The 60948-nt window shown below is 44.0% G+C and overlaps 1 protein-coding gene across 1 annotated transcript; it reads right to left on the bottom strand.

Moving 5' to 3' along the window:
• Positions 1–303: 303 nt before the first annotated feature.
• On the bottom strand, positions 304–35121 carry Tmed10 (transmembrane p24 trafficking protein 10). Its single transcript, XM_038337594.1, has 5 exons — positions 34848–35121; positions 17920–18034; positions 12424–12497; positions 3901–4027; positions 304–3120 (listed from the first exon to the last, which is right to left on the bottom strand). Exons 1-5 carry the CDS (start codon positions 35070–35072, stop codon positions 2999–3001), a joined length of 663 nt encoding a protein of 220 aa, XP_038193522.1. The 5' UTR covers positions 35073–35121; the 3' UTR covers positions 304–2998.
• Positions 35122–60948: the final 25827 nt, after the last annotated feature.

Raw genomic sequence — 60948 nt, 5'->3', positions numbered from 1 at the left:
ACTGCAGTCTAAACTGAGAGGGGTACTTCCGGAACAGAAGCAAGGGGAAACTGGAGAAACAAATTCCAGTTTACAGGCCTGCCTGTACCCTCAGACAACACACAAGGAATTAGTGACCTAAGAAATGCATGTATGTAAGGCTTACTAGTTCACCTATAGACTTCACCCACCTGGAGTAAATTAAGGACTACTTCTTTAATCCATCAAGTTTCAATGACTGTACTGTACAAAGCAGGGACAGAGAGGGATCGTTGCTAACCAGACAAGAAGGCACTAAAGAGGAACAGTAAAGTACACCTCACGTGGTTTCTGCTAGCCTTTATTTGTGAAAGTTACACACAAATCTCCAACAGGTGAGTCTGTATAAATCCCACATGCCTCTTTCCATTACCAAACAGAAGAATGGCTCTGATGGGGGTTCATGACAATGGTATATAACAAAGTTTCTTGAAACTATTATTCTCAGATTATTTTGAATATGCTGAAGATGGAGGGAAGCAGATAATATACCTGTTTATAAAGTTGATATGGTTTTGTGCTAGTCTGTTGTCAAAGGCAACTGCTCTTCAATTAACTTAGTAACTGAAAACACAATGTCCAAGTTGGTTGTTTTTGGCATGAATCAAAACAAAGAAAAGGACTTGAAAGAATTTCAGTTCTACAAAGCTTAAGGTTAGAGCCGTACTTGGAAACAAAAAATATGGACAAAACACTTATTCTACTTTCTCCTACTTTCTTTGACATTTTTAGAACAGAAAAACCATAACTAACAGAGTAGCTTTCATTGCTCCTTAAAAGGGGGAAAGGCACAAGTCAGAAATAGGAGTCTCTTGTTAGGCTAATGGCACAGGCTACGGTTTTGCATTTAAGTCTACAGATGGATTCTGACCCAAAACTTTGTTTATTCTTTTCCTACTTGAATTGTTCCTCTATCATTTGATATATGAATGTTACAGATTCCTGAACATCTGTTGTTATATAAGGTGAGGACTCAACTTCTAAATTCTTAGGAGCAAGACTTGTCATTTTACAACAGCAGATGGCAGTATTGTACCAGAGACCGCTTCATGCCACACAAGACATGCCACAAAGGCTTTGGAGTTTACAGTAACTGGAACCTTAACAGAACAGCCAGGAACTTTAACAACATAAATCATTCCCTTTCACCCTCGTACTGCATCTGGGTCAACCTAACAGTGTTCTCTGATAATTTCCATAGTCCACTTTTTTACTGCAAGCAACATGAACCCAAGTCCTGTAATTCTCAGCAGGGCAATTAAGACAAGCAGGGTAGAAAGACTACAGAAAGAACTCCTCCCTACTGTCCTGGGAGAAGTGGGAAAGGTCTCAGATGACAAAGGAATGTTTTTCCTGTTCACAAACATTTGGAGCTACTTTCCCTTAGTGCTGGGATCAGGCCCAGAGCCTTCCGTGTGTCAGGCAAGCACTTGACCATTGAGGAACACTCCCAGCCTCACATCTCTTTTGTACATTAGACTTGGCCTTGAGGTGCTTAATACTCCCAACAAGTGAACCTTGGCTTTGCTTTTTAAGGACAGGAATTAGGAGTCAGTGACTGGCCATGCATGAAGGGCTGGTAAAATGTAGTTATTTTTCCCTGGTAGAAGTTATGTGAAAAATTCAAGCAACCGCACGTCTGATAGAAGACTTACACAAAACTCCACAGCGACGTGAACAAGTGATCCAGGTAGAAAATGGACAAAAGTCATGAACAGACATTCCACCGACAAAGACAAACAGATGGCAAATGACTAGCACATGAAAGGAAAATGCAAATTAAAACCATAATGAGATATTACAGGTACCTATTCAAGGGGCTAAGTTAAAACACCAATGATAAGAAATACTAATGAGAATGAGGAGCGTAACATGCTATAGCCACTCTAGACCAGAGCAGGGAAGTTTCTTTTAAGAACTACTTCCCACACAGCAGAGCAAATGCCGGCTTAGGCATTCATCCCAGAGTGATGAAAACTTGCATTCACATAAGAGCCTTACTAGTTAAGGGCCAAATCCCCAAACCCACCCATAATGACCTTTAAGCACAATGCCTACCATCCATAACCTGGAGGAGGATCAGCAACTAAAAGGAATCAACTAGCAATACATGCGACAACCTGGAGGGGCATTTCACAGGGATTATACTGAGTGGGAAGTCAACCTCCAAAGGTTACACTCTTGATGATCCATCTGCATAACAAAGTAACAAAGTTACAGAAGTGGCAAGCAGACTAGAGAAGCTGAGCTGAGAAGGGAAGGACAGTACCTTGAAATGATCACTGGGATCTACACGTGACAAATTGAGACAGAACTAAACACACACACATGGAGTTCAAGCAGTTGAACATGAACATTTTAATTGTCTAAAATTGAGATTTTCTTTGAGGAGATTACCTACAGTTCATAGCTCACATTTTTTATGTGACCCATCCAAGACCCTTTTAGGAGACATAGAATTATGAAGATCTCACCAGAAGCTATGTAAACATTTCACCTAAGGGCCAAAAGAAAGTTCATGGTGTTTTCACAAGGATACCGAAGAGGACAACTGGCATGAGACAAGCTGACCACGGTCATAGAAATACTGGGGGAAGAACTAGAGCGGAAGATCAAGGTGACGAGCAAGTGGGAAATAAAAAGCAAACAGCTCAAACGGATCACGTGAGGGAACCCAGGACGAATGCTGGCTTTGGCATTATCTAGGTAACCCCTATTTTTGTTTTGTTTTTCCATAGGTGACTTTAATAATCTTGTTGAAAAACCAGTCCAAATCCTACCACATTAAAAAGAAGTCCTCATTGACTTGCTGGGTGTAGGTGGTGCCCCATATTCTCCCACACCAAAAGAAATCAGTTCTGGCAAGAAAGCTCCACTGTGCCTGGGTACTTTTAGTAGGATGGCCTCGAGCTAGGTAGGCCAGGCACGTCCCAGCGATGTCTGCTGGCTGAGATACCAGGGGACAGAAGACTGAGCCTCATTACTCTATCAACTTCTTGGCCTTGAAGAAGCGACGCAGGTAGAAGACCTGCCAGGTGGCCAGTCCAATGAGGCAGAACATGGAAAAGATGCTGAAGTACAGGACTCGGGTGTTCGTGGACTCTAAAAGAGAGAGAAAGAGAGAAAGAACATCGTAAATGGAATGAAGTAAGTTGCTTCAGTTGCCTAAACAATGGTTGGGGTGGGGGAGAATTAATAATCGCATTCTGTCCCTAAGTCTCAGAGTTCAAACAATTAAAAAAGACAGGTGTAGTAATACACCCAGCCGTGATCTCAGCACTTGTGATGTTAAGCCTGGATCTTGAGCTCCAGGTCGGCCTGGACCACATAACAAGACCTTATGGAAAAGCACCGGCTGGGTGGTGGGGGTGCACACGGCTTTCTTAGCATGTACAAGGCTCTACATTCTAGCTCCAGTGCCGTTTTGCTTCTAATCACATTTAGATAGTTAAAATTTGCAAATGGGGGCTGGAGAGATGGCCCAGTGGTTAAGTGCACTGACTTTTCTTCTAGAGTTCCTGACTTCAATTCCCAGCAACCACATGGTAGCTCACAGCCATCTATAATGAGATCTGGTGCCCTCTTCTGGCATGTAGGTATACATGAAAGGAATGCTGTATACATAATAAGTAAATAAATCTTTAAAAACATTTAAAAATTGGTATCTGAGAATATGGTCATTATATATCACAGAAGAAAATTTTATTCTTCTGAAAACCTAGCCAGCTGATTCATTTTTTAGTAGCAATAGCCCCAAAGAAGCAATTTTCTTTAGGTTATATTCCACTTTTCCCAGAGTGAGAAAAGTATCTTCTAGCATAGTTAAAGGATCTGTCTCCTTTACAGTTCTCCCATTGAGAAATGAACGCTATCCTCCCTCACCATTGGTGTCCCGCATCTCCTCTTCCCGCTTCTTCATGTAGGCAAAATCATTCACGATTGATTCTGAAAGGTCCTCTAGGCGTCGGAGCTCCACCTCCAGGGGTTTCAGTTTCTCGACCTTTGCGATCTGGAAAAGATGGGAATTAGGACATTAGGACTGCATTCTCTGAAAAGCTGCTCAAGCAAACAACAACAAGCACAAAAACAAAACAAGACATCAAAGTGGGAGGGTTTGTAGTGCAGGACAAGGGTTGGCCAGTGTTGGAAGGAGGCCAAGCGAAGGGAGGGAGTGTGGTTAGAACACATTATACACAGGTATGAACTGTCAGTCTTTTTAGGAGTTTACCACATCATCCTAATATATTTTAAAATTTGGCTTTTTATCTTTCTCTACAAACATCTAAGGTGGAAAAAAATGGTTTGTAGAGAAAGTAGAAAGCCAAATTTTAAAATATATTAGGATGATTGACAGAAGAAAATTTGAACGTGGTAAACTGGATGACTATCTCTTCACACTGGAAAATACTGGCCGCTTCAGAGTGTCTAGCAGCTGTGTAAGATTTAGCCAGTAGTTAAATGTTCTCTGCTAAAAAATTTAATTACTAAAAACAGAGAATAAAAATCCAAAGTCCACCCTGAAGCTCTTCAGCTCCCGTGAGGCCCCACATCCCCTTCCAGAGGCAGCTGTAGCTATAAGCTTAGCGCTCAGGTTTCCAGACCACGACAGAAGAGATGCGGTGTTTACCCTTTCCTAGTGAGGGCCCAGCGTTGTCATTAACTTATAGCATTTATCTGCTGTTTTACTTCACACAAAATTACACAGCACAAAATTCCCCAAGGAAAGTCCGGTACAGTGCACCCATCTTTAATCTCAGCTCCAGGCGGATCTCTGAATTCAAGACCAGCCTGGTTTAAATAGTGAGTTCCAGGACAGCCAGGGCTACAAGGTGAAACCCTGTCTCAAAACAACTACAACAAAACAACCCAAAACTAAACAAACAAAAATCCCTGGGAGAAAGGTACCAATGAGATGTATAATAAACCAAACTTAGTCCGTTTAACATCTTTCCTGCTCTATGCTTCCTCATCTGGAGCTTCCTGAATGCGACAGAAAGGCAAAAGCAAGAAACTTCTTAGACATCAATTATTTAAGGGTCCCCAAATAGAAACTTGCAAAAAGGAACTGGAAGTGAAACTGTGGCTGTGCTTCTGCCAGCTAGAATTTATATATAGATATGGTAGATATTGATATGATAGAGAGACACTGATATGACAGATGACAATAGCCAAAGGCCTGAATATCAAGGATGGCCTATGAAAACTACATCTATTCCCCACCTTTGCAGTATTTCCTTCTCACCTGTATAAGCAATACATAAATGCTCTTGGCTAAAAATTTAATTACTAAAAACAGAGAATAAAAATCCAGAGTCCACCCTGACAGTTCTTCAGCTCCCCTGAGACCTCACATCCCCTTCCAGAGGCAGCTGTAGCTATAAGCTTAGCGCTTGGGTTTTCAGACCACGTTAAAAGAGATGCAGTGTTTACACTTTTATGTATATGCAAGTGTATCCCAAAACACAAAATAAAATATATTTGTTAATGGTCCACACTATGCAGGGTTCTACAGCTTGCTGTTTCCACTTAAAAGGTCTTTTCAAAAGCATCAGAGCTTTGGATTCATTTCATTCTTCTTCTTCTCCCCCGAGACAGGGTTTCTCTGTGTAACCAATCAGGCTGACCTGAAACTCACTCTGTAGACCAGGCAGGTCTTGAACTCAGAGTCTGCCTGCCTCTGCCTCTGGAGTGCTGTGATTAAAGGTGCACCACCACTGCCCAGCCATTTCATTCTTAATGACTCATGGTATTCCACAGAGCTTATTCGGTCATTCAATCTGCAGTCCCTTCTCTATTACTGGGCTACTTAGAACTCTTTACAACTATCTAGAACTAAGCAGTTCAATCATGATTTTCCAATCTGATTTTATTTCCTCAGTGAAATTCATACTGAACCACCATCCCTTCTTTCAGAAAATTATTTTCAGGCTATTATTAGTGGGATAAAGATTTCATTAAAATTAGAAAAAAAAAAAAAAGAGGGCTGGAGAGATGGCTCAGTGGTTAAGAGCATTGTCTGCTCTTCCAAAGGTCCTGAGTTCAATTTCTGGCAACCACATGGTGGCTCACAACCATCTGTAATGAGGTCTGGTGCCCTCTTCTGGCCTGCAGACATACACATAGACAGAATATTATACACACAATAAATAAATAAATATTTTTTTTAAAAAAGAAAGTCTCATTTTTGCTGAATAACAACTTTGCTTTTAATATTAATTTAAAATTGAGAAAACACGCTGATCAGTAGTGGTGTATGTCTTTAATCCCAACACGTGGGAGGCAGAGACAGGTGGATCTCTGTGAGTTCAAGGCCAGCCTGGTTTACAGAGTGAGTTCCAGGACAGACTCCAAAGCTACACAGAGAAACCCTGTCTCAAACCGCCCCCCCCCAAAAAGAGAGACAGAGAGAAAACACATGTAAGTATATATGTGCATGAACGAGTATATGACAAAACTTGCTGATTCAGTTAAAGAACAAACAAATAAATAAAATTAAAATAAAACTCAGAAAACTTAAACCCCCGTGAGAAATCATCTATTGGGACGGGCCGTTCAGGAATGACAGGAAGAGATAGGGAGAGAATATGAGCAAAGTACAATAGTATATACATATACAACTGCCATAAATTCATTACCTTGTATACAACTTAAAAACAAATGATGGCAAGGTGTGGGTTATGTACAGGAGACACACTCTACACAAAGGTAATCCGCTACACTAGAAGCTGAACTACAAGGTGTATTTTACACACACCGACACACGCATGCTTGGAGGTGGGGATAAGAAAGCAGCAAATAAAAGGCTCACAAGTAAGGCCGAGAGCCAGGCCTGGCTGGAGCTACTTGAGAAACTGACACAGGAGACTGCTGGACTACTGAGTGAGCACAAAGCCAGCTTGGACAGTTTAGTGAGTTCCTATTTCAGAACACCAAGGTGACATGAGAGCTGAGGATATTACAGCTCAGCAGTAGGACACTTGTCTACCATGCACCAGGCCCAGGTTCAGTCCTCAGTACCAGAAAAAGGAAGGGAAGGACAGGAGGAAGAAATGGTAAGAGGGAGGGGGAGGAGGGAGGGGAGGAAGGAAAGAGGGAGAAAGGCCTAAGCTAAGCTGGGGGTGAAAAAAGCAACATGACTAATTAGCCCTATTAACACATGTTCAGAATGGAGTATTTTATATTTTACTATATCTTTTAATCATGGAAAGTATTAGCATCCTTATGTTTTTAGCAAAGAAACTAAGACTCAGAGACACTGAATAACTTCTCAAGGTCTCGCAGCTTGGTGGAACTGAGACGAGACCCAGTCTATCGGAGTATATTATTCATTCTGTAAGTTCTAGAAATCTGATGAAGAAAATCAGCTGACTACAGTAGGATGCTCCTGAATCAAAAGTGAAGGAAGAACAGGTGTGTAACCTGTAATCCTAGTACCCAGGATGCAGAGGCTGGAGAACTGCTGGGAATTTGAGGCCAGGCCGAGTTACAGAATGAGACGTTGTCCCCAAACATGCATGCAGGCACACTCATCTAGGTGTGGGGATACACACTAGTGACCCCAGTACTTGGGAGGTAAAGCAGGAGGCTCAGAGGCTCTTTGCCTACTACACAATAAGTTTGAGGTGAGCCTAGGCTGCACAAGACCCTACCTAAGACAGACAGACAGACAGACAGACAGACAGACAGACAGACAGACACACACACACACACTTAAGAGTGCCCTCCCACAAAATGTGAACAATTACACTAGGTCAGAGGGTCTGGTTAAGTTTTCTAGACTAACAAGGTTTGAGAACCTTTCCAGTTTTCCCATTGCTCCTATTCTCAAGTTTGTAGATAAAAGAGTAAATTCTGAGGACATGTTCCAGGAGGCTCCTTCACTTGCCTGGGATTAAGTACATCAAGACTTTATACATGAGTTAGTTCAAATCTAAAGAAAGACATCTCAAGGCTGGGCTATAGCTTGGCTGGTAGAGTGCTTGACTAGCATTCATGAAGCCTTGGGTTCGATCCCTAGCCCTGCAAACAAGGAAAATGAATGCTTGTTTAAAAGAAAATAAAAATCTACCACCACCCTCAACTGTTGTTCTGCTTGTCTAAATGTCTGACTTAATGCTCCAGGTTTCTTGAAGAATATCAGGTTATATGTTCCATGAAGACAGACTAATATTCTAACTACTTTTTCTTCTAAGGCTGGAAATAAGGCATTTTACCCAGAGCTTGATAAAGGCAGGCCATGGCAATGTATAACACAAATATTCCACTAGGGGGTGCCACTCTCCTGAGATGTTGCATGAAGCCATTAAATAATCAGTATTAGAGGAACACGGTACACATTTTATGTGGAGAAAACTTAACATTCCATAGTCAGCCCTTATGGTGGCAGATTAAGATCAGCAGCACCATGGTCTCTTGAATCTCTAACTAGGCTTGGGCATTTATCTAGCTTCAAAACTGCCATAAAACCCGAGAATATTCTGTAGTTCAAAGCATACAATCTCATTCTACCCATCCTACTCATCTGCACTGGGTAATCATGAGGACTCCTTCAGTCACTGCTGTCCATGAAAGCTTCTTTTCCCTAAGCCTAAAGCTACGGCTGGCACAATGAACACGCATATACTGACATACTGACACATTATTGTCTTGACTTGAATCTCAAGCTTGAATACAAGGAAATCACCCAACATACAGCACTGGCCTCAAAGGAGCCAGTTTTCTCAAGCATTACGGTCCTCTTAAACAAGCGCTCTGTGTGCCACGATCACTCTGCATCTTTTTTCATAAAGCCCACTTGCCCAGAATAAATCCTCCATCCCATAATATCTACCACTTTAACATGCCTAGTCCACATTGCTTAGAAAAAACTAAAAGCCACGTGGCTTTTCCCTGTTTATGTACCTTCAGAGCATTAATAAACTCTTCCTAAATTGCATCCAGATCTGCAACTCTGATCATGACATGACTCCAAAGAGTTTACAGATTTATCTATAATGGCACTGAGAAAAAAACTTAACACTCAAAAAATAAGCAGAACAAATAAATGCAACTTCAAGACCCATAAGCCAAATTCAGTCAAGTTAATTTGCTACCTCTATGTTCCACCTCAAAACACAAACCAGCTCCTAAAACTCCAAAGGCAAAGCAATGAATCTAGGCTAACAAAAGGTAAAGATAAAGAACAAGATCCAAGGACCAATCTCCTGCACCAGGGGAGGCATATGGATCATAAGCCATGGTCACAGTGGTTCACAAGGCCGGAGGCTGTCAACGTCAATTTCAGATAATAAGTTCAATCGTGGGCAGGAAATCTGAAAGCTCTTATTTATTTCTGTTGTGATCATTTGGTAGTCTCCAGGATGGATAGGGGAAAGAAACTAAAACTCACACGCTGATCAACCACGTTTCAGGGGCCTTACTCACGTCCTGTCCTTTAACTTAGGAGAGTCTGTGGAAGTGGTATACAGAAGCAGAATTCCTCTTTCCTGCCAGCATTCAGAGTACCAGAACACTTGGGAAGTCTCTGGCTGTGGCCCCGACTGTGTTCTGGAGTATCTACTGATAGAATGACAGACTCATAGAACCTAGCTAACACAGAACTTCCTCATGTTGAAAATGCAGCCATCCACAGAAAGAAAGGTCATGCATAGCTCAGGAGTTAGGGGGGGTTCTCATGCACAGCTTCTTCTTTGTGAAGAACTGCCTTTGGCGCCAGATGAATGCAAAAAAGAAATAGAAAAGAAGGCAAGGACGTGATTGCTCCTAGGTTTATTATGGATATGTGGAAGTGCATAGCCAGAGTCAGACGCAATGGGGAGAGTCCAGAGTGGACATGACCAGGCAGAGCTGGGCCACGTGAGGAAGGGGGAAGAGATGGGGGAGAGATGCAGTAGCCAGGAGGCACAAAGAGTAGACAAGGTAACCAAAATGTCTGGATTCTATAGGGAAGAGCAGCTGGGGAAGGGCAGCCCAGCCCCTAGGCTGGAGTCAAGAGGACCCTCTAATAGGCAGGGACTGAGAGATTAGGGAGAAGGTGGAGGCCAGGCCTGCTTTGATATGTTAAATAGGCACCTCAGCCATTTGTCCCGTTTGAAACCTGACAGTGTCCCCCATACACAACCAGGGAGTCTATCCCTGCCAACAGCTGCTCCAGTTCACAGAGCACAAGCTGCTTAAAAAATTAGAAAACAAAAAGGTAGATTCACATACTGAATCTAAGAGATGTCGTCATGTCAGGGACAGAGGCAAGGCAGTAGATGAAGTCCTTAAAACACAAGGGATCAAAGCACTCTCTTATGAACTCAAAATGCAAGACTTGAGGCTTCTTTACATTACAGCAAGTATGCCTTTCAAATACCACATTTGTAGTAAGACTATATAGCAACTTCATTAAGTCCCTCATATCATTTCAAATAGGACTATTTGACACTGATTAAACTGGCTTTGGTGATACAGTCTGGCCATCCAAGTATCAAAGATGAGACTAAAGGGATTGACAGTTTGAGCTCAGCCTGTGGCTACATAATGAGTACCAGGCCAACCTAGGCTACACGGTGAAGCTGTCTGAATTTTACAGGACAATACAGGGTCTCAGGACTCATTCAGAGTCCATATTGAGATGCTGGATGTGAAGAAAAAGAAATATGATGCCTTCCTGATGCCAAATGATTCAACTTTTAGGGATTAAAGGGTCTCAGGACTTAAAATTAAATGTCTCAAAAATTCTGGGCTGGAGAGATGGCTCAGGGGTTAAGAGCACTGGCTGCTCTTCCAGAGGTCCTGAGTTCAATTCCCAGCAACCACATTGTGGCTCACAGCCATCTATAATGAGATTTGATGCCGTTTTCTGGCCTGCAGGCACACATGCAGACAGAACACTGTATACATAATAATAAGTAAATAAATCTAAAAAACTTTAAATAAGTTCAGTGCTCTCCATCAACTAGCTAGGTAACAAAATGCTTCTGTTATCTCTCTTTCACCACAGCATTTTAGCCCAGGATAAGTCATGGCTATTGCTACGCAAGGTCCAAGAAGTCTAGTAGCCTAGCCATAGACTCAAAAAAGGACTGACTCTGGCCTGTCATAGCTACTCTGCTTTTGCCTCAATTTGTTCTGCTGTTGAGAGCTGGGAGAGGGGAAGTCATTAAAGACAGCGATAGGGAAGAGTTTGTGGTTAGGAAGCAGAAGCTTAGAGCTGTGTGGTAATCATGTGCGTAAAAAGCTTAGGACATGCCAGACATCCAAAGCAGGAAGCAGGCAAGGGAAGCGATGTAGTTCCTTTCTGCTAGGGATTCCCCTTTTATATTAAGCAGGGGGGCAAAAAAGATAAAACTCCTTTTCCAGTGTAACAAATAAAGAGACCGGAAATGTCAGGAATTACAGGACTAACTCCTGCAGTATGTGGTATGGTAGTAGTATCCATACCATTCTTTTTATAAAGGAGGGAGTTTTAAAATTTAAAAATTTTAAAATGCCAGGAGTTTGGGGGAGAATATGATATGTCTTAATAGGGCTTCTACACTGCTATTCAATACATATGTGCCTTAATGATAGGACAAAGTTACAACAGTTATACAGTAGGAAGCAACGGATGCTTCAGAGAACGATCTATGGGTAGAAACAGCAGCAGTAAGGTGCACTGAAAACACTGCACCCGCTCTTGTAATTCAGAGCCGTCCTGTCAACCCCTCCAAGGCTCCGGAAACATTGTGGAAGAGGGGCAGAAAGAATGCGAGCTCTAGAACACAGGGAGGAGTGCTGTGAAATGCTGTTTTCTACATATGACATGGTCTTGTTCACGCAAAGAACTCACAGCAGCTGTTCAAGAAGCTGAACAAGACCAAGCCAAGGGCTCAGGAGTCCCCAACCTAGCTGAGGAGCTAAAGACTGATACTGGATGGTAGGAGAGAGGGAGAGTCAATATTCTTTGGGAATGGGGCCACCGTTGGGTCGCTCATGCCCCACACCCATGTGCATATGGACAGCACTAACTAGGCTCAGCGGGCTAGAAAGAAGACATAAGCCAGATGTGGTGACACAAACCTTTAATCCCAGTACCTGGGAGGCAGAGACAGGCAGATCTCTGAGATGGAGGCAAGACTAGTCTACAGAGGGAGTTCTAGGACAGCCAAAGCTAATGCTAATGGCATGACTGAACTCTTTACCACAACAGCACAGCAGCTGTGCAGACAGACGCTTCAGTCCACTGCTATAATCACAGCGAGAATTACTGTTCAAGTCTGTTACTACAACCTTTTGTATCACTAGGCCCGTAGCTGGTTGTCACATGACTGCTGAGAAAACCACAACTTCTGGGCAAAGTGCAGCAGCCCATGGTCTGATTAGGTACAGAACCTCACAGCCCCAGCTGCTCCCTCTTCTGTCTGCTGGAGCAGTACATACCTCTTCATAATTTTTCGCCTCTACTCCATGCTTCATGTCTAGAATCACGAGTTGGTCAGGTATCCGCCCTGTTCCTAAGAAAGAAATCAAAAGACTCATTGTGCAGAATACTTAAAATTCCGGGAAATCACCCATCCACCCTCCCTCTCCCTAACCCCATCTTCTCAATAGAAGGAAACAGTCACAACTCTCTGCCACCCACAGCAGCAAAGGCCTGGCCTGGACTAAAAATCACCAACAATGCAGACAAGCTTCCATCTGTGCAGGGCGCTGGGGACCAAGCAGGACATGCTGCTGGCAAACATCCCCGAGCAGGACACAAGCGACTGTAACTGCTACAGAGGGCAGACTAGTCAAAGGAAACACAAGTCACAGCAGCATGAAACCGAGTGGGTGCCGCAGGAGTCAGCAAGGATGGGCACCATTTATACGCTCTGCCAAATTCTGAGAGATACTTCTAGGATTACAGGGTATACTAAATTTAGATTACTTAAAACAAACTTCAGCACTGAAAATATAGGCCTCATCTAATATTCCTCTTTGATTCAAGCATTTTGACAGAAGTAGGGCCTAGGCCTACTTTAACAGGCTAATAGAAAGTTTTAGGGACATCCCCATTAAGCCTCTGAGAGCTAGAAAAGCTCAAAAAAGAAAAAAAAAAGCCAAATTTAGGGGGCTGGAAAGATAGCTCAGCGGTTAAGAGCATTGCCTGCTCTTCCAAAGGACCCGAGTTTGATTCCCAGCAACCACATGGTAGCTCATCTGTAATGAGGTCTGGTGTCCTCTTCTATCAGGCACATATGCAAACAGAATATTGTATCCATAATAAATAAATAAATAAATAAATATTTTTTTAAAAGCCAAATTTTTTTTTTTTTGGTTTTTGTTTTGAGACAGGTTTCCCTGTAGTTTCTAGAGCCTGTCCTGGAACTAGCTCTTGTAGACCAGGCTGGCCTCGAACTCACAGAGATCCCGCCTGCCTCTGCCTCCCGAGTGCTGGGATTAAAGATGTGCGGCCACCACCCGCCCGGCAAAAAAGCCAAATTTATCATCTGAGTATAACCCTCAGGATGTTTCTTGGAAGGGAATGTCCATCTGGGATAACAGACCCAAGCAATGTAGCAATCACAGTAGAAAATTTGATTTAGCTGATATTAAGACACTAAGCAGGAGGTGCTGGAGAGATGGCTCAGAGGTTAAGAAGCATTGCCTGCTCTTCCAAAGGTCCTGAGTTCAATTCCCAGCAACCACATGGTGGCTTACAACCATCTGTAATAGGATCTGGTGCCCTCTTCTGGCCAGCGGGCATACACACAGACAGACTATTGTATACATAATAAATAAATATTTTTAAAAAGACACTAAGCAGGAGAAGGAAAAATACTCAAAACCCCAGAAAACTGTTCACAATTTCCTGGATTTCACCTAGTTATAGAATTAAAAAACTGCCACATGAAGCCAGGTAGTGGTGGCACACACTTTTAATCCCTGTACTTGGGAGGCAGAAGCAAGTGGCCAGCTTAGTGTACAGAGCAAGTTCCAGGACAGCTTACACAAAGAAAACCTGTCCGGGGGACGACGACAACAACAACAGAAGAAACACTCTTTGCATGAAACTAGAAACCTTAGACAATCTAGTGCCATTTAGAGCAATGGGTCTCTTGATGTCATTAGCCATAGAGAATGTTACTATATCCTTTGCTGCCTGGGAGACAGACATTTTCTGAAACTGGCTACAGTCAACTCAAACAGTACTGATGGAGTGCTCACTGGAGGCTAGAACTACACCAGTGAGACTATACTGCTGTGGGACAATGGTCTGTACCCTGTCACTTGTATTTTAAATAAACACTGATTGGCCAGTAGCCAGGCAGGAAGTAGAGGTGGGGCAACAGGAATTCTGGGAAGAGGGAAGTTTCAGTCTGCAGTCATCTCCCAGACACAGAGGAAGCCAGACACAGAGCAAGGAAGATGTAACTGCCTCGCCAAAAGGTACCAAGTCATGTGGCTAACACGACAAGAATTATGAATTAATCTAAGTTATAAGAGTTAATAAGAAGCCTGAGATACTAGGCCAATCAGTTTATAATTAATGCAGATCTCTGTGTGTTTATTTGGGACTAAATGGCTGTGGGACCTGATAGGACAGAAACCTCAGTCAATATTATACAAAGACTATACAAAGGTATAATCTCTTCCTTCAAATTATCTGATAACATAGGACAGACAGACACATGCACAAATTAAAAATTTTTTTTAAAGATTTATTTATTATGTATACAGTATTCTGCTTACATATCCTATAGGCCAACAGAGGGCACCAGATCTCATTACAGATGTTTATGAGCCACCATGCAGTTGCTGGGAATTGAACTCAGGACCTCTGGAAGAACAGTCAGTGCTCTTAACCTCTGAGCCACCTCTCCAGCCCTAAATTTTTTTTTTAAAAAATAAAGATATCTATATCTATATATCTATATAGATATATATATCTGTACCCAAGTTTTGCTCCAGCCCCACCCTCGGATGATTGCTAGCTGCTTAACAATGTCGGCCTAGAGCGCACTCTCCTCTCCTATTACCTTTGTTCCTCAGCTAGGATTATTGAGCTAAAGATCTGGATTTAAACTTTTTTTTTAAAAAAAATATTTATTTATTTATTATGTATACAATATTCTGTCTGTGTGTATGTCTGCAGGCCAGAAGAGGGCACCAGACCCCATTACAGATGGTTGTGAGCCACCATGTGGTTGCTGGGAATTGAACTCAGGACCTTTGGAAGAGAAGGCAGTTCTCTTAACCTCTGAGCCACTTCTCCAGCCCCTGGATTTAAACTTTTAAAATGTTTTGCATTTTAAGCACAGGTGGGGTCTGTGTGTGATGTGCAGATGTATGTGTATAGGCCAGAAGAGGGTGTCAGATCCTCTGGAGCTGGAGTTACAAGTGGTCCTCAACCACCCAACCCCACCCAACCTGGGTGCTAGGGACTGAACTCAGTTCCTCTGGAGAGTGACAAACATTTTCAACCAATAAGCATTTCCCTAGCACCCTCCCCACTTTAACACAGGGTCTCATGTAGCCCAGGCTAGTCTAGAACTCAGAACATTGTTACTAAGTCTGCCTGTGACCTTCTGATTCTCCTGTGTTCACTTCCCAAGTGCTGGGATTATAGACATAAATCAAACATGCATAGCTGAGTATGTTTAAAAGACAATAAAAAACAACCTTTGGACAGACTAGGAAGATGAGCTTGCAAGCAAAAGACCACACAGGTGAGATGAAGGGCGGAATGAGAGATGCCGTGCAGACATGAGATCTGAGTTTAGCCCCCAGAACCACGTAAGATCCAGGCGGTAATGCATGTCTGTAGTGCCAGTGCTCCTATGGCATGAGACTGAAGGCCAAGACAAGAGATTCTTAGAAGCTCCCAAGTTACTACTAGCCTGCTCTACTCAGGCGAGGACCAAGATCTGCAAAAAGGCTGTCCTCTGACCACATATGTGCTTTGGTATGCAAGTGCCTGTACTCACACATACAAACACTCAGAGGCGTGCATGTACACACACAGCACACACACACAAACATACACCATACACACATACCAAAAAATTTTTTTAAAGACATAAAAAAAAAACCCCAAACTCAAAACAAACTAAAACAACCATGGGTGCTCTCTGATTAAACCTACACGTTTACAGTCAAGGCAGCTTCTCTGCCCAAACTCCACCTGTACTCCTGGGAACAATGTCCACAGATGGGGTACAGATTTGCTTTCTGTCCTCCTTTAGAAGGATAAGGGGCGGGCAGAATTGATGGGTCAATAGTTAAATGCTGCTCTTGCACAGGACCTAGGTTTGGTTCCCAGCACCCACATGGTATTTTACAACCATCCTTAACTCAAAATTCCAGACCTCTTCTGACCTTCTCATGCAACGGGTCTGCTTGTGGTACACATACACAAAAAATAAAATCTATAAACAAACAACCCAAGAGGGTAATGTCCTGGTTAGTGTTTTGTCAACTTGACACAGTCACAATTCATTTGGGAAGAGAAACCTCAGCTGAGAAAATGCCTTCATCAGATTGTCTGTGGGGCATTTTCTTGATTAAAGACTGATGTGGGAGGGTGCACTGTGGATGATACCACCCCTGGGCTAGATGTATAAGAAAGCAGACTGCACAGGTCACGGAGAGCAAGCCAGTGAGCAGTGTTCCTTCATGGCCTCTGCATCAGCTCCTGCCCTGACTTCCCTTCATGATGTACCGTAAGCTGTGAATGAAATAAACTCTTTCCTCCTTGGGTGATTTTGGCTAGCATTTTATCAGAGCAGGAGAAAGCCAACTAAGTTAGGAGATTATAGCTCAGTGGTAGAGAGCTTGCCTTTGACATCCAAGGCCCTGAGTTCCACTCCTAACATTGGGGGAGAGGGCAGGGTTGGTGGTATACACTTGTCATGCCAGCACTCAGGAATCAAAGGCAGAAGACCACTGGGAGTTCAAGACCAGCCTGGGCCACACGGTGAAGTAAACTTAGATAGGTCTCAGTTTTGCTTGTCTAAGTGATCCCCTCCTTCTTGGTCTAGGAATGCATTTCTGTTGACACAGCAAATGCAATCTCCACTATGGCAAAATAAAAAAATAAAAAAATCCCACCTTTTCTCTCCTGTCTTTTTTGAAATTATATATATATTGCGACAGGCAGGTTTCTTTGTAGCTTTGGAGCCTGTCCTGGTACTCACTCTGCAGACCTGGCACTCACTCTGTAGACCAGGCAGGCCTCGAACTCACAGAGATCCGCCTATCTCTGCCTTTCAAGTGCTGGGATTAAAGGAGTGCACCACTACCATCCAATGTTTTGTTTTGTTTGTTTTTTTTAATATTTTTAAAGATGCTCTTACACTGTAACCAGGATAGCCCTCAAACTCACAGCAATCCTTTGGCCTCAGTTTCCTGAGTGCTGGGATTGTAGGTGTAAGTTACTATACCTGGTTCTTGTTCTCTGTCTACCAAAGTCTTTCATTTCTGTGTGCCATAGCATACAGCATTAGCATTTTCCAAATCTAGTTAAAACCACAAAACCATGGGTCTTTGGCTGATCTGAGCATAAACTATACAATTTCTTATTAGAATAGTTATTGTTTCTTTTGAAAGATAGATCTCTCTCACTCTCTCTGCATTTGCCTGGCAAACAGATAATCTATTTTTTTTTCCCTTTTCCAGATTTTGGTACAGAAGATTTAGGCTCAAAGCAAAACTAAGTGGAAAATCATTGAGTCCTCTCCAGCTCCAGAGGAGCTCACCACTACACAGGCCAGCCTCCCCCAGCACCAGCATCTGCTACGGAGCCATCTGTAGACGATGAACCCACACTAAGGCTAAAGGCTCTGCGTCAGAATGAACAAGAACCAAATGAAGCCGGAAGTCAAATGCTCACTATAGCAGGTAGCTCTGCAGAGCGGGAGAGGAGGCTTAATGCAGGGAAGACATTGTGATCACCTACCTTTGCTCTCAAACACACTTCAAACATGTCATAATCTTCCGTGGTAAAGGCAAACTTCCCCTTAGTTGCATCCTCTTTGGCATACAGAATATGGCCGGCAGAATCTGTGATCTAAGAAGAAAGAAAAAACAGTTACTTGGCAAAGAACTCTGAGGAAGGGTAATTACAGAAACTGGGGAGACAGAGATAATATGAAAAGAGCCAGGAACTGGGAATGTTGCTCAGCCAAAGACGGCATGCACAAAGGCCTCAGCACCACATAAAAACCGAGTGTGGCAGTGCACACCAGCAATCCCAATATTGTCCAAGTATTGGGAGGAGAGTCAGAAGTTCAAGGTCATCCTCAACTACACAGAGAATGAATATCAAGACTTGTTTAAAATTTCAAAATTACTTCAGATCTGCAATAATAAATGAGATCGATTCAGTAGGAAATATCAAATTTTAGCTTAAAAAAAAAGAGGGACATCCCTCTCTCTCACACACACACAGTCTGTCTGTCCCTCTCTCTCTCTCTCTCTTTCTCTCTCTCTCTCTCTCTCTCTCTCCCTCTCTCTCTCTCTCTTTCTCTCTCTCTTTCTCTCTCACACACACACACAAATAAAAAATGAATCTTAGAAATAGAGGATAAGCCTAACTTTCTCTTCACAAAGACTTCTTTGTCATTCACAAATGACTTGTTTATTCGAGGGTCACACCAGTCCTCCCCATTTGTAACTGCTCCATGATCGAAGGGTCATCTATAAGAACAGATGAAGGGCATACCTTGGTAAGTGGCCACACTGTAAAACAAAGGGATTGATTTTAAGTGAGATCCCAGGCTAAAGCAAATAACCACTCATCACTTAAAAGAGGAAGCTATTTTGCAATGTGAAAGTGGCTTCCTTACATTAAACTTAATATGCTAATGTCATTTGTTAAAATGGAATTCTTTGATAGATGAAAAAAATTGCCTTAAGATAAAGTCTTCCCACATAGCTCTGGAACTCACTATATGATGGAGGAGTGTCTATGTGTTACTTTCATTATTAATAAAGATACTGCCTTGGACCTTTAAGAGAACAGAAAATTAGGTAGGCGGAGTAGAGGACAGAACAGAATGCTTGGGTAGCAGGCAGTGGGGAGATGCTTCAGGCAGTCACCATATGCAGTCACCAAGCTTCTCCTCTCTGAGATGGACGCAGGTTAAGATCTCTCCTGGTAAGCCACCCCTTGTGGTGCTATATAAATTACTAAATATGGGTTAAAGCAAGATATGAGAATCAACCAATAAGAAGCTACAGATAACGGGCCAGGGGGCAGGCAGTGTTTAAAAGAATACAGTTTCCGTGTAATTATTTTGGGTAAAGCTAGCCGGGTGGTGGGACGTGAACCCCGCTGCTCCTTTCTACAACTATATAAATGAGGCAGGCCTTGAACTCACAGAGATATGCCAATCTCAGTGTGCTGAAATTAAAGTCATGTACCACCATGCCCAGTCTAGAAGTGAAATTTTAAAAGTAAAATCAAGTAGCACACATTCAGATCTTTCTGTTGTTGTTTTTTTTTTTTTTTTTTTTTTTCTTCAAAACAGGGTTTCTCTGTAGCTTTGGAGCCTGTCCTGAAAACTAGCTCTTGTAGACTAGGCTGGCCTCAAACTCACAGCAATCCACCTGCCTCTGCCTCCTGAGTGCGCCACCATTGCCCGGCCCTCTTTGTTGTTTAAGACAGGGTTCACGCAGCAGGGCTGTCCCTGAATTTGTTATGTAGCAGATAATAACTTGCAACGTCCTTCTGCCTCTTCACCCAAGGGAGCACTGAGATTACAAGCATTTCACTATTAATATACAGCCTATTTATGCATGTGCACATATAAGCACTCATGCCACCTAGTTACTAATGTGTTTAGTATGTTGTAAAAGTTTAATATAAAACCCTGGGCCGGGCAGTGGTGGCGCACGCCTTTAATCCCAGCACTCGGGAGGCAGAGGCAGGCGGATCTCTGTGAGTTTGAGGCCAGCCTGGCCTACAAGAGCTAGTTCCAGGACAGGCTCTAAAAAAGCTGCAGAGAAACCCTGTCTCGAAAAACAAAAAAACAAAAACAAAAAAAAACCAAAAAAACAAAACAAAAAAACAAAAAAAACAAAACAAACAAACAAAAAAAAAACCCTGGCTATACAGATCAGGGAGGTCTTGAACTCACAAAGATCCACCTGCTTCTGCCTCCAGAGTACTGGGATTAAAGGTGTGTGCTACCACACCTGGCCTAACATATTCTTTATATTCGTAAAATGGAGAAATTAAAACACCTTAATTATTTAGCCAGGTGTAGTGGCGCACACCTTCAATCCCAGCACTGGAAGAGGCAGGCAGATCTCTCTATGTTCAAGATTAGCCTGGACTGCATAGTGAGTTATAGGTTAGCCAGGACTGTAGAGAGAGCCTGTCTCAAAAACAAGACAATGGGTGTTTTGCCTACATATATGTCCGTGTACCATGTGCATGCCTGGTGCCTACAGGAGACAGAAGACAGTGTCAGATCCCTGGAACTGGAGTTACAGACATATGTGAACTGCCACCTTGGTGCTGGGAATTAACCTAGAACCTATGGAAGAGCAACAAGTCTTCTTAATGGCTGAGATGACTCTCCTGCCCCAACCATCTTATTTCTTAAACAGTTGGTATTTTACCATAAGGAAAAGCATAGCAAATCCACACCTGACGTACACAATCAACCTATCCAACAACCACCATTCTTCTCTACTGAAGAACACCAGGTCTTCTCAGGGCCTTTCCCATAGCAGCCCTAACAGTCCCTCCTAGGGGCTGCAGAGACTGCAAACTTCCAGATACTATGCTCCGAGAGGCTGCTGCTGAAGCTCCAACATGGCTCTGAGACAAGAGGGAATGTATACAATGACTGAAAATGCGTGCATAAGTATTTACATATCAAATACACAAGACAGAGATATTTTATTTGGTTTTACAATACATGGAGGTAGAAGCACTTTTCATTTTGTTTTGTTGTTGTTTTGAGACAGTATCTCCCCATTATGTGGTCTTGGCCATCCTGGAACTCACTATGTAGACCAGGGTGGGGTCAAACTCACAGGCGTGTATTACCATGTACCACAGGCTAAGTAGAAGTACATTTTAAAAGTAGTTAATTCTGAATGGTAGAACTTCCTCTTTACACACACACACACACACACACACACACCACACACACAGAATCAGCCTCTCTGTTTTGTTACATTCTACTTATTTTGATGAGAGGCAGGGGGCCATACTACACATGTGGAAGTAAGAGGGCAATGTAAGAAAGTTGCTGTCTCCTTTTACCACGGGGGTTCTGAGAATTGAACTCTAATCAGCCTTTTTTACTGACTCTTCTATTTTCTTAATTTTCTACAAAGGCATATGTTACTTAGCATAAAAATAGTTATTGCATTTTGGAAAAAATAATAACTAAAGAAAGTTAACTTATTAGACAAATTTGAAAGGATGTGTTAATAAAATTTCCAAATTCTCTAATAACACTGGTTAATATTAGTTCAGGGTTTAGGCCATTCACATCATCCATTAACTTGGGAAATATTTCAGATACTGAGATCTGTGGTCCCTGGGTAAGTAAGGGAAAGGTTATTAACTATTTACTTTTTGCTGTTTTGGCTTTGTTTTACATTTCCTTTATGATTAATAATGACAGACAGCTGTGCAGTGGTGGCACACACCTTTAATCCAGCACTTGGGAGGCACAGGGAGGCGGATCTCTGTGAGTTCAAGGCCAGCCTGGTCTACAGAGCTAATTCCAGAACAGGCACCAAAGCTACAGAGAAACCCTGTCTCAAAAAACTAAAAATAAATAAATAAATAGTTAAAAAAAATGATGGTATCTGTTCTTTCTGTGTATCTGTTGGTATGAAGCGGTAAAATAATCTAATTAACTTGGTTTATCAAAGCATCAACATTGTAAATACTACCAAAAATAAAGCTGAAAACAAGACACAAAAGAGGACAGACGGAATGCAATGCAAGGAACCACTGCTACATGCACACAGGAATGTGGAGTGCCATGTGGACTTGGGAGAATAAGCTGAAACTTGACAGGCGAACATCAACCAAGGAAAGCCGAGAGGTAAAGGGCTTCTGGCAGCTGTCAGTCCTCCCAAACAGTGCACAGCACTGTTCATCCGCATTCATTCACACCTGGAGGATGAGCAAGCAGCCACAGGGGTCATGAGCTCAGCTAAGGAACACTGGGCCCTGAAGAGTCATTAAAGCCTCTGTTCATTGGGATACTAGCAAGCAAACTTCTTGATAATCCTGACTATACACATATTATAAGGCAAAAAGGTCTGGAAACTAATCAAATCCCAAACTAATGTAGCGAGTATGCTGCCCCACTTCCTCTCTCCAGAACCAGACACTTTCCTACTGCCAGCCTCCCAAAAGCACACTGCAAAGTTCAAAAATGCAGATTAAGAGATGGCGCAGGGGTTTAGAGCACTAGCTGCTTTTGCAGAGGACCTGGGTTTGATTCCCAGCATCCAAATGTGAGCCCACAACCATCTATAACTCTAGTTCCAGAGGCTACGACACACTTTTCTGACCTCCTCTCAGTTACAGGGCACACATGTGATACAGCATACATACATGCACGCAAAATATTCATACATCTAAAATTAAGTCTTAAAAAAATTAAAAAGGCAGACTGTAGGAACAAAGTGATGTGAAAACCCCCTTTGGTTAATCTCCTATGAACGGCCCTCAGACAACATAGAACTTTTCTAGAGTGAATCTGGGCAAAGAGATTCCCATTATGGCTTTTGCTACTAGTCTAATTCTGAAACGGAGCGGAGCTGCTAAGATGTGTGAAGTCGAAAGGGAACCAGTAGAGGACAAAGGGAGAAAGGAAGAGCAAGCTTACAGCAGCGAACAACCAGAGATTTCATCTTCTCCACACTCAGGCAAGGGAAGGGACCAGGTCACCCGCCTAGACAAACAGCTTCAATTGAACAGCATTTATAAGATCTGGCACAAACTTGCCCAACCACCTCATTTTCCTAGAAGAGAGCTCATGATCACTTTTTCTCCGAAAATATTAAAAGTGTTCTTCAATAATTTTTTAAATTTAATGAAAGGAGCCTTTCCAGATTATAAAAGTACTTAAATGCAGGTCATAAAACTCTTAGCAAAGCATCGGTAACAATGCTGCATTGGAGTGATCTGCAACACAAATCCAGAACTCAGCTCACCTGTGTTCCTTTAAGGACTCTACAACAAGCCATATCTCCAGCTGGTACTTATAAATGTCCCCCTCTATACTGCGCTGAGAAATTACAGTCATGGAAGAACTACTTGCTCTGTATGCTCCATGGCATCTGAAAAACCATTAGAGGTTAAATTCATTTGAGGGCAAAGATTCAACCTGCATTACTAGAGGGCTGAATGAAGGACCCTTTTTTTTTTAAAATTTTATGTATGTATTTTGCCTGCATGTTTGTATGTGTAACACACATGTATCTAGAGGTCAAAAGATAAAGAGGCATTATATACTCTTGAAACTGGAGTTACAGATGGTTGTGAGGTACCATGAGGCTGCTGGGAATGAGCCCAGGTCCTCCACACGACTGCTGAGCCATCTCTGCAGCTCTACCCTATAGAGGACTCCGTTTACAGAAAGTACTAGAAACCAGAATTGTTAAACCACAGCCTTTTCCTTCAAAGGAAACAAATGGCACCTGTTCACCTGGAAGGCGGGGGGTGGATTTTGTCTAATAACCTGGTGAATCTTTTGCTATTCTATAGTGCCAGCCTTCAACTGAATCCCCCCCAAATCCTGAGCAATCCTCAGTCAATAGAACACATCTTTATGCTTATTACAAACCCTTGCTCTGAACACTGTTTAATCAATCAATAAAGTTCACGTCTCTGGTTAAGGTCATAGGTGCTTGGCTGAAGAGATGTAGCCTGAAGTTCTGCTGTGATAACTGCCATGTGGAAGCCTTTCCCAAGTTTTACTGTATTTAAATGTGTAAGAAAAATAAACCTGAGGTCAGACTCTGGAAGCATTTGACCCAGCAACAGCTAAGCTGTTGGCTGACCAGAGTTTCATTTTTTACCTCACAAGGATCGTTTATTCCCTAGCAGCTGTGAGATGTGCAGGGACCCCCCACACCAACCCCAACCCACTGCCTTTCATCAGCATGAAACTCGCCTTCCAGAAACAATCTGTAACAATGCTTAGTGCTCCCTTGTCCTTACACTTAAGGTTAGCCCAACCATGTTAGAGTAGTAACTGGGTACTTAGAATCCAAGCAATTGAGCTTTCAGACTGGACTAACGCATGTAAACTGCTGGGCATTCTAATCCTTCATCTTACTATTCTCCTAAAAGCCAGTGAACTTTCTATCAGTGCAAATAACTGCGTCATTTAACAGCAAAGCTATTAATCTTGCAAAGAAAAAAAAATCACATCCCTTAACCCCAAACATCATCATGGAAACCAGCAGGTGCTTAAAATGAAAGAATAGGAAAACTGGGCCAAACTCAGTAATTAATCAGAGCCCATAGTCTATGGGCTGAATGATGAATTAATTTATTTATTGGTTTTTCCAGGTAGGGCTTTTTGCCTTGTAGCACTGGGAAGCCTGTAATTCCTGCCTCAGTTCCCTGAGTGCTAGGAATGCGTCTAAGCAAATGATGTTGCCTTTTGTTTTGTTTGTTGTTGCTTTGGCTTTCGGCCCCGGCTGTCCTGAAACTCCCTCCATAGACCAGATTGGCCTTGAATTTAGAAATCTGCCTACCTCTGCCTCCCTATGCCGGGATTAAAGGTTGTTCACCACTAACCCAGGCACAAATGATGTTTTTAACTTTCCTTTAATTACAAATTTTTATTCCAGCTGGGCTGGAAACTCAGCTGTGGGATTGTCCTCCTGAAACTCTGCCGCCCCAGTGATGGGATTATAGTCACAAGTCACCATGCACTACCATGCCAGGCTAAACAACAACAAAATACTCAGAATAATTACCGTAGACTTCTCTGATTAAACAAAGGTAATATTAAGTTCTAAAATTTGGGTCCATAATATGACATCATGGAATAGGAAAGTAATAAAATTTTGTTTCTAGGTAACAGTTTCTAATGAAAAGCAAACCAAAATTCACAACTTGAAAAGAGGGGAAAAGGTGTTAATTGCATAAGCAGAAGAGTTGGTGTCAAGACTATGCGAATACTCACACCGAAACTAAGTGAGATAATGGGTCACTGAGGAAATAAACTCATCTAGAATCCTCTCTTCTTGGATTAGTCTAAGCAGTGGCTCGGAGCAGGTTCTTGAGCTGGTCCTGGGGCCTGCCTGCTGACCAGTTCCATCACTGAACGTTCACGATAACAAACCCCTTCCTGAATGGAGAGGAGCTGTAACTGGCCCAGGTCGATAAAGCACATAGGAATACAACAGAACAGTGCACCTGGAGGAAGTACAGCAGGCGTCTCAAGAGCCTGGTGTCTGTACGATACATCTGACCTCGAGTCTGCTTGAAATTGAGAGTAAAAGGCTGGAAGCAAAGCAAGCTGAGTTGTCTACAATAAGTTCAGTGATGAAAGCCCACCAACTTAGCTCAGGGACGATTTTCCTGGAACTGAAGACGAACAAGTTATCAGGAAGGTCCCTGCCATTTCCAACCACAGCGTCTAAAGACACAAACTGTGAGTTCAGCTCTTTGTGACTGACCCTCTCTCTGTAGCAATGGCCTGATCTCATATAGGACCCAGAGGAACCTGAATGTTCCCAAGCACTTGGCCCCTTCCCATGACTCCCTTCTCCATCCCAGCCCACTCCTGCTGCTCACAGAACACCAGCTTTGCTCCAAAATTGCAAGGACGAGACTATTCAGCCACCTGTTGCTACAATTGTTGGAGGGCATCAGACAAAAAACAAAAAAGTTATTAACAATGCTATCTATTTTAACAACAGACAATCCAATAAACAAAAACAGGGCTTCCTGGAGAAATGGGGACCCTGGACTCTAGGACCAATTAGAAAATATACACAATCATAATATCTTATAGTGCCAGAAAGCGAGGAAGCCCTCAAAAACAAACCCCAAGGATGGGAGTACGTGGAAAAGACAAACCACTCTGAACAGCCAAGCTGGAAACAACTGGGTCACCGAACACAGTGGAAATGGACTGTAATTTGAAGTATACAATAGCCATGAATCCATACAGTAACACACAAACAACTGAGGGAGAAGAGATGAGTCTCTTTCAGAAGACTGACACCACACCTTTAAGGAAGTCAATCCAACTCCCCTCTCCTAAAGTGTGGGCTGGCTGCACTAAATGAATTCATCCCAAAGAGCACAGCAGAGAGAATAGCTACTGTGCAGAAGCCTGACAAACACCAACTCGGCCAGATGATCTGTGACAGTCATGTTGATATGTAATAAGAATGACATTTGACCTCTGTAGTCCCCAGCCCCCACCCACACACACACCCAGCTGTATCATGAGAAAGTCATCAGACAGAAGAGCCATCCTAGGGGCTGGTAAGGGGGGGCCAGCAGTTAACGAGCAGCACTGGCTGCTCTTCCAGAGGACCCAGGTTTGATTCTCAGCACCCACATAGTGGCTAACAACCATCTCTTAACTCCAGTTCCAGGGATCCAACACCCTCTTCTGGTCTTGGTAGGGCAAACAGGCTCGCACATGATGCACAGATATACATACAAGCAACACTTGTATACATAAAATAATCATACATTTTTTTATTGTTCCCCTCCTTTGAGGTTTGTTTTTTCCAAGGCACGGTTCTAATTCTAACTGTCCTGAACTCACTTTGTGCACCAGGCTGGTCTTGAACTCAAAGAGATCCACCTGCTTCTGCCTCCAAGCGCTCTAAATTTTTTAAAATAAATTTGGTAGAAATGTCAGCTGTAAGTCCCTTCAAGTTGGCCCCTATCTACACTCTTGTCTCCTTAGGTTACGGTCAGTCTGATAGAACACTGAGTAAATGACTTTAAGGACAACTACCAACCCTGTACTTCCTGCCTAGAAGCCCAGTACAGAATAAAAAATTTTGTCTTCTCGACAAGACCCCTCCTTTCTTTCTCTGAGAGACAATACAGGGTGTTAGTTAAGATGGAAGATTCTGGGCTGGAGAGATGGCTCACCTGTTAGAGCACCTGTCGCTCTTGCAGAGTAACCAGTCCAGTCCCAACACCCACATGATGGTGGACAAGCATCAGTACTCCAGTCTCAGGGGAGCCAAGCTCTTCTGGCTTCCTTGAACCAGACATAAATGTGGCACACAGACATACATGCAAGCAGAATACCCACACATGTAAAATAAAATAATTAAAAAAGAAAAAGCGCTGGGTGGTGGTGGTGCACGCCTTTAATCCCAGCACTCGGGAGGCAGAGGCAGGCAGATCTCTGTGAGTTCGAGGCCAGCCTGGGCTACAAGAACTAGTTCCAGGATAGGCTCTAAAACTACAGCAAAACCCTGTCTCAAAAACCAAAACAAAAATTTTAAAAAATTAAATAAAATTTTTTAAAAAAGCTGGGAGGTCTGAGCTGGGCAATGATAGACACGCAACAATCTCAGCAGCACTTGGGCAGAGGCACAGGTCAGAAAGGAGGTAACAGGGTTCAAGACCAGCCTGAAATGTGGTGAGGAGGGGCCGGTCCTCAAATCAACAAACAAAAACAGAGAAGAAAGTACAGAAGGGTTCTGGAGTCTGACTCTTGGCCACATCACTTACTGCTGTAAAGCCTCTGACACGGTGTGCTTTACCTCACTGCAGAGGGCCGAGGCCTGGAACAGTGCCTGTCATGCAAGCACTCAGTGGAGTGTTACTGTCGGAAGGGCTCGCAGTACTTCTCACAACTGTCTGTCAGTCCTAACTAAGAACTCCCTAAGTCCTCAGGTTATCCCCATCTCCCGCCAAACTACTCAGCAATGGCATAGCACTATGCTGTGTTAGCAAAACCCAGAACAGCCTGGGCCCAGACGGTCCACTACATGGAAACAGAGAACAAGAGGCGCTATCGTCAAGGAAACAGTGGGAACTTTGAAAACTGGACGGTCCAAAGGGCCTGGCAAAGCAGCACTCCATCCTTTCAGAAGACAGCAAGGGAGAATAAACGTACTGGTTAGTGTTTTTGCCACAGTGACACAACTAGAATCATTTAAGAAGTGAACCTCAGCCGGCAGTGGTGGCGACACACATCTTTAATCCCAGCACTTGAGAGGTAGAGACAGGCGGATCTCTGTTGAGTTTGGGGGCGAGCCTGGTCTAACAAGAGCTAGTTCCAGGACAGGTTTCAAAGCTACAGAGAAACCCGGTCTCCAAAAACCAAAACCAAACCAAAACAAAACAAAAAAACAAAACAACAAAAGAAAAGGAACCTCAGTTGAGAAAACGCACCCACCAGATTGACTGTAGGCAAGCCTATGGGGCATTTTCTTGATTAATGATTGATGTGGCAGAGCCCAACTCACTGGGGGCAGTGCCACTTCTGGGCAGGTAGTCCTGAATAATATAAGAAAACAAATTGAGCCAGGTGGCGGAGGTGCGTGCCTTTAATGCCAGCACTCGGGAGGCAGAGACAGGTGGATTCTCTAAATTCGAGGCCAGCCTGGTCTACAATAGACTAGTTCCAGGACAGGCTTCAAAGCTACAGAAAACCCTGTCTCGAAAAACAAAACAAAAACAAAAACAACAACCCCCCCCTCCCCCAAAAAGAAAGAAAGGAAGAAAGAAGGAAAGAAAAAGAAAACAAATTGGAGCAAGCCTCAAGTAGTATGGCACTAAGCCCCCATTCCACCATGGCCCTGTTTCAGTTTCTTGCCTCCAGGTTCCTGCCCTGACTTCCTGGACAACACACTATAGCTCAAGTTGCTTTTGGTCATGGTGTTTTATCACAGCAATAGAAACCCAACCAACACAGTAAGGAACCAGGTTTAACTCTGGTAGCTATCCGGAATGTGGTTTATAATCTGATAAGGAGTAAACTACAAGATAATTCAACAGGAAGCCAGGTCCTGCTGCTCATGCCTGTAATCCCAGCACTTGTGAGGCAGAGATGGGGGCTCAACTTTTGAGACCAAAATCTTCGTGAGTACCAGGCCTTCCAGGTAAGATCCTATCCCAAAAAAACCCACGAGGAATTCTAGTCAAGGAAAAGAATGATACAGATTTCAAAAGGCTGCGGCTGGCAAGATGGTTCAGCCAATAGGGTGCTTGATCCCAGCCTGGTAATCTGAAGCCAGTGCCGGGAACCCACACCAACCAACTCCTGCAGGTTGCCCTCTGACTTCCACATGCTCATATGGGATTCTTACATGTGTACACACACGCGCTCACACACACACACACACACACACACACACACACACACACACAGAGTACAGAGCCAGGGGTAGTAATTCATACCTATAATTCCAACATCTGGGAAACAGAGAGGAAGAACAGAAGAGTTATCCTCAGCTACATAGCAAATCTGAGCCTAGCCTAGGCTATATGAGACCATGTCTTAAGATGGGGGAAAAAAAAAGACAGACTACCTCAGAGCAGGGGTTAGGTAATGTGAGTATTCTAGAAACTCTGAGTTCAACTTCCTGCACAAAGAAATACGCAAACCACAAGTGTATCTCGAAAATGAAGACAATGAACAGAATTTACTGATTTTTCTTTCTTTTTTTTTTTGTAAGATTTATTTTTAATTACATCTGTCTATGTGGAAGCGCAGGTAGCCCTGGAGCTGGAGTCATAGGTGGCTGTAAACCACCCAGTGGGATGCTAGAAACCAAACTCAAGTCCTCTGCAAGAACAGTACCTGTTAATTCATACCCCTACCTACCCTGAATTCCCAGTCAAGAGCAAATACAATCTATCGCCTGTGTTTCTGGAAGTCAGAAGAACACACAGATTATACTGAGAACAAAGTCAAACCGAAACAGCAAGCAGCACTCAGCTCTAAATTCCTTCAGGTGTCCCACCCAACTCAGTGATGACACAGCACCACACGCCCATGGTGTTTAAGCTAAAATATGATCAGGGAAGGGGCTTTCTGTACAGCTGAGAATCAGAAGTGGAAAACTTCCAAGCACTGGTGGGCTAACAGGCAGATGCTGCTCTCTTCCTGCTTCTGTCAGCATTTGCTACATTAACTTAACACAGGCAACAGTCAAGCTTGACTACTGGGGGTGGACACAGGGAAGAAGAGGAAAAAGAGGAAGGGGGGCAGTGAGAATGAAAGGCCAGTCGCTGCCCCAACACCACCACTGCGGGGGTGAAGCCAGATCAAATGTTTTTGTTCATACTGTTCCAGAGTTATTTACGGTAAAAACCTCCAGCATGACCCTTTTAGGCACAAACAAAGCCTTGTTCTCTTTTAACAAGTAGTCTCTTGATTTCCCACACATTATGTTGAACAATGAAGTTGGGGCGCAGGATACAGCAGATGACATCAGCCTCCCTCAAGTCTGAGGCTTGTTTGCGGGCCCAAATTCTGGTCTGTGGCCAGCCGGATGCTTTCACAGAGGCCCTACTGTCTGTGCTGCCGGGCAGATAGGAATATGGAGGCATCAAACACCAGCCATCAACTGGCAAACCAAGGTCACTGCACCCCTCAAGGTCACCTTTATAATCTGTTCCTCTTCCTAAAAACTAGATTGTCTTTATAAGTTATCATTGACTTCAAAATCTAAGCAGTCCCCTTTCTAGAGCAGTCTGGAGGAGGCAAAGCTGTAGACAACTGGTCACTGAGTAAGAAACACCATCCTTTAACTTTTATGAAGAAGGAAATGGGTCAGGGCTTAAGAAAGAGCTAGAAGATTTGTATACAATACAAGAAGAAACTCAACTGTAATGCAATGTACCAACTGGCCTTCTGTAGCAAACCATCTAGTTACTGGTCTGGTTTTAATCCACTGATACCAGTATCATTAAATATCAATTTAAGAGGGCCATATTTTCACTAAAAGAAAAAGGTGAGCCCAAGCAAGGATTCACATAATAGTTACTGATAAAAGAAAAGCTTCTTTTGAGAAATAAGCAACAGGTTTTTGATTGTTTTCCTCTACAACACAGAAATGTTCTCAGTACAGACACCAGAAATATAATCATTCTCTTAAAAACCCTAGCAACTGTATTACACAGAACGTCTCTTCACACTGTCCAGCATGGCACTCACATCTGCGGTCCCTCCACTCAGGACCATTGGCTCCTACAACTACAACAGGCTTTATTAGGACCCAAGTTAACAGAGTAACGTCTATACTAACTGTGGATGATGAGGGGTACTTCCAACTTCACAAAGTCTTTCTAATCTATGACTAAGGACGGTTTAGCTTCATTCCGTGCAATGAGTGGGAAAGAGAGTGAGTGATAAGGTAGACAATTGGAAATCTGCAACACAAGGTGTGTCTGAAACAGCTTGTTTTGCGTTTTTTGTTTGTTTGTTTTCGGTTTTTCGAGACAGGGTTTCTCAGTAGCTTTGGAGGCTGTCTTAGAACTTGCTCTGTAGACCGAGCTGGCCTCAAACTCACAAAGATCTATCTACCTGTCTCTGCCTCCCAAGTCCTCATGGTGGGTGGAGACAATCAACCATCCCCATACCGCACCAGCTACCAAGTACCCACATCAAAAAGATAGAATGGAATCTGATTCCATATTTATATACCTTACTCCTTTGTAAGAAACAATGGCAGAGCTGTCGGAGTGGGTGCTGGGAACCTGAGGTCCTCTACAAGAATAGTACTTGTTCTTAACTGCTAAGCCACCTCTCTGACCCCAACAAATTAATTTTAAATAGGTCTTTTTCAAACAAGTGGGAAATTTTAAAATTGTCATTGTAATTTATTGTGTGTGCACATTTTGTACATGTGCACAGGGAGAAGTTAGAGGACAGCTTTCGGGAGTTGACTGTCCCCACCCACCACGTGCATCCCAGGGGCTGAATTTAGGCGTAGTGACAAGAGCCTTTACCTATGGAAATCTTAGTATATGATGGGTATTACATGACATCAAGGAATCATTATGGGATTTTAATGTGTTTAGTTTTGAGAAAGGGGTCTGAATCTGTTAAACCATACAGGTCTTGAACTCACAGGCTCAAGGGATCGTCTCACTTCAGCCTTGTCTTCACTATGTTGCTCAGACTGGTTCCAAATTCCTGGGGCTCAACTAATCCTCGCGCCTCAGCCCCCTGACTAGCTAGGACTACAGACACATGCAACTGTACCTAGCTCATTGTTAATTTTAGAAGGGTGTCACACGGCCATAAAACATGGTAGTCATGTTCCTATCTTTTTTTAAAGATTCAAGCTGACGTCTACTGGACTGAAATATCTAAGGTTTTCTGGGCTCGGAATAATTTAACATAAAATACTAAAGGGAAAAGAGTGAAGATTAAGCCAGCGTGGATCCTGAGCAGTCGCAGAATCTGGGTAGCAGAAGTAAACGGTTATATTCTCTCTAACAGTGAGGACAAAATACTGCCAACAGCCACGCGGCTGGCGATAAAACTCGGGACTTTGGCATCAAAATTTGTATGTTTTTTAAAATTTCATTTTTAAAACCAGATAGGACAAGGGGCTCACTTGTTTGTAAGGCAACTCATTAAGACCTGGGTACTGCTGGGCACACTGGCGCACATTAAGACCTGGGTACTGCTGGGCACACTGGCGCACAGCTATAACTCCTGCACTTGCGAGGCTGAGGCAGGAGGAGGGAGGGTTCCAGGCTGACCTGGGCTTCCAGTGAGGCCTACCATCAAAAAAAAGAGGGGAGTATTGGTCACTCCAAAACTCCAAATTCCCCTTCTCCACCACTGCCAGCTACGCTCCTTTAATCATCGCTGCTTCCCACTTTTCTTCTTTCTTGATACCTGGCTCCATTCGTTCCTGTGTGTTATCTACTTGCCAGTTGGGTTTAGGGCTCCAGTAATCCAATTAAGCTGGCTCGTAGCAAGGACACAGCAGGCAGAGCGAGAGTAACAAGTGTTGGTGAAATCCTCGTGAGCAGAGGCACAAACTCGTGCCGGTGAGGTCCCTTCAGCAGCCTCCGGTCCGGCCTCAGATGTACCTTACTCTAGGGTTACAGCACAGCTCCTCCTTCCACTCAGTGCTACCAGAAGCAAGGCACCACGCTGAACACTCCAGAAAACACAAACAGGAGAACAAGGCCTGCCCTTAGGAAACTACTGGCCTAAGAAGGGAGACGGGGGAACAGAAGCAGTGACAACGAGCTCCGGCCAGGGAGGCCCTAGTTGGAACACGGGTGGGAAACTAACAACATCCGAAGCTTCAAGAGTGTTCTCATGAGGAGCATGTTGGTAAATGCCAATTATCAGACAGGCAACAGCGAGCCACTGAGTGCTTTCCAAACACAGAACTCCAGGGGCGACAGCAACGCAGGGGAGCAAGGCCCCTTTGGCTGCTCAAATTCTTTGATCCGGGCACTACTTCTACTGAGAAGAGCCTGAAGCATGACTAAAGCCCAAACATTGTGTCGACGTCTTGAAAACATATGTGCCATCACCACTTCGACAGTTCAGTATTTAAAGAGGATTATACACCATGGGTCACAAAACAATAGCCCTGAAGAGTTTTTCTCAAAGTATGTTACAGTACCACCACTGTGGTCTGACACCTTAAACACTACATCTGAAGCTTGTTAAAAGTAAACTGTTTCAGGCTGGAGAGACGGTTCCGAGGTTTAGATCACTTGGTGCCCCTTCAGAAGACCCAGGCTGAGTTCCCAGCACCCGTATGGTGGTTCACAACCATCTATAGCTCCAGTTCTAGGAAATCTGATGCCCCTCCACGGACTCTCGGCACCCACATGCTACATATACACACACAGTTAAAAAGAAACAAAAAAAATTACCAGTGTTAAATGTGAATGAATACAATTATCTAGAACACAACTCTTGACTATTAACATCTCAAAAATCTTAGCCGGGCGGTGGTGGCGCACGCCTTTAATCCCAGCACTCGGGAGGCAGAGGCAGGCGGATCTCTGTGAGTTCGAGACCAGCCTGGTCTACAAGAGCTAGTTCCAGGACAGGCTCCAAAGCCACAGAGAAACCCTGTCTCGAAAAACCAAAAAAAAAAAAAAAAAAAAAAAAAAAAAAAAAAAAAAAAAAAAAAAAAAAAAAATCTGGCCAAGCAAAACTCCGCTGAAAACGGGGACCAAATGGCATTATCTAAAGTAGCTGTCACCATCCAATGGTCCAGCCCAACCTGGTGTAGCTAAGTGAAGACACTAGAGACTACAACCATCTTGTGACCAATAATGAACTCTAATAAATCCCAGAAGTCACAAATTAAGAGCAAAAGGAAGATTGTGGCACTTTTCCATCAATTCACTGAGTGGGCCCAATTCCATCGGGAACATTTGTTTATTCTACCTGAGCCTCAGTTTCCTTATTTATGGAGTGTTTGAACTAACCGTACAACCTTTAAAAGGCACAGGAAGTGACACGGCAGATGCTTAAATATATAATAATTTTTATTAGTCACAGTCAATCTTACTGTCTCCATTGTCCTGTAGGTGTTGTGGTGTCTTATGATGTCAACCCCACTGATCCTCTAGGATTACGCGGGGAAATCACGTTATTGCTCAAGATTCCTGAGCCCTCCCAGGGGCAGGACCTTGACGACAGCCGAAATAGTCCTAGCTCTCTAGGCTCTCGGCCCACCAACGCCTCCCCAGCCCTTCCACCGGCCCGGGATTTGGGCGCGCAGCCCCGCCCCGCGAACCCCAACGCGAGGGGTGAAGGGGCGGTCCGCACCGCACGTCCTGAGCGCTAGGGTGGGGGGTGGGAGAGCAGGCCAAGCCCCGGCCTCCGCCCGCCGGCCGGCTTCCCCGCCACCTCGGCCTCCCCCGCACGACGCCGGCCGTCTGGCCGCCCGCCCCCGCGCCGCACCTTGAGATGGGTGCGCAGGCCGCCTGCGCCCCCCGACTGGTCGGTGATCTCGTAGGCGCCCGTCACTAGCAGGTCCTTGTGAATCTCCTCGCGGAGACACTTGCGAGAGTTCACGGGCAGATGGAAGGAGATGGTGAGCACCGAGCTGGGGCCGAGCAGGAACAGAAGGAGCAACGCACAGGGGCGAGGGCCAGGCCAGGAGAGTGGGCCAGACAAACCAGACATGGTGCCGGAGCCTCGTTCACCACCCGGGGCCTCTAGCGCGCCGGAACCGGGGGGACCCACGTGACTCGCCTCTGACCCAGCGATGCCGTCGGCGCCATTTTGGAGATTGGCTAGTAGGGATAGAATGTGTAACATATAATTTTTAAAATCGGGAAAGATCCGGTAGTATGTCATAACCACGGGCGTAAGAAGCTAGAGAAAATTTCCCAGAGAAAAGTTCGTACAATGTTTATTCATTTTTGAAGCGAAAGACCGCTGGGAGAGCCATAGTAAGTACGGGCAGCCCTGGAAGTAATTCTCGCTTAACCTTCCGGAAGTGGTTCAGACGTGTTTTAAAGTCGGTGACACCATAGCAACCAGGCCCCAATAAGGAACAGCCACAAAGCCTTTCTCTGTGCCCGCCCACCCACCGGCTGCTTAGGCTGGGGCTAAGGTCCCAAAAGCCAACTCTGGTAGCAGTTGGGACAGTGGAGCACTGAAGAGAAAAAATACAAAGCGAAGTTTGTATTTGGCTTTTAGTGCCTGTGGGTCTCTAACTCGGAGAAGGCTGTGTAGAGGTCAACAGGTGCATGCGAATTGACAGGTATCCCGTTAAACGCCTCTGAACCCAGTATTCGGCCTGGTGTAACTTCGGTGTTCACAGTGTACTTCTTATTTACTTAAGAAACAACAGTAGTCTTCTGTGCTAAGCTATACTCCCACCAAGTATTTCAATGTATGTTTTGGTCCTGTCAGAGATGAGCATAAAATATTATTTACCAGGTGAGCATTGTCGAGAGCGGAAATTGCATGTTTCCAAAGCATGTTCTGTAACTTCCAAGTGGCTCATGCGTCGTGAGCTGATTCACATAGGAATCATTCATTCATTATCTGCTGTGTGCTAGACACGACACTGTGCATGCATAATGTGTTTATTGGTGTACATCCTGAGATACTCAATAGATCTAGCATCCGTACCAGTGATGAAACAACCAAACTAAGTGTTCCTTAGCAAAATAATTACTATATACGCTTTGTCAATTTCAAAAATATGTAGTGCCTGGCATAATGGTGCACACCTTTAATCCCAGCATTTGGGAGGCAGAGGCAGCCATATCTCCAGAAGTTCAAGGCCAGCCTGATCTACAATAGTAATGAACTCTGTCTCAGGGGAAAAATTTTTTTTTAGCATCTTTATGTTACAGCCAAGTATTTAGAGCTGAAAAATATACAAAGAGCCACACTCAGTACAACATGCTTATAATCTCAGAGTTTGGGAGGCTGAAGAAGGAGGATGGCCTAGAGATTAATGCCAGCTTGGGCTATACAGTGAGTTCCACACCAGCCTCGAATACATGCCTCCCAAAACAGATACTTCAACACCTAAGAATAAACAGTAACCTATGTGTGTAACTATTATTGACTTGAATGTTTCTTGACCATTAGCAAAAATAGGCAGAAGATGAACTGTCTGCCCTTAGTGATTTTAGTGGTTAGGTTTTTTTGTTTAGTTTAGTTTTTTTTTTTAATGACTTTCTGTCTACCTAGTCTTTTCCTGGAACAGAAGTCTGAAAACAAAACAAACACAAGCATAATAGAGTTGTTAAAAGTTTTAAGATCTAGCAAATGCCATATAATATTTTATGAGGTGTCCACTTAGGAACATTTGGTTTGATTGTTTTATCTCTGATCGCAGATAAGACTGGCGGTCTGCTGAGTGCATGCTGACAATTTGCATAGGCTTTTCCCTACAGTTATTCTAACTCGTGGCTCACTCAAGTCCTAGGAGTCCTCTGGCCTTTAACACGAGATTTGCAGCCTGTGAAATGCCTGTGCATGTTTGCTTTGATTCCCATCTCAACTTTTACACAGTAGACTATACATTTTTAAATATCTTCACTGTTTTTTTTTCTTTTGAAACAGGATCTTTTGATCTAGGTTGGCCTGGAACTTGTGGTGATTCTGTCTCTGCCCACCAATGTGCAGGCAGGCATTCACCACCAGACACAGCCTGTTTTCACATAGCTTTAATGATCTCATCTGATAGTTTCAAAAACCCTGTCAAATAATTTAGGCAAACATTTTCATTTTTCAGATAAGGAAACTGAGGATATGAGATGATAAGATTCTTGGGTAGTTTTTAAAAAAGATGGTGGTGGCGCTGAGCCTGGAGAACTGTACTACTTTACTCAAGGGAAGTGTAGAGCCAGATGTGCATCACAGTGCTCTAATGGGATTTCACGGTAGGGGAGAGAACTCATCTCAGCTCCCAAGGAAATATTTGAAGTAGGGCATTTCAGGTCAAACTTACTTAGCATTCTTGCTATAAGTAAACAATGCCCGGGCATAAAATTCCAAAAGGATCTAGTTGAGAAATAGTTCAGAATAGCGTGAATTTAGACTCTGTCAATATTCAGAACCCCAGGGGCCAGTGAGAGAGCCAAGGGTAATATGGCACTTGTTGCCAAGATTGAAAACCTGAGTAGGATTCCTGGAACCCAATTGGTAGAAGGAGAAAAGCAATCCTCAGAAGTTGTTCTTTGACCTCCACCCTTCCACAGGTAGACAGACGGATGGATGGATGGATGGATGGATGGATGGATAAATGTAAAACCAGACAATCCAACACCTTAAAAGTGACAAAGGGCCAGGTGTAGAGGTGAGCACCTTTAATCCCAGCACTCCCAGAGACAGGCATATCTCCGTGGGTTCAAGGGCAGCCTGGCCTGCATGTTGAATTCAAGGACAGCCAGATTGTCACATGAAGACCCTGTGTCAGGAAAAAAAAAAAAAGGTACAAAAATCAGAACCTTCCTCAGGAAAACACTGCAATATTTTGCAAATGGAGAAATTGAGGCTGAAAAGTTGAATTGCTTCCTGTATTACACACAGCTCTTGAATCCTTTCTTGTCCTGTAATCTCACTTATTCCCAGCCCCCCAACACTTTCTGTCTCTGCCTTCTGTCATTATTTCCCCTATTAGCTCTCACCATTAATACAGCCCCCATTTTACTTTTTTATTGGATTTTCTTGTCTGCCTTCTTAGCTTGGTGTCTTTTGTAAGGGCGAGGATTTTTGTGTAGTTTGTTTATTGCTTTCTCTTCTTAACCCAAAATAGTGCTTGCTACTCAGGCAGAGTAAATGCTGGCACATGAAGGTAAGACAAGACTGGTTTACTGGGCGGTGGTGGCGCCTTTAATCCCAGCACTCGGGAGGCAGAGGCAGGTGATCTCTGTGAGCTCAGTGCCAGCCTGGAACAGCAAATTCCCTCCTTTGATCTTTAGCCATTTCACACAAATTTATTGATCATATGATGTATCTAAGCTGTAGTCCTGACTTCAGTCTCACCACCGTTCTGCAGATCCTTCTGCTTTTGGGACAGCACTTCCATATATAGCCCAGATGGTACTCTCTCAGTCCTCCTGCTTCCTCTTCCTGAGTGGCAGAATTGCAGGCATGTTTCACCACCCTGAAGAGATGGCTCAGTGGTTAAGAGCACTGCCTGCTCTTCCAAAGGTACTGAGTTCAATTCCCAGCAACCACATGGTGGCTCACAACCATCTGTAATGAGATCTGGTGCCCTCTTGAGAGACCTGGTCAGTTGTCCTCATCAATTTAGACCATGAAACCCAATATGGACAAGTTCAAAAGGACTAGCATATACAGCTGTCCATGCATGCTTCAGGATTGCCAGGGCATAAATTTCATTTTTCATTTCTGTCACACCAGGCTTTTTTTTCCTTATTAGAAAGTGAGTCCATAGAAGGACAGAGAATAACAACAATAACAAAACCTTGCCTCTATGCTGTGGAACTGGAGGGCAGGAGGCAGAGCTCTAGGAATAAAAACTTATAAACTCTGCACCTGTACTGAAGAAGGTACTATCTTTTTTTTAAACAAAAAATGTTATTTATATTCTATGTATATGAGTGTTCTGCATGTAAACCTGCATGCCAGAAGAGGGCATCAGATCCTATTATAGATGGCTGTGAGCCACCATGTGGTTGCTGGGAATTGAACTCAGGACTTCTGGAAGAGCAGCCAGTGCTCTTAACCACTGAGCCATCTCTCCAGCCTGAAGGTACCATCTTCATCTACAGAGGCAGAGGCCTCATTTGGAACTGGTGATGGACTAGAAAGTGTGCCACTTTCAGAGTAAGTGCTTCTTCCTGACTAGCAGTCCTGGGCCATCATGTCTGTCATCCTGAAACACCTAGCCAGAAAACCTGAAATTCCTTAGCCACAAAAGCCAAGGGTTAAGAAACACCTAGTCTAGTCTATCCCTAAGCCATAGTTTTTTGTTTGTTGGTTTGGTTTGGTTTTTTGAGACAAGGTTTCTCTGTAACAGCCCTAGCTGTCCTGGAACTCACTTTATAGACCAGGCTGGCCTTAAACTCACTGAGATCTGCCTGCCTCTGGCCTTTCTAGTGCTGAGGTTAAAGGCATGCGCCACCACCGCCCGGTTAGCTGTAGGCTTTTAAACTTTTATATAATAAAAAGCATGCTTAAAACACACCTCACTCAGACAGTGAGGCAGAAGCCCTTATTAAAAATTGCCACTTGGGTGCTGGTCTTGGTGGCACATGCCTTTACTCCCAGCACTTGGGAGGCAGAGGCAGGTGGATCTCTGTGACTTTGAGGCCAGCTTAGTCTACCTGGTTAAGTTCCAGGCCAGAGAGAATTATGTTATGGGGTGGGGAGGAGGCATCTGTAACAAGTTTCCTGGGTGATTCTGTAGCTGGGAAGCACGTTAGTCCTCTCAAGCCACCCACTTTAGCCAGCTAACATTTCAGTGTGGCTTGAGTTTTGTGGACACCAATGTATAAGGATCCTTGGCTTCCACATCCCTTTCAATTTATGTGTAAAGTCCTACAATGTATTTACATAGCAACCCAAGCTGAAGATACAAAAGACCCCTTTGGAAAGCAGTTTTGGCAGTATAGCCTTGTGTCCTAGCCTCTGACACAGAGACAAATCCCAAGGATCCCAGTGATGGGTCTTCTGAATGATGGAGCCCTTGATCTGCTGCTGCTCTCTAGGTGGTGCCTTCCAATCCCCAGGCTTTAAATGCATCTGCAGACCCATAACTTCCAGACATGGATCTCTAGCCCTGACCTCTGTCCTGAGCTGCAGAATCTACACCCAGCGCCCATCTCAAGAACTCCACTTAGATTTCTTGATTTCCCCTTCTTTGCCTCTCAAATCTGCTTCCTCCTATCTCTCCCATAAATAGTGCCACCATTTACCCAGTGCCTGAAACTGTCTCTGCTTCCTCATCCATTCTCTCTTCATACACAGGCAGTTCATCAGCAGATCTGATCAGTTCTGGCTCCCCTAAGTAGATAATAATCAGTTTCTCCTCTCTGAGCCAGAGGCTGCAAACTCCTGTTCAGATAAGCAGGTCAGGCATGGGACCTTCTGGTTTGTATTGCCTAAGAGCTAAGAATGTGGATTTTTTTTCCTTTTTACATTTTTTAGACAGTTGTATAAAAAGAAGGAGGAATAACAGAATGTATGGCAGAAACCTGAGATAGTTATTTACTCTCTGATCTTTATGAAGAGTATTTTGCTCTTTTCCCCAAGCAACGCCCTCCTTTCTGTTCCCTACTTCTGTTCCCGTCGATCTCTAACCATATTTATTACTCTACACAAAGTGATTTTTTTGAAGTTTTGTTTCTTCTGTGTGTTTTGCCTGCCTGTATGTATATCTGTGCACCACATGTGTGCCTGGTGCCCATGGAGAACAGAAGAGGGCATCAGATCTCTTGAAACTGGAGTTACAGTTGTGAACCACCTTGTGGGGTCTGGGTTTCAAACCTGAGTCTTCTGGAAAAGCAGCCAGTGCTCTTAACTGCTGAGCCATCTCCAGCCCTCAAGGTGATTTAAAATTAAAAAAAAAAAAAAAAAAACGCAAATAAGGTCAACTAGAATAAACCTAAGTAGTTTATCACAGATCACAAGGCTACCGCAGCCTCTCTCCAGCAGTGTTCTTCGCAGTGTTGAGTTCCTCCCCATCCCTCTTGGTCACTCTTTTACAGTCAGCCAGCCTTGCAAACAGCTTATGCTCCAACATGCAGGGCCCCCTGAAGCCTTCCTCCTCAGGTCTTGTAGACTCTGGACGCTGCAGTCTTCTTCCAGAGAGCGCACCCCCTACACATGTAACCCCACCCTCAGCTTACTTCCCAGCCTGCTCTTGTTCCATGACTTGCACTGTGGCTGTCACTACCCTGTGTGTTTCTCTTCATGTGTGTTCACCCTCACTTCACTGGAGTTTAACCTTTAGAAGAGCAAGGGCTCTGTTTGGGCCAAGCATAGTCTCCTATATATAAGTGTTCAGCAAATATTTGCCTTAGATTGAATGAAATACTACAGCATAATACAGAGTGCCCAGCACATGATGGGCAGAGAACAGTTGCTCAATAAATGCTAGTTCCTCTATCTAGCAGCATTTTGATTACCATTTTTCATATAGAGAAGCTGAGGTCCAAAGCTGTTAGGTGACTTGTCTGAAACCATACAATGAGTCAGTGTTAGAGCTGAAAATAGAAGTGACCATTTTCAGATAGGATTGTCGCCACACTTGATAAAATTTTATATTTTGAACTTAATTCCCACTCTGTTGAGAAGTTTTATACTCGTGGGTAGCCTTTCTCTGCCCAAACTAATATTCATAATACATTTATGGTGTATATATATATATATATATATATATATATATATATATATATATATATATATATATGTAAAGTCTTCCAGAACATCCTCTATGGTGCTAATAGATACTGTTTAAACTTGCAGCATCTCCCCTCAATTCATTTTGCTTGAAAAAAAAAAGTAAGATTTATATTCCTCTTCAGATGCCATGGTAATAAACTTCTTTCTTGTGGTGCTAGGGGTTAAAGCCAGTTCCTCACATTTGCAAAGTAAGCCCTCTGCTGAAGAACGGCATCCCTAGTTTAGGGTGCTAAACAGATGGGAAACATGAATTTCCCTCACCAGCTTCCATGGTGATTAATGTCCTTCCTCAGTGTAGTCTGTAGACAGCAGGACCCCGCGTGTGTGCTACAACCTATACATTTCTCATTGCCAAGATCAAAGGGTCTTTTTGTTTTTGTTTTCCTCTCAAGACAGGGTTTCTCTGATAGCTCTGTAGACTACGCTGGCCTCAAACTGAGAGATCCACCACCTGCGTCTGCTTCCAACTGCTGGAATTAAAGGTGTACGCCACCAGCACCCAGCCGAGATCAAAGCTGTAGTGGTATCTGTGCACTGAGGTTATAAAACATCTAGATTTAACTACAAAAGCAATACAACCCAGTGACTGTGGTGAGTGTGCTTATTTAATCACTACACATACATTGTACTGCATATGAAAACATCACACTGTCCTTTTGATTGTCGTCTGCAGTTTTCTAATTCAGAAGAATTTTAGAGATGATTTAAGCAAAAGATGCAAAATAGGCCTCAGAAACACAAGTTTCAAAAAACAATCCTGTGAGTTGAAAGGATGAATCTAGAAGGATCCTCCCCGTTCCTCCCTCCCTCCCCTCCCCTCCCTTACCCCCTTCCTCCGTCTGTTCCTCCCTCCCCTCCCCTCCCTCCCTCCCTTCCTCCTTTCCAAGCCCTGTTTGCTTTTGGACACCATTCCTAGAGCCTGGTAGAGATTTGGAGTCCTGGAAACCAGGGAGGAAAAAAACCTATGGTAGGAGGCCTGAGGTAAAAAGAAGTTCACTGTGCTAACATGAATAGAGTAACTGAAGGACAAAAAAGAGAATTGTAAAGACAGAGTCATGGAGACAAGGAAGTAGGGTGAGTGGCAGGAGATGAGAACTGCAGTCCCCTCTTTACCTTGTGTGGACAGTTGTTCATGCCACAAAGAAGGAATAATAACACTAAGAAAGACAAATGGGAAAATTGCCTTGGGCAGTAGCCCTGGAGTCCCCTAAGGCCTCCAAGGAGAAGTAAGACAGAGTCAAAGGGCATCTACTCCCAACATCAGCAACACTCTCCACCTGGACACAGCCATGCCTGAAGCGTGCGCGTATGTAGAGCCTCAGATGCCCTACGATGATTACTGGAAGCCCTGGGACCACAAAGCTTGGTGGCCTGGAGTGGAAGACTGCACTGGTGATAACAGGCCTTCATTCCTAGCTCCAGGAAAGTCTGCATTTCCTCCAGTGCATCTGCCTTCCAGGCCAGTGAGTAGTCAGCATCTGTTGATGGATTTGTTATTTAGTTGACTTAAAAGTTACATTTTCTTAACTAGGTGTTGTGGCCCATGTCTTTAACCCCAGCATTTGGGGGGGGGGGACCATGAGGCAGAGGCAGGCAGATCTCTGTGAGTTTGAGACCAGCTTGGTCTATAGAGTGAGTTCTAGAACAACCAGCGCTACATAGAGAAACCCCATCTCAAAAAGAAAAACCCAAACAAACAATATAGTGTGTGTGTGTGTGTGTGTGTGTGTGTGTGCGCGCACGCTGCACACATGCCATGGTGTGTGTGTGGAGGTCAGAGGACAAATGCTTTTTTTTTTTTTTCAGTGAACTACTCCGCTAGCCCAACTTTTTGTTTTTTAGAGACAGTCTTGCTATGCAGCCATGAATGGACTTGGATTTATGTCAGTCCTCCTGCTGCAGCCTCTTGGTTACAAGGGCTGAGAGTCCAGGGGTATACTGCCTTACCTGGATTCAGATCATCTTAGAGCCTGCTAAAATGCATTCTCCTTTAATGAGAGCTCATTACCATGAGAGACACGAACCACACAGGCTGAAAAGAAAAACAGCTTCAGGAACCTTGATGATGTCTGCTTCACTGTTGTCCTTTGTTACTGCTGGGCTGCACCTGCATCCCAGAACCACCCAGGCAGCTTTCAGACACTCCCGATGCCTAAAACCTAACTCAGAAGAGCGAAAACAGAATATATGAGCATACCGCCTGGAATAATATGTTTTCATCATGCCCTAACTGATCATCTGGAAACCTATTTAAAAAACAACTTAATCCCAGCACAGGAGAGGCAGAAACAAGAAGATTGCAAATTTGAAGCTAGCCTGAACTACAAATTGAGACCTTGTCTCAAAAACCCAAACCAGAAGGCCGGGCGGTGGTGGCGCATGCCTTTAATCCCAGTACTCGGGAGGCAGAGGCAGGCGGATCTCTGAGTTCGAGACCAGCCTGGTCTACAAGAGCTAGTTCCAGGACAGGCTCTAGAAACTACAGGGAAACCCTGTCTCGAAAAACCAAAAAAAAAAAAAAAAAAAAAAAAAAAAAACTAACCCAAACCAGAGCCAGGGTAAAAATGCCTGCTTCCAAGGCTAACAACCTGAGTTCGATCCCTAGGAACCACCCACATGGTATAAGGAGAAAATCAGTTCCTTGTCTTCTGACTTACTCTTATACACACACCCTATAATAATACTAGTACTTAGTAATTGAAAAAAAAAGTCACACTATTGGTATAGGCCTAAATTATAGCTACTCAGAGTCTGAAACAGGAAGAACAAAGTGGTAAAGGGGTCTGCCAGGCAGAGTGAAACACATCTGTAATCCCAGAATTTGGGGGCTGTAGGAGGACTTCTGTAAATTTGAAGCTAGCCTGAACTATATAACAAGACCCTGTCTCAAAGGAAATTATATACACATTCATTCATCCATTCAAGGCTTGCCTGGGCTACAGAGTTGTTTGACCTTATTTTGAGACTTTCTCAAAAAGTGAAACGCGAGGTAGAGCTACATCTCAGCAATGGAGTGCTGGCGTAGCACATGCCACAGGCTCTAGGTTCAATCTCCAGCATGCTGAGGCAGAGAAATGGAGGCTGATGCCTGGCTTTCGGGTGCCACTGGGGTAGGGCACAACCTGAGCATCATGGCTAAAAATGCCAAAATTTCCACAATCCAGTTTGTATCCAGGATTGAAAACAAATCCACCTAGCTAGCCCTTACCCATTTCTGTTTTAGTCCTTAAAATCTCCATGCCTCTCTCAATACAAATTTCCCTGTTTGGTTTACATCCTGTTTCTCCCGCTGAAGTCCTGCCACCCTTTCACCTAGAATGCAATGTAAAATTTGCCCTCTGGTAAGGAGAATGTCTGCAATACTAGCTTGAGGACAAGGTTCATTTCCCGCTCCTGCAGGCCACTCGCCCCGGCCTAAGTGCTGGTGAGCAGGGAGGAATGGGAAGCAGGAAGAAAAGCTCTCCAAGGTCCCAAGGGAAACCTTTTTCTCCCAGCTTGCAGAAAGTCGCTGTGGCACGTGGACAAAAAGTATTAATAACCTTTGTGAAGACATACTTTACGAAGCTTCATGAACCACAGCATGTTCCACAGATGGCCAGCTTCTGCATTTTGAATGACAGCTTTTGAAGCTGGTACTGTTCTCATCCCTAAAGCAGAAGCCCCCAACTAGAGGGAAGAAGTCATTCAAGTCTCTAGGCCAGAGGTCAAAAGCTGCTACTCATGTATTGGTCAGAGACAAAAAAAAAATCAGCATAATCATTGGAGTGTTGCTCTCTTTTGCAGTGAAACTAAATCAGTGTCATCTGAAACAGGACTTCAGTGGTACGGGTTGGCCATAGCTCTTCCACTCAGCCAGAGACTTTTACTGATATTTTTGTGTTCTAGATGGTGTTGACTTCCTTCTTTGTAACTTGTGAAGCCAGAGGTAAAGCCAAACTTTTCTTTGACGTCTAACAAATCTGTTTCTAAACCAGGAGGGCTGGCTTAGCACACCTATAGTCCTAGCATTCAGGAGGCTGAGGCAGGAGATCAAGGTCGGCCTGGGCTACATAAAGAGCTCAAGGTCAACTACCTTGTCTCAAAAGATAAAAAAGGAAAAAAGAAGTCTTTAACCAGATATTTTTTTCTTTTTCTTTTTAAAGATTTATTTATATATACAGTGTTCTGCCTGCATATGTCCCTGCAGGCCAGAAGAGGGCACTAGATCTCATTACAGGTGGTTGTGAGCCACCATGTGGTTGTTGGGAATTCAACTCAGGACCTCTGGAAGAGCAATCAGTGCTCTTAACACTAAGCCATCTCTCCAGTCCTTAGTCGACTATTTAATGCTCAATCAACCAACCCATAAATGTTTCTTGTTTGTTGCAATCATCTTAATAATAAAATATATGAGTATATATAATAAAAACAAAATAAAAAATATCCAAAGCAAAGCAAGTCCCTGTACCTCAAGAGAAGAACAGTAACAGGCCTACACAGGCACCACCACACTGTTTTGTCTTCCTCCTTTGGGGCCCAGAGTCCTGTCTGCCTGCAGGCAGTGACTTCCAGGGCTCAGTCTAATCTTGGTGATCTCTGCAGAGACTCTTGTGTGCCTAGGGTGCACACCTCTGTACTAGTTTCCTAGGACAGTCACAACAAATAGTTGCAAAGTGTATGGCTTAAAACACCAGAAATATGTTCTCTGGGGGTGAGGAGGGGTGCTCCAAAGGAAGACTCCCTCCAGCCCCTTCCATCTGCTAATGGCTCCAGGCAGTTCTTAGCTCCTGGCTTCCTCGTTTTAATCTCTGCTTCTGTCTGCACGTAGCCTTTCTCTCCTCTTTGTACCTGTTCTTCATGTATTGAGGACAAGTGTCACTGGATTTAGGACTACCAAATAATCCAGAATGGTCTCAAGATCCGGCCCTGTCAGGGGGCCATGAGAGTTATAGCATGTGACAGCTGGTGTTCAGAAGCCAACCCACCTGAGGGGTGACTCTCTGATGGAGGCTGATCCTGTCCAGACAAGGCCTGCAGGACCATCAACTCTGAAAACCCTTGCTCACTTTTGCTAAGGCAGCTTGGTGTCTCTCTAATACCTGCATTGTAGTGTGTAATCTCATGTGATGTGTAGATGTAATCTCATGATTGCATCTCAATCTTATGGGCACATATATCTGTGGCTGGTGAGGAAGAAGATGACTTTTCATTTAGCTATATACTGCACTGTTCACATCTCCAAAGACCTTATTGTCAATAAGGCCACCTTCACAGACTCTAGAGATCAGGACTTCTACATATCTTTCAGGGGGTACAGTTAACCCCACATACCCTGCAAATAGTGAAGAACGGAGGAATGTATAAAAATCTACCTGTCCTTAAAGTTTGGGTGCAGGAGGTGTTACCTCTGTCACAGCCCTCCACCCGGTCTTCTGTCTTCTCACCTGCTGCCATGCTTTTCTCCCTCCTGTCTGGATCGCAGGCATCAGACTACCTAAGAAGGACCAGCAAGATGGGTTAGCTGGTAGAGGTACCTGCCCTCAGGCTGGAGACCTGAATTCAATCCCAGGATTCCATAGGTGGCAGGGAAGAACTGACCCCCAGGAGATGTCCTCTGACCCCCATACAGGTACTGTGTCATATACATGGCTGCACTCATACAGGTGTACACATGCATACACACACACACACACACACACACACACAGGAAATCTATAACAGAATGATATTACTTACGGAGCTAGCTAAAAACAAAAAATATTAACTTCTATCCATTCTGTGTCACTGCTACCAGTGAATCAGGCTTTCTGGAATCATGCCTAGAAATGTGCACTTTAAATTGTATCCCCAGGAGAGTTTTTTTATATATATAATTTTTGGATTTCTATTTTATTTTTTATTATGTTGAGTGTTTTTCTTGCTTGTACATATATGTTTGTGTCTGGTGCCCACAGGAGTCAGGAGAGGCCCCCAGACACCTGGAACTGGAGTTATGAATGGTTAGGAGCCACCATGTGAGTGTTGGGAGCTGAACCTTAGTCCTCTGAATGAGTAAGAAGTGCTCTTGACGGTTGAGCAGTCTTTCTTGGAGGTTCTAAAGTATTTGAAGTGCTACCTGACCCTGTGCCTGTATTTTAACTTGCATTACGCTGGTGGGAGGCAGGATTTAAGTATGAGGGCCATAGAGTAAAAGTAAGAATATTGGAACTCTGTTACCTGCTAAATCTATCCTGTCACACACTTGACTTTAGCTTTCCTGAATTCACTCTATCTGCTTCCTCACGTAAACAGGGATAACTGGAATACCTACTTCCTAAGGCTGTGCTGAGAAATAAATGAAATAAAACATTTAAATGGTTTAGAAGAGAATCTGGCGCATAGTACGATCCCCCAAAATTTTAAGCCATCATGAAGCAGGAGAGGTTGAAGGTGGTTTATTTTCTCACTGTATTCTTAGGCCTTCCCTCCCAGGAGCTTACTCTGATCTTTCTGTCCTCAGTGGTGACTAACATTGAGACTATCTTATTTTTCCTTCCACACACTGTGCTAAGTTCTGTATGCTGGCCCTCCATACGCTAGGTTCCAAATCTGTGGACTCAACCCACCGTGGATAGTAAGTAAATACGTAAAGGTAAGAGCAATTGCATCTGTCCTGGACATAAACATCTGTCCTTTCCTCTTGTCATTCTCAAAACAATACAGTATAACAAGTATTTGTGAAACATTTACATTCCATCATGCCGTATAACTAATCTAGAGGCCAGCTAAATTATATAGGAAGATGCATTGTTCTGTGCAAATACTGTACATTTTAGATAGTGGACTTGACCATCCTCAGTTTTGATAACTGGTAGGGTCTTAGTAATGATTCCTCTAGATCTCTCTTCCTGCTTACCGCAATGGTGTAAGGCACATGGTGTAATCTTTCACCTAAGGGATAAGGAAATGAGGATCAGGTGGTGTGATGGCTAATCCTGGCTGTCAACTTGATGCAGCGGAAAAGAGGAAGCCTCAACTGGAGAGTCGCCTTCATCAAGCTGGCCTGTGGACAAATCTGGGGGCATTTCTCTACCTCGCTAATTGATGGGGGAGGATCCTCCCCACTGTGGGAAGTGCTGGGCAGGAAGGCCTGGAAGGGAACTGGCCTTGTGAGTCCAGGCCTCTGGACTTCTGCTTCAGGCTCCAGCCTTGAGTTCCTGTCTTGGCTTCTCTCCATGATTGACTGCAAACTGTAAGATGAAATTTTCTTCCCCAAGTTTGCTTTTGATCATGGTGTTTATCACAGCAACGGAAAGCTAACAGGAACTAAAACAGATGGGCTGAACACCCTGCTCAAAATCTATAGCCAGTGGACCTGGAAGTGAGAATAAGTATCAGTTTGGGTCCCACCTCTGCTAGTACCCTGTTCTTGTCCATCACCCCAAAGCTTTCTCTGCCCCCTCTGGCCCAGGCAGCTCTGAATCCTAAGCCTCACATGGCCACATAGTTTCCTTACAACAGCTGTCTCCTCTGATGCCCCATGCTTTCCATCTCCCTCTTGGTCTCCTCCTTCCCGGAAAGTCCTCTTTTCAGAGGTGTTAAACCTCACCATACTTCTCCATTTTCCTGCGACATTCCTTCAAGTCCTACACAAGTCCTACCCTCAGGATCCTCCACATTCAATCTACACCCTCAGCATCTCTGTCCAGAGGCCCCTGACACCAGCTTTCAGCTGGTCTTTCCCATGCCCTCAGGTACACTTGTGTCTAGTGAGAAGCTGCCTCTCTCTAGCTCCTCTGGTGAAAGGAACCCACAGGCCTAAATGCCAACAGTAGCCAAACGGTGTCTTCTACTACACCCAAAGTCTCATGACCGCCTCTGCTCCTTCCTTCCAGGCAAGACACGGTTTCGCACCCGACACCCCTCCCCACCATTGCTCAGTGCTCACTTTTTCTTACTGGCTCAGGGCATCGGGCTTTCTACCAGGCACACAGGCCTCACTTATCTCTGTGCAAATACGTCCCTTTTCTCCAGGACTGGTTCTCACCCAATCAGTAATCAGGGTAAACTTCCTTTGACAATTTACTGAACAAACATTTACTGTGTAACTGCTCTAGGTAGGGTTCTAGCCACGTCTTGAGACCAACCCCAGTCTATGCCCTGAGGTGTCTCATTCTGGCAGAGAGGAAGTACTGGCGTGGATGTGTGTTCCTTGCTCTGTGGTGGCCCACCTGCCTTCCCCCATCTTGGTTTTCCTCCTTGCTCGTTTTCTTATATTGGTGCAAGCTGGTTACCCTTTCAGACCTTGCATTTCCTAAGCTGTGCGTGGGAACAATACTGTGTAAGTTTGTTGTTGAGTATTAACAAAGAAGGGTGTGGCAGGGCACCCAAGATAGGGACACTAGCCCCAGGAGCCAAGAACTGGTGCCACTGTTTGGATATTAACCAAGAGGTTTCCACCTGCTGGAGGGCCAGCCAACCAGACAGTCAACAGATGGGTTAAAAAGCAGCGTGTTTGTCTGTTTGGGGTAAAGGTGCAGACCACAAGCACGGCAATGAAACATAATCCTCTTAGTTAACTGGGCGTGTGAGTGGGCAAGAATGTAACTAGCTGAGATGTATCTGTGCAGGTCGAGAACATTTCAGATAAGACTGTTTCTCAGGTAAATGCTAATTCTGTGGGTAGTCTATCAAGTCTCACTGTTGAGGAGTCAGCATGCAAAATCCCAGAACCCTAGGTAAAGCAATCGTCAACACTTGAAGACACAAAGTGAAAGCAATTTCTCCTCTCCACCTCTCCTACACAATAAGCGACCAAAGTGGCCAACCTCTAAGCGTATGTGCTTGGTTCTTCCTTAGTTCTCAGGCCACCTGGATTTGCAGGGAACATGGGGAAGAAGAGGAGAGATGGGACCAGAAAAGTCTGGATGGTGGGCACAGGGCTATAATCCCAATTTCTCTGCAGGCTGAAGCGAGAGGGACACAAGTTCAAGTCCTGCCTGGGCTGCAGAGCAAGCTCAACCTCAGCTTGAATTTGTCTTTGTCAGTGAGACCTTGTCCTGAGATAAAAAGTCAGAGGGAGGAGCTCTTGAGTGCCCACCTCTGTTGTAGGACCATGGAGATGTGGTCTCTGCCTAAGGCACCTTCTGATTGGTTTAATAAAGAGCTAAATGGCCAATAGCTAGGCAGGAAAGAAGGGTGGGACTGGAGAGAGGGAGAGAGAGAGAGAGAGAGAGAGAGAGAGAGAGAGAGAGAGAGAGAGAGAGAGAGAGAGAGAGAGAGAGACTGGGAAGAAGAATCTGGGCACATGATTTCTCCAGCAGACTTGGAGCAAGTCAGATGTACCATCTGAGTACTGAGGTAACTGAGACACATGGCAGAACACAGATTTAAAAAAATATGAGTTAATTAAGTTATAAGAGCTAGTTGGGAAAAGGTCTAAGTTAAGGCCAAGCTTTCATAGTTTCATAGTCTTCGGGTCATTTGCGGGCTGGCAATCCAAAGATAGCTCGACAAGAAAGCTTACTACGCACTCCTTGGGAATTCATAAAAAGTTCTTGGTGGTGGCAGCAGGTGTGTGCACGTGTGTCATTTTCTTCAGGGTAACCTCTGGTAGGGTGCCCACACTTCTGTAAAAATTTACTATGTAGCTGTGCTATGTAGGGTTCTAGCTAAGCTGTCAACAACCCTAGGTAGGGTAACTCACTGGATTATCAAAAAACAAACAAAACAAAATAACACTCAAAGCAGCACAAACAAAAAAAAGTTATGAAAATAAAAGAGGGATTAAGTGGGAAGAGTATTATCGGGAATGAGAGGTCACATTGTATGGGTGATTATGATCAAAATATATACATGTATAAAAATGTAAGTAAACACATTGTTATGTATAATTAATATATAGTAATAAAACCCCTTTTATGTTATGATTTATATAAATTTATTTTATATGCATTGGTGTGAAGGTGTCAGATCTCCTGGAACTGGATTTACAAACAGTTGTGAGCTGCCATGTGGGTGCTGGGAATTGAACCTGGGTCCTCTGGAAGAGCGCAGTCAGTGCTCTTAACAGCCCAACCATCTCTCCAGTCCCATAAAAACTTTTTTTAAGTAAAAAAAAAAAAAAAAAAAAACCATGGCTGCGGATATTATATAATGTGGTCCTCAGTACCATGAGGAGGAGAGGCACCAGGGGACTATAAGTGATGGACAGGGAGAGGCAGGAATTAGAGAGTTGTGCCAGCTGCCCTCTGACGGCTCATGGAAGGGATGTTAACTATTCCTCTATTGGAGGAATATTCTAGAGAAGGATACCAGAGAGGCACAAGGTGTGACCCTGACCATGAGTTCTGGTGTGTGGTAGACCTTGATTCTCATCCGGCCTTCAGTACAGGCTACCTGTGTGATCTTGGTGAAGTTACTTTATCCTTTAAAAAGGGTTTATTATTATTTTTTTTCATATAATGTATTTCAATCATGTTTTTCTCCTCCCCCTACTCCTTCCAGATCCTCTTTACCTCCATACCCACCCAAATTTATATTTCTCTCTCTGTGTCTCAGAAAAAAAGAAAGGAAGGAAGGAAACTCAAAAACAAAACAAAAAAAAACCCATAAGACAAAAAAAGCCCAAACAAAACAAAAACCACACAAAAACCATGGAGTGAGTTTCGTGTTGGCCAAGTACTCCTAGAAATGAGCCTGCCCTGGAGTGTGGTTGATATACTCAATGACACTTTGTTAGAAAAAACTGGATTTTCCTTACCCAGCAGGTATCAATTGCCAACAGCTACTTGGTTAGGGAACAGTGTACCCACTGTCTCAGTGCTGGGATTTCCTCTCAGTTAACCTGTGCAGGTCTTGCACACGCTGCCAGTTTCAGTGAATTCATATGTGTATCAGGCCTGTTTAAGCTGTGCAGGTCTTGCACACGCTGCCAGTTTCAGTGAGTTCATATGTGTATCAGGCCTGCTGTGTCTGGAAGACAATTTTTCCTTGGAGTCATCGCCATCTCTGGCTCTCACAATTTTGCCACCTCCTCTTCCAGATAGTTCCCTGACCCCCGGGGAGAGGGTCTTGATGAAGATACTCCTTCGAAGTCTCTCACACTCTGCACACTGTCCAGCTGTGAGTCTCTGTGTTAAATCTCATCTACTGCAAGAAGAAGCTTCTCTGATGAGGACCGTGCAGCGCTCTCTTCTAGGACTATAGCAATATGTCATTACGAGTCCTTTTAGTGCTGTGTTTCTTTAGCAGAATAATAGAATTAGGGTTTCCCCTTGGTCCAGATTCTTGGCCACATTACTAGTGTTAGGTATGGGTTCCATCTCATGGAGTGGACCTTAAATCCAGTCAGAAAGTGTTTGATTACTTCCATAACATTTGTGCTTTTCGCTTTCTGATCCTCCATTTCTTACTGTCCAAATGAGGATGAATTTCCTAGAGTTTGTAAAGACGATTAATTGCACAACACAGCATAGACAGTGATGAAGTTCCTCCCTCTTGAACTCCTAGGAATGCCCTGGAAATACAGAATTAAGTATATTCAGTGTCTGGCTCCTTCCCTGCCAACCCAAGGTTAAATTAGAATGGAGTTATGTGTGCTTAAAATTCTCTGCTACATAAAAGTGGACTTGGTGGGCGGGCAGCGTATCAGGCCACTGTCATGGCTTTTGGAAGAATGTCCTCAGTGGCTCTGAGTGCAAAAACCTGTTAGACCAATAAGCAGAATGGTGAGGGGAGGCCCAGCATCCTTCTTCTCCCACCCAGGGTGCTCAGATCTGGGTCCCTCCATCACTCCCTTTTCCTTTGAATGGTGAACGTGGGGATGGGGAGGAGAGACAGGTGACTTCAGTAGAGAAGAGAGAGGGGCTGGCTGACTCACGGAGCTGACTGTTCAGGGAGGTACCTAGTTTAACTGGCTTGGGAAAGGACACCGTAGTAACAAGGTAGTAACAAGATGTCTGAGGGCCAGGGCTCTCGATAGACTACTAGACACATCTACTTTGAATGTTCATAATCAACAAGGCTTCCATTAATGAGGCTGGATTGGTCTGTGGAGGTCGTGGATCCCTGGCATTTTGTCGGTAGGGTCCAGGATAGCTACACTGATTAGCTAAGGATGAAGACCGGTGATTCTGAGGAGGTGGCATAGGCCTTGCTGTTCCTCAGAATGGAGCTCCTTTGTGTTCCTTCCTGAGTCAAGGAAATTTGACTATGTCCCTGTAAGTGTGTGTGCTGGAGACTTAGTCCCCTGAGGCGACAGTGTTGAGAAGTGGAATCATGAAACTATTTTTTATTGTGTGTGATGCCACACAGTCTCACTCATATCCTGACTCATTTAAGCCATAGCAGCCCGAGTGACGTTCTCGTGTAGAGACTGCACCCCATCCCTTTCTCGCCCTGCTGCAGTGTTTCCAGTGGGTCACATTCCAGTCTCTTCACCACGGGCAGCAGGCCGCTGCAGGGGCTGACTTTTCACTTTTCTTTCCACGAGGAACTTTAGGTTCCTCACACGGAGCTACTCTTGCCCTAGGGCTTTGGTTCTTTTCAAATACAAATTTAGCAGAATTACTAAATAAAAATTTAGTGCAGCAGACTTCAAGACAACACTTCACTTTAGAGATAGCAAAGATGCCATGGCAGAGGATCCAGATGTTTAAACAGGAGTAGAATTAAGGGCTGATATCATCTCAGGTGGAAGGAACAATAGGCTCTTTGCTACATTTCTTGGGCTCACCTGTAGCTGAAGGATCTTCTCTGTAGCCTTTGCTTTTATCTCTTCAAGTCTCTTCTGCTCCAGTTTACTGTTTGAAAACATCATCTTCGTTAGGCAGTGGTGTGGTGCCTCAAGCCTTTAATCCCAGGATTTGGGAGGCAGAGGCTGGTGGCTCTCTGTGAGTTCAAGGCCAGCCTGGTCTACAGAGCAAGTTCCAGAACAGGCTCCAAAGCCACAGAGAAACCCTATCTTGAAAAACAAACAAAAAACAAAACAAACAAACAAGGAAGAAAGAGAGAGAGAAAGAAAAAGAAAGAGAGAAAGAAAAAAGAAAAGGAAAGAAAAACCTCATGTCTTCATGTCTCTCTGGTCTGCTTCTTGGGTTTTTCAGGGGCATCTTGCTGCCTTTCTGGCCCAACATGGCACTCAACACCTGAACTTTGCCTAAACCCAAAGATGACTTTGGTAGTCTCTGTGCCTAGACCGGGGATTCCCTTCCAGCCAGGGTTGTATATAACTGCTCCCCTTTCTCTGGACCACAGAGGCAGCCTTTTCAGAGACGCTTTCTGTCACTGAGTGGGCCCACCTAACACTCATTCTCTACACCTTCCCTGGCTTTTTTGTGTCTTCACTGCAAATGCTACCTTCTTATCGAGTAAACCCTCGAGAACAGGGAACTTGTCACAGCGCCTGGCGCAGAAGAGTTCTCTACGACTACTGGTCAGACAAATGAGCAAATAAAGCCACAGAAAACGTTTCTGTAGAAGAGTCTGTGTCTGTGTCCACAGACACAGGCGTCCACCTGCACATGCTGGGCGGTCTGGAGTGGCAATGGACAATGGTACCAGGGAAGAGAGCACTGAAGGAGAAGGGAGGGACTGTTACTGCGCTGTGTGTTCCATGGCTCTTAGTACACCCGATCCTGACAATAGCCCACTGGGCACTGGGAAGGAAATTCCCAGGATCCAAGCCATCACAGAATTGGGATTTTAGGGGTGGGAGCTGAGCTGGCTTTATTGCCCCCATTGTGGATAATGAAACGGAGTCTTAGAAGAAGAAAGGACTTGCCTGAAGTAAGCTATTAACAAGGCCATAGCAGGAGAGGAAGGCAAATTTTTCATATTGTAGGGTAGTCTTGTTGCTCATTACCCCCTCTTCATTGTTGGGAAACAAAAGAGAAAGCTCTGGAGAATGTGGCCACAGAAAACAATGGCCAGCTGACAATTGGAGCTAGTAACATTGGCAGAGGGAGAGGGTAAGCTAAAGAAAGACATTTCCTAATAGTCCTATTATCAGATCAATCTAGGATCAAGGCTATCTCTTCGTTTTATTTATAAACTGTTAGAACTTGCATTGCTTTTTAAACTAAGCTCTATAAATGAAGCTAGTATGCTAACTTAAAATTTCAGAATGCATTAACTATGAATAAGCCTCCTGAATCATCAAGATGTCCTGAGGACACCAGTCACCTTTTCTGAGCATCAAATTGCATAACCCAGAGGAGTCTGGCTGCAGTGGGGAACTGTACTAGTTAGAGCCCGTAGGCTTCAGAAGAGTGGCTTGGCTAGCCAACACAGACCTGTAATCCCAGTAGTTGGGAGGTGAAGGCAGGAGAATCAAGTGTTCAAGGCCAGCCTTGGCTACACAAGACATGAGATCCTGCCTCAAACGCAAACAGGCAGTAGACGCATTGATTCTGGTCTCCTGTCTTAAACTTTCAAGTAATATCAAGCCACATAGTGTGGATCCTTACGGAGATCACTTAGACATCTTTACCTGTAAAACTCAAGCCACTCACTAGCCATCTTACAGGAGACTGTGATACATGGTTTTAAATTAGTTCTTAGTCAGGGCAAAGCCATTAAATGCCTTTTGAGGACAATCTGGAGAGTCTATATTGTAGAGAGCCACCAAACCTGATTTGGAATTATTAGTACCCACCCATATCTCTAAATCCTTGCTAAAATTCCTATTCCCCTGGAGAGAGTCTTCCTGCTCATGTTGGACCATATGCATCTCTCATGGGATCTGGGATTGACTGGCCTCTGGGGTTCTGTAAATTGGAAAAGACAGTTTTTCTTTTTATTTTCTCTTTCTTTCTTTCTTTCTTTCTTTCTTTCTTTCTTTCTTTCTTTCTTTCTTTCTTTCTTTTTCTTTTTCTGTTCTCTTATTCTTTCTTTCTTTTTCTTTCCTTCCTTTCTTTCTTCTTTCCTTTCTTTCTTCTTCTTTCTTCTTTCTTTCTTTCTTTTTTTTTTTTTCAAGACAGGGTTTCTCTGTAGCTTTGGAGCCTGTCCTGGAACTTGCTCTTGTAGACCAGGCTGGCCTTGAACTCACAGAGATCTGCCTGCCTCTGCTTCCTGAGTGCTGGGATTAAAGGCGTGTGCCACTGCCATCCTGCTGAAAGGCAGTTTTTCAAAGAACAGATGCTGATCACATCGAAAGAAATATATGCACCAATAGCTATGGTCATTTTTGAGCATAGAAATGATGTGACCAATTTACATCATACTACTTGATGGTGCTTGCCTCAGTAGCTGTACTTGATCCTAACGACATTCAATAGTGTGGGTATATTTATTTAGACTGTGTGTGTGTGTGTGTGTGTGTGTGTGTGTGTGTACACATACATATATGGAGGTCTAGGGCAACCTGAGGGGAGTCATTTTTCTTCTCCCTTCATGTCGGTCCTGGGGTTGAACTCTGGTCCTCAGGATTGGTGGCAGGTGCCTTGTCCTGCTGAGCCATCTCTCTGATTCATTTTTGATTGCACTTTGTGATTTTCTTGTCCTTTAGGATAATAGATTTGACTGCGATGTTCCAAGGGACACAAAGGTGGATGTGGTAGTGAGCAACCTCGGGAGGCTGAGACAGGAGAATTACCAGAAGTGTGAGTCCAGCTTGTACTCTGTAGTGAGTTCCAGGGCAGCCTGAGCAACAGACATGTGAAACTCTGACTCAAAAACTCGAGAGAGAGGGAGGGGGGAGAGCAGCTGGACAGCTGTTAGAGCCGACAATCACTGCGGAGCAGACGAGGCCGAGCTGGTGGAGTGCGGTAGAAAGCAAGCACAGACGAAGGCTCCAGGGCTCCAAATGTCGTTTGCCAACTTGATTGGACATTTGAGCAGCTATTAAAAAGGTGAACCCCAGAAACTCATCTCCAGCCTGAACTAGACTATTTTCTGGGTGTTGTCTGCAAATGCTATGTTAGTTATGTTAGAAATGTTACCTTGTTCTGAGAAGGAGTCTCACGGTATGACCTCGCTGTTCCCCAGCAATCCTGAAGTCTCAGCCTCCTGAGTAGTAGAGACTATGGACTCCTGCTATCATACCTGGCCTGGAGAGTTATTAATTTTTATAATTAAAATTATATATAATATACATAATATTACAATTGTAATATATATATATAATATATAATTCTAATTATATATAAGCCTCCTGAGACAGACAGTATAGTGGAGAGTATTCTGTAGCTAGCTGTACATCTGTCTGAAAACTAGCCCTCGGGAGTCACTGGCCTATTAGACAGACATTTTTTTCTAGATGTCCTTTAGTCCAGTCTCTCATCTTATCTCTTGCTGTTGCAATTAAGTATTATCAAGGCATGGTTTTTGAGTACTTGCAATTTGTACTCATTATATTAGAGTCAGCTATCTGCAGCATCTCTTCTGAAGTCTTTAGGACATGACCAAGGACGGAGAGGTCCAACGGCTCCAAGCCCTCCATTTATTCTGTTAGTGTGTCTGGGGCCTGTGGCTTTTAACTGGGACTCCAGGGAGAGGACATTGTCAGCTTTTCCTTTGTGGACAATAGTCCCAGGTCACACCCTTCCTCTCACTGTAGCTAAGCCTCCATAGCAAACACACCTACGTCTGGTATTTCTGAGTTGATAACTGTGTGCTGAAGACACGCTGTTCTCAGAGCCAGGTCCATTTTGCAATTTCTCCTCCTCCACGCCTTGGTCCTATTGACGAGCTCCTCTGAGTCTTGACACGTGACAATCCATAGGTTCTGGGTGTTCTCTCTAGAATGTCACAACACTGTTGACTTCCCAGTGGTAGCAGGAGTTGAGAAGGATGGTGGTCTCTGGACACGGAGAGCTGGAGGAGATGCAGACATATCACATGCTCTCCACTTCTACTTCCCATTCTTACAGCAAGGGCTCAACATTTATAACTAGGAAAAGGTTTTTAATTTTCAGTCATTGGAACACCATCCTCATGATTTTTGCCAAATCTGTGTGCTAGCCATCTGTTACTTATTTTGTATTTTCATTCAATTAATTACCATGTTTGCCATAGCAATCACTACCCCTTCTGGCCTTGCTATAAACAAGAATATTCACGAAGTTACCATTTCATGAAATGAGATCTGTTATGTCAATAATTTTTCCAGTGCACATTAAAATAAATACACATTTACTGACATTGTATACTACCTACAATCCTCTCATTCTGCCACTAGATCTGATCTGTGCATTCCATTTTGGAGAAATTAGCCTAAGAAAACTGAGGAGCTAAGAGGATGGCGAAGGATGAAGCAGCTCCCACCTCCACCTCCTTGGCCACATTTCTCCCTTACACATGCGACTCTGGAAATAGCACACAGGAACACTGCTGCTGTGAGTCCCCGCATCCCCTGCCATGGTCAGTGCTCCATAGTCAGAGCAGCTAAGGAGGGAGCTCCCGACTTGATCTCATCCTGCCGTTTAAATCTGTCCCAAGTGCATCTAGTTTGCTAGAACTTCTTCCCTCCAGAGCCTTAACTGTGAGGGGGTCTGAGAAACATGGTTTAGAGAGATAGAAAGTGGTCCAGGAGAAGGAGAATGGATGAGAGGAGCCAATCATACCCTGCATTGCCTGTCGTTGGCAGTGCAGCTTCTGTGAAGGAAAAAGAATCCGAGAAGGGAAGGGAGAACATGATCAACCCAGCTTTTTAATTACACTGTGTGTGTGTGTGTGTGTGTGTGTGTGTGTGTGTGTGAGAGAGAGAGAGAGAGAGAGAGAGAGAGAGAGAGGAGAGAGAGAGAGAGTTTTTACATAATCTGAAGTTATATACTTGCAAACATACAGGTAAAGAGTGACTTTGGTAGTACAAATTGGCCTTCCATTCCTAAATATTGGGAGAATGTTGCAGAATAATTTGCTTAACTGTGCAAAGATTTGTTGCATTTGTTTAACTATGTAAAAATGTCTGGCATTTATTATGTTGAAGAATATTTGTTTAACTGTGTAAAGATTGCTGCATTTATTTAATTATGTAAAGATGTGTTGCTGTTTTACCTTGCTTGCCTAAGGCTCCTGATTGGCCTAATAAGAGCTGAATGGCCACTAGTGAGGGAGGAGGTATAGGTGGGACTTCTGAGCAGGTAGAGGAAGTAGCAGGAGGAATTTAGGCTGGGGAAAAGAGAAAAAGAGAGACACCAGGGCCAGCCAGCCAGGCATGGAGGAAGCAGCAAAGTGGGCATACAGAAAGGTAAAAAGCCCCAAGGCAAAATGTAGATAAATAGAAACAGGTTAGATTAAGTTTAAAGAGCCAGTGGGATAAGCCTAAGCTAAGGCTGCACATTCATAATTAATAAGAAGTCTCCGTATCTTTATTTGGGAGGTGGTTGGCAACCCAGAGAAAATCCCAACTACAGGAAAATGTTATTGAAGTAATGGCTTTGGTTTCATTTTTGGTTGTTTGACAGGGTCTTGTTCTACAAAGCTTATTCTCATAAGTAGAGTGTCAATCTTTGGTTGATTGGTTATGTGGCTTTTGGGCCTCTGTGAACATGTTTATCTTGGTGGGAGTGGGTGGCAGAAGAATGTAATCCCTGCGCTGGGAAAGCAGAAATAAACAGATTACTGGCCATCCAGCCTAATTGGAAAGCTCCAGGCAAATGAGAAATCCTCTCTCAAAACCAAGATGGAAGATCAGTGAGGTGGCTTGGTGGTTAAAGGGGACTTGCTGTGCAAATCTAGCAACCTGAGTTTAGTCCCCAGACTCCACATAAAGCTGGAAGGAGAGGACTGACTCTCCAAAGCTGCTGACCTACACACACACACACACACACACACACACACACACACACATCGTACACACATATACAACAATAATAGACAAAACAACAACAAAAAAGTCTAAACAGAGAGCCCCTGAGGAACAATAGGACGTGGACTTCCTAGAGAATAACATCAGCAATTGTCTTAGTCAAACTTTTGATGTTGTGACAAATACCCAAGAACACAGCTTCAGGGAGAAAGGGTTCATTTGACTTGCCGTTCAGAGGTCTCAGTCCACCGTAATAGAGAGGACACAGTGGAATCGAGTATCGCACATCATGAAAGCTCGGAAGTATTTGAGGAGGCAGGGAGGGAGAGGAAGGGAGGAAAAGACAGAGCTCACCCAGGACAGGAAACAGCATCCTAAAATATGTCCAAAACTTCCCGAGATAGTTCTGCTTGCTGGGGACCAATGCTTTAGTTTGTAAGCCTTTGTGGGGGA

The sequence above is a fragment of the Arvicola amphibius genome, chromosome 7 (assembly GCF_903992535.2).
Source record: "Arvicola amphibius chromosome 7, mArvAmp1.2, whole genome shotgun sequence".
Lineage (NCBI taxonomy): Eukaryota > Metazoa > Chordata > Mammalia > Rodentia > Cricetidae > Arvicola > Arvicola amphibius.
This window is presented reverse-complemented; position numbering and strand designations above follow the sequence as displayed.

Coding starts and splice junctions, on each gene's coding strand:
- Tmed10 (XM_038337594.1), bottom strand. CDS start 35,072: ATGTCTGGTTTGTCTGGCCCACTCTCCTGGCCTGGCCCTCGCCCCTGT. Junction 4,028..12,423: donor AGGCGAAAAATTATGAAGAG/GTATGTACTGCT, acceptor CATCTTTTCCAG/ATCGCAAAGGTCGAGAAACT. Junction 3,121..3,900: donor GGAGATGCGGGACACCAATG/GTGAGGGAGGAT, acceptor TCTCTCTTTTAG/AGTCCACGAACACCCGAGTC.